This window comes from Lutjanus erythropterus, chromosome 3 (assembly GCF_056507025.1).
Source record: "Lutjanus erythropterus isolate fLutEry1 chromosome 3, fLutEry1.hap2, whole genome shotgun sequence".
Classification (NCBI taxonomy): Eukaryota; Metazoa; Chordata; class Actinopteri; order Lutjaniformes; family Lutjanidae; genus Lutjanus; species Lutjanus erythropterus.
In genome coordinates, this window is record NC_139319.1 from 4,228,989 (window position 1) to 4,298,315 (window position 69,327).

The 69,327-nt window shown below is 39.6% G+C and overlaps 3 protein-coding genes across 3 annotated transcripts; 2 read left to right on the forward strand and 1 right to left on the reverse strand.

The window, feature by feature from the left end:
* Positions 1–10,316: 10,316 nt before the first annotated feature.
* Positions 10,317–14,045, forward strand: LOC146329470 (homeobox protein Nkx-2.3-like). The gene is made up of 2 exons (XM_084714736.1): positions 10,317–11,020; positions 12,898–14,045. The coding sequence occupies exons 1-2, from the start codon at positions 10,591–10,593 to the stop codon at positions 13,539–13,541; spliced, it is 1,074 nt and encodes a 357-aa protein (XP_084570862.1). The 5' UTR covers positions 10,317–10,590; the 3' UTR covers positions 13,542–14,045.
* Positions 14,046–30,597: 16,552 nt separating this feature from the next.
* LOC146329471 (mitoferrin-2-like) lies at positions 30,598–42,702 on the reverse strand. The gene is made up of 4 exons (XM_084714737.1): positions 42,186–42,702; positions 35,647–35,875; positions 34,792–34,848; positions 30,598–33,721 (listed from the first exon to the last, which is right to left on the reverse strand). Exons 1-4 carry the CDS (start codon positions 42,525–42,527, stop codon positions 33,129–33,131), a joined length of 1,221 nt encoding a protein of 406 aa, XP_084570863.1. The 5' UTR covers positions 42,528–42,702; the 3' UTR covers positions 30,598–33,128.
* A 2,523-nt stretch (positions 42,703–45,225) lies between these two features.
* On the forward strand, positions 45,226–59,782 carry LOC146329472 (ectonucleoside triphosphate diphosphohydrolase 7-like). Its single transcript, XM_084714738.1, has 14 exons — positions 45,226–45,483; positions 45,866–45,969; positions 47,344–47,526; positions 48,893–49,098; positions 51,969–52,119; positions 52,318–52,421; positions 52,560–52,619; positions 52,726–52,874; positions 53,925–54,091; positions 55,715–55,916; positions 56,036–56,155; positions 56,248–56,333; positions 58,246–58,407; positions 59,333–59,782. Exons 2-14 carry the CDS (start codon positions 45,962–45,964, stop codon positions 59,547–59,549), a joined length of 1,815 nt encoding a protein of 604 aa, XP_084570864.1. The 5' UTR covers positions 45,226–45,483; positions 45,866–45,961; the 3' UTR covers positions 59,550–59,782.
* The last annotated feature ends 9,545 nt before the right edge of the window (positions 59,783–69,327 follow it).

Below are 69,327 nucleotides of genomic sequence, written 5' to 3' on the forward strand. Positions count from 1 at the left end.
GCTTCATCAGATAAATTTGTTAATGAGTTATTAGCATTTAATCACCATCAGCATATTTAAATAGCCAAAAAGTTTTATTTGGCATCAAAAGAATTTATCAAATTACCAGATTAAGACTTAAAGGCTTTATTTGGCGATGCTGATAAACTTAACATTTTCAGCATGCGCTGTTTTACAGTTTACAATAAGGCTCTTTTTACTAGTTAAAAATGATAGGAACTCATTACAAAGATTAATTATTAGCAAGCAGAAATTGGATATTGTCCCTGAAGATGCATAAAACTGTTATGTTTGGAACTGTTTAGAAATTATTTATGAAGTTTCTACAATCTAATTAATAAGCTAATTGTAGACCTCTTATAAATAATTTATAAGAAGAGTCTTGTAAAGTGTTCCTCTATAATTATAATAATCTCACTCACTCTCAAAAAATAAAGGAATATTTTATATGTTAGAATATTCATCTTATTGCACAAATCCCTGAATATTATACAGTAATATAAAGACTTTTAATGACAGTAAGAACCCTAAAACCTATAATGCAACATGAAGATTTTCTTTAAGAGTCAAAATTATTTTCAAAGTAGGACAATGATTTTATGACTAAGCTCTATAATCTGATTTTTTTTTTAAAGGAGTCCCTAATCTATTAAGGTAATTTGACCCTTTAAACTTCTGCCACGTTTTTCGGGGACATTTTAACCGACTTATCTCTGTGTGAAAGATGGAAGATAAAGGTCCAAACAGAAGCTCCACAAAGGTCACACACTTCCTTCCAGCTCTGTCAGCACCAATCAGGTTGTACAAGCTGAGCTGAGTGACCACAGTCACAGTCATCTGCCGGCTCTCCTGCACGGCTTCGCACAGGATGACAGAACACCAGAGGTCCCAGTCATGATCCCTGAGGTTCACATGCACAAAATGTTGGCATTATCTAATATTCGCTCTACTTTTATATCTTTTAATGCTGGAAAAAAAGGAAAAACTGGGGGGGGAAAGAGAGAGTGGTGAGATTATATCAAATGTTTTGTCAAACTAAAACAATGAGCTGAAATAGGTTAAAAAGCTGTGAAAATCTTCTGGACTTGGTGATGATTACAAAATCAGTGAATAAAAAAAAATACAAAACATTAAAACATTAGTCTGTGCAGAGAGGAGAAATTTTGCTGGTCTACAAATGTCCTCTTTGGAGGTTGGATACTAGAGACCAAAGATGAAAAAAAGCAAAAAGTTGAAAGAAAAGTTTAAAGACATTTATTCTAATGGATGATGAATCAAAGATAAAGAAAGCACTTCAGCAGCCTATGTTTAACTTTTTTATAAGAGACCCAGAGAGAGAGAAAGTGGCTTTTAAAGGGTTAGATTTTTCTTTTTCTTTTCTTTTTTTTCTCCATCTTTAGCCTTAAAATACAGATATACATCCTGTCTTCTTGGTATGAGCTCATGTTTTATCTCTTGAATAACATGATGTTAGATGCAAATGTATCCCATAATGCATTCTCGAGCCAGTGAGGGGCAGTGAGTGGGCCATTATAGTGAAATAAAGCCCGACAGGGTGATGCAGGACCCCAACTCGAAGCAGAGGGGTCTTGAATCATCCTGAAGAGAGTTATTCCACTTTTGCATGGTTACTTACAAAAAGTAATAATAATTTGGCACAAAATATTAATTTTTAAATGATTTTATGGATTTAAAACTGGTTTTATTGCTCCTCCAGAGTCTATGATCAGAACTGTGTCCATAGCAACGTTCTCATCTTCACACCATGGTCTGTTATACAGAAATAAAAGACCTGTAATTGACCAATCCAAATTGAGTATTTAACAAAGTCATGTAATAATGTGAGATAAACCCTGACAGGGTGATGCAGGACCCCAACGCAAACCTCACTGTACATTATCCCACTTATTTTATGGCAACTTAACAATAATAATAATTAAAAAAAATATTAATTTATAAATGATTTTCTAAAGAATCCAGATCTGTCATAGCAACAGTTCAATAACAGACCCTAGAATGCTATAATTAACCAATCAGAACTGAGTATTCAACAATCCAATGTAATAAGGGATAATGTACAGCGAGTAGGTCATTATTGTGAAATAAACTCCAACAGGTGATCTTAAATCATCCTGAAGGGGTTTATTTTGCAATAATGACCTGCTCACTGTACATTATTCCACCTATGGTTACTTACAAAAAATCCCTGAAACAGTATTTTGACAGAAAATATTTATTCTACAATGATTTTATTGATTTAAAAATGATTTTATTGCCCCTCTAGAGTCTATGATCAGCAACAGTCTGTTATACAGAAACAACATACCTTAGAATGCCATAACTGACCAATCAGAATTGAGTATTCAACAATTCTCTGTAATAAAAGCATACATTTGTGAAAAACTTTATGTAAAAATGCAGATATATCTGGTAGATTATTGGTTTGCCTGGGTTAAAAAAAAACAATTTAGAACTGAGACTTTCCTCCTGAGCGACTGAATCAGATATTTCAGCAAATGGTTTGAAATGACAATTGTTGCCAAGCGTCTGCAGTAATAATAATTCTCTGTTATGAGCAACGGATGAAACAGTGTGAAGTTATTATACAGATGGTCGAGGTCGTGGTGGATGGATGGATGTGTTAACAAAACATCAGACTTCACCACAGGAGACTGCTGTTTATTTCCCGTTTCGAACCAGCAGCCAACGTTTCCAAGTGGTTATTACTGTAACAATGACAGCAAAACTCCCCTCACCTAAAAGGGATATTTTATTTTTTGAAGTGGGGTCGTATGAGGCTCTTACCAACAGTCAGTGTGTCACCTACAAATAGATGGCGGTTGACACGCCCCAAGTTTGATGAGGCAGCAGGAATATCAGGGAAGGAAGCTGTGCAATGTGCTGCTGTGGACAGGATCAACAGCAAAATATATTTTTCCACCTAAAAAATCAAAATCTGTCTAAGTGTAGAATATTTTCAACTCTGTACCTTGCTTTCAAATAGCATTTTACAATGGACAATTGCTGTCATATAATACAAATATCAATCTCTTCAAAGGTACCAGACTCCTTTGGCAAAAGCAGTAATTTTACCCTGCAGAACACTGGTGTTCCTCGTCTACTGCTGCCTCAATTATTCAGTTTCTTTCTGTTATTGTGTGACTGGTGTCACACAATAACACAATCAAACTAACAGATCAAGGCAGCAGTAATTTTGCCAAGGGAGTTTGGTGGCAGAGAGAGTGATATTTGTGTAGAGTATGTAGAGTTTTTTTTTTTAAAGAAGATCCACCTAAAAAAAAGGAATATCTGTTTAAGTGTACACTATATTTACAGTATTTTCATCACTTTACCTTGCCATCAAACCTGGATTGTCCAATGGGAAGCTGACATCCTGGCTGTGATATCCATCTACGCTCTCTTGAAGCTGCCAGACTCCCTCGACAAAAACAGTCATTTTACCCCACAGAACACGTGAGTTACTGGTCTACTGCTGCCTCGATGGATTTTGTGGTAATGTGCGACTTTGGTGTTTTAAAAAGTTAGATGGGATGCCTTGAAGTCTCAACATAACCTAACTAGCCTGGCTGTAAAATCATAACTTGGGCAAGTGGCCAATCAGCAATCAAAGATAGAGCTCCGTCATCATGGTTACAGTTGCAGTACCTTTCTGGTTAGCATGAGCACATTGTAGTAAGTTAGACCAATATTTATACACCCTGTTGGGAAATGACCCTAATGAAAATTATGTATTCAAAATAAGTGCCTCTGAACTAAAAATGTCTATAAGCATGAAGAATTCACAACAATATCTATAAATTAGGTCTCTATTGTGTTGCAAAATAAATGAAAAAAAGAAGTGTGGTGAATGGAGGGCTCAAATAAACAGTCAAACAAAAAGTCAACATGGAGTTATTTAAAGTTTTATGTGACTTAAGTTTCATTGTATGTGTGACACAAGGTGCATGGAGAAGAGGAAAAGGGCTCAAAGAGAGCCTGTTGGCTGATTTGTGAATGGATATTCATGATTATTTGCCTTTTATATACATTTTATTTATTAATTTATTTTAATTCCTTTGTCTGTTTGGCGAACAATTCATGGCGAACCTGTGCCTCTGTCACATGACATATAGAGCCACTTACTGACACCAGCCACGATCTTTTTCTAAACCTACCCAAGTAGGTTTTATGGCTAAATCTAACCATGATATTTTTTTTATATTAAATATTTTTCAAAATGGAAAAAAAAGATTGCAAATACAAAAATATCAAACTTCTACAATAAAAATACCTATAAGATAACTGAATGTAATGCAAAATAAGTCTTGTCTTTCCATTTGTTTTTTGTTTTTAATATCATGATGCTGTGAAGTCACGATCACATGCGTCATCTGTGATTATTGGCAGTTTTGAGCTGAACTGTGTTAGCAGATAGCAAGTGAAGGTAAAATGAAAATGATTGTTTCAAGAACACTGGAATCGTGGATCCAACAGGAACTATTGTGGAGAAAAGTGCAGCTCGTGAGGAAAATATTTCGAGCAGCCATGTTGAAAATGAAGTGGACAATGTGAACAAAGCACAAGCGTCCACAGCACCTGATCGAACCAAACGGCGTGAAAAGGGTTAGGTGGGAGAAACATTATTTTACAGTGTCGCATGACTTACATTATGTAGCTGAGGTCAAACGAGCCTGCCCTGTAAAATATGTTGTTTTGGGAGTTGCTGGCAATTGACCTACCCTGTCGTTCAGGTGTGAGGATGTGACTTAATGCGGTGATGATGACTGGGGGGGGCACCAAATCCTAATCCCCCACTAGGGCATCAAAATGGCCAGAGCTGGCCCTGCTGAAGATCCCCGAACCCCACAAACACCTCGTCCTAGAATAACCATCCAACCAAAACCAAAGGTCCCGTCACTTAACTTTAACTAAAACAGTTTTAATTTCTTTCCAATAGCTGCTGTCGAGTGTCGGCCCACGTGACACACAGACAACACTGCAGCGCTCGGCCTGGCGTCGTTGGATTTAATGCTTATTTAAAGTAAATGGAGGCGGCCGGGTGCCAGTCTAAACACTATCCTGCCTTGTTTGGCACTTTTTTACGAGGACGCACTGATGATGATGTAGCACGAATTGGAGAGAGTCGCCGGGGAGTCTGCAGGGACAACCTCGCACATATCTGTCTGTCTCCAGCTTCCATAGAAAGAGCTGAACATCAGGATATTTACAACTACCTGCTGGGTTACACTCAGCGGAGGGAAGACCCAGCCCAGGTCTCTGAGAGGCCCCGGGATCCAGGTTTTTTTTTTTTCTTTTGTTCAGAGATACATGTAACTCTACAGCAAGACAACATGCATGCCAACACTTCACTGACAATCGATCAAAATTATGATTATATGATACCAGTAAATTATACCTTCAGTTTAATTCAAGGGCCCACATGGTTGAGGCGCCCAAAGCCTAGGGCAGCTCTGAACTGAGATGCATTCATGCTCTTTCTGATGAGACAAAAAAAACAGTTTAGTTGTGACTTTAAAGTCTGACAGAAAGCTTTAAAATATGCAACTCTTTCATCAAGAGTGTACAACGGTGTCCGCAGTGTAAAAGAGCATCAAACTAATGTTACTCAGGCTTGTTGTGGGTAAATCATCAAATCTAGAGATGAAGATTTGTGATGTGAAAGAATTTAATCAGTTTTGTACAGTGAGTATTAAAGGGACAGTTTCTTTCTAACAGAAAGAAAGTGGATCCTCCTGACTACATCTTTGGAAAAAAGCTTCTGCCAGATGAAATCCTAATATTGCAAGAATGTACTTCCTACATGAATCTGCTCACAGTGAGGTCTGTGGGTTATCTTGAGTAACCAAGTCGTGATTTTTTGGAAAGAGACAGTGGTTTTGAATTTATGTTTTGGCTCTTTGAGCACCACAAACTTAGTGCCATTTAGTCCCATTATATAGGAGAGATGGCAGACATCACTACAGCTGATATCTCCAAAACTCTGCAACTCGCACCAAAAAAATCCAGATGGATAAACAGCACTAGAGACCAGGGGAAAACCACGCATTTTTGATTTTGGGATGAATTGTCCCTTTAATGTCTATTTATGCTGTGAATACATTCTGTTTTAAAGGCTTTTATGCACTGCCAAAAGTAAAACTGTAGGGGAAAGATGCGTTTTTGGCATAAATTCTTCGGTCAAATATAAATATATTGAAGATGAAAGTGATGCATAAATTCAACGTGTCAGTACCTGCAATGACCTTTAAACTCTTGTAATACTGCAATGATTAGTTGATTAATCGATTAATCTGTTACAGTAGTTGTCAAATTAATTGCCAAGTTGACATTTTAAAGAAAAATGTCTCAATTAACGAGCCTCTCTAATGTGAATATTTTCTGGTTTCTTTAACCCTTTTATGACAGTAAACTGAATATATTTAAGTTGTGGACAAATCACGATGATTGAGAACATCATCTTGGGCTTTGGGAAACACTGATCAACGTTTTTCATCATTTTCTGACATTTTATTGAGCAAACAACAACACTCAGCTGAAATTTGGTTTAACATCCTCATCATAACCTTCCTCAGATGTTTGAACAAAGTGTTGTTCTTTAAAACACACTGACTACATAGACAGTTCAGAATGAAATAAAACTGTGGTGTTTATTTAAGGACGGGAGCTTGTGAGAACTTTAATCAGCATCAGTCAACACTGTTTTATTTGAGGAAGAGTTCACCTCAGAATCAAAAACATATGTTATGCCGGCGCTACTTTCTTTCTGCAGTAGAATCTACTGAAACTATTTTCATTTCTACTGGAAAGAAAGTAGGTCTTACATGAAACTGCTCACAACAAGGTCTGTGGATTATCTTGAGAAACCAGGTCATGATTTCTGTAAAACAGACATGAATTTTTCAGATATTTAAACAGTGCTTTGAGCTTAGTGTCATCTATTTCTATTATATGGGAGAGAAGAGAGACAGCTTCAGTATAAATAATACATATTTATAAATATTTATTTTTGATTCTGTGGTGACCTGCTCCTTTAATAATTTGAAAGTTATACTGACTTATGCTATAATAATATTAATAATAATATGTAGCACTCTCTATCATAAGTGTAATATTGATTGCATTAATTGAATGTAGGGCTGCAACAAATAATTATGTTCAGTATCGATTCAACTGTCGATTATTTTCTCAATTAACTGACTCCAAAAATGTTGAAAAAGTTGATCACTGTCGCCTAAAATGTCTTTTGTCCACAACTCAAAGATATTCAGTTTACTGTCATAAAAGGACTAAAGAAGACAGCAAGAAAAGCTGAAATAAGGGAATCTGACTCAAAGCATTTATCAATTATCAGAATAGTCGGCGGTTCATTTAGCTGACACCTAATCAATGAATCATTGCAGATCCAATGTTTAATCAAATAGCTCATTACACTCAGCTTTTAAACTGCAGGACATAAAAGAGTTAACGTTTTTAAGTTTACGTATATTTTCTAACATCTTACTTTTCTGGATGGTTTTACAGGCTGTTTGTTTTCAGAGAAGCCCGCAGGAGGAGCGCGGGCAGCCGGGGTGACAGAGGCGAGGGGTCCCGCTGGAAAACGGAAAGGGGAGCTGATAGGAGCAGATTAGACCGAGCTAAAAACGTCAGTTAGTTTTCCTGGAGGAATCTTAATTGCCCCGGGGGGCCCTGCTTATCGGCCCAGGGCGGTTATTAATACAACACCCGCGATAAAGAGGACGGAGAGTCACCGAGAGCAGCTGCAGGGACAGTAGGGGAGACTGGGGCCATTTGTAACATTTTCCTTCATATCTCACAGATTAAATTAAATATACTTGTTATCATTTCATAAAAGAAACATTATACATGTGCACTAATTAATTCACACTAAGGACAAAACTAAAATTGAATTTAATGCAAGAAGTCAGAGTTATATTTGCCCCCTGCAGATGTGATTGTAACACTGAAAAAATAAGTAATATTATCCAACTGTATCTAAAATAAACACATTAAAGTAATCACATTACTGTTGTGAAATGTTTTTTGTATGTAGTTTGAATTCTTTTATTGTCCTTCATTTGTCAGGATTCAAAGCATTTGTTTCAAGTCATTCAAAGCAAAAGTCTGTTTCTACTTTTTGCAAAAGACTATTGTCGCCGTAACTACATTTTAATTATTTTAATTGAGTTAAAAGTAATTTTACATTTAAATTTAGTGAAATATGTTGATTTTCTATCAGAAGAGTACGTCAGCACATACAAACAAACCCCAAATCTTGCAGCCATGACAAAATCAAAATGACAAAATGTATGCCAGCCAGCAAAACTTAGCCTACATTAGCAAAGTTCATTCACATTAATTTTTAACTGATAGATGAGGAATACTACATGTCCAAAAAGTAACTTTAATATTTCAAAATCTTTTTGTTGTTGTTGCTGTTGTTATTGTTGAAAACTTCTGCTGAGGTGAAATGATCCTGTTCCCTTTCCACGGCCAGAGAGAGAATCCTACTGAGCATGTGCAGAGTAACTGTCATCACCATCGATTGTTTCTGATGAGTGTGTTATGATTGCCATGCTACAATTGCCCCATTAAAAATCAAACAGTGAAAGCATTTTAATAAAGTTATAAATCTCCACTGCCATACAAGGCCAAAATTCAGCAACTACAGATTTATTTAATATTTAGTTAAGGCCAGAGTTGTTCATGCCTATTTTTTTGAAATAACATTTTTATCCCAAAGAAAACATCATGTAAACTAAAGCTAAAAAGAGAACAAAAGCTAAAAAACAAACAACATGGTCACCTACAGCCAGCTAAAGTTGTTTGGAGTTAACTCTCACATAAATAAGACAAAAGCTAAATTCAGTCATTGAGAAAAAAACAAAACAAAAAACTACTAAATCAGCCCTGCTAAAAAAAAAAAAAAAAAAAAAAAAAAAAGCTAACTAGCCTAACGTTAGCTTAGCAGAGTAGCAGTAAGTAACACTTTGATGTTTGGAATTGACAGTTTGATGTGGCCAAGCTACTTATAAATCACTTTTTTAAACATATTAAGGTGTAAATTAAAGTTATTATTATTTTAAGTTGGAAGAACAATTATAATTCCTGACGATTTTCCAGAGATCAATTATGTTTTTACAGTGAAATAATAAGTACAAGAAGATAAAAGCTAACATCATGTCCTAGCCGTCTGCCACACTTTACTTCAGCTTGAAAACTTTTAATCTTTTTTCTCAACTGCAGCTCTGCCTTTGCAGGTCTGGTGTGTTCCTTATTTGATTGTTTACTGGTGTTACATTTGAGCTTCACCATAGACTGAATGAAGTGTGAACTGAAGGAAGACGTTTGAATGACTCTGCTGTTGTGTAAAGCGAGAAATTCTGTATATTTTCTGGATTATTACTTTCCCTGTTGAACAGTCTGACAGTTTAAGAAACTTTGGCATCTCCTTTAAAATCAAGAGTTTCAACAAACCTCAGCTTGTAACATGTCCTTGTAAGGAGGCACCGGTGCGAGCAGCTTCCACATGAGCCAACTGATGTCTTTCAGAAAATATAGTCTATCTTTTAGATTTGAAGTTTGGTAATTCCCATGGATCGTATTGTAAGAACCTGGCAAAAATCCAACACATTCTATTTTTAAATGAATAGCAACCACTTTAAGCCAAAACCACCGATCAAGCCTCACAAATGAAAGCCATGGCAGAACGAGGCAGGTTCTCTCTGCAGGTTATACGGAGGATCCAAAAACAGCCACATTTGTTTTGCGCACCAATGGTGAGCTTGGGTGATGGAGAAACCCCACTACTGTTTTAGCATTTAATCACTGGATGAAGTTAAACTACAAGGCCAACAGTTCCCCTCTGACTCTGTAATCCCTTGACCTGACCGCTGACCTTGACACACCACCGGTCTTTCAGTGATCTGTTGTGCCTCTCCAAGGAACGCACAGATTTACGCACGAACCAGCACAAGCAACTTCAATGTACTGACCGACTGCGGACTCATGAAAACTGCAAATGACATTTTTAAAAACATAACAAACCAAAGTAAAGGTATAGGTCACACATTTGTTGTCACAGAGCAGAGCTATTCACGTGCCTCCTGTTAGAAAATCGGTGCGTAAAAAGGCTGTTGGGGTAAATTTAGCGACAAAGATAAACAGAGTGGTGGAGGAGCGAGGTGTCAGTAAAATTCTCTGTCCACCATATTCAAAGAAGTCCCAAAACAAATCCAGAACGTGAACATACGTCACGGACGCCCCACCTTCCCTCTCTTTCTCTCTCCCAAATGCTTCACGGACTTTCCATTTCACACACACCCCTCCCCCTGACATCAGAGGAGGCAGAGGCGCTCCTTCGCCCCGGTCCAAACTCTTCTTACAAAGCCCGACATTATATCTGTCAGAAAGGAGACCTGCATGGACAAAACCGGGACTAATGCTCGTGTTTTCGTGCGATTTACGGCGATGAGGGATTCCCGAGGCTTAACGCACCTCCAATTACCAAAGAAGGGGCTATTAAGCTCAATTATTTGTTAGAAAAAGAGTGGAAAAGAAGAAGGGGTGTGCATGTTACTCGGCGGGCTTCATTTCCTCGGTGCTGCAGAGCAGGAGCTGGATGACATGATGCTGCAAAGTCCGCTCACCTCCACGCCGTTTTCTGTCAAGGATATCCTCAAGCTGGAGCAGCAGCAACAACAACAGCAGCAGCAGTCCGCGTCCCTGGAGCTCCAGCACCGGTCCCACACTCAGCAGCAGTTGGCCGGATCTCCTCCCCAGCAGCAGCAGCATTTCCAAACCCCGCCGTCCTGCATGCTCGCCGGGGCCCGGGACAGTCCCTCCTTCTCGGACGGAGAGGACAACCTGGCCTACTTGAGCGCGCTAGCGGTGCGCGGGGAGGAGGACCGCGGGGACACCAGCCTGTCCCCGGACATGTACGTCCATCCCGGGCTGCAGGGAGCCAAGCTGGAGGCCGCCGAGCTGGACGAGCAGGAGAGCAGTGAGTTGAAGCGCAAGCTGCTACTGTACAGGCCAGACAAAAGGCAACAAAGGACACGTGTAACAATAATTATCACAGCAATAATGTTTTACAGAGAAAAAGTCAAAGTACTACAACATATTTTATAAATGTAAGCAGCGGTTTTAAATGTTAAATCTGACCGTTTCAGTGGCTACCAAATAATTTGTATGTTTAACCACAAAAACAACTTGACCTGTGACCTGTAACGACACATTTTTAGAAGTCTTCCCTCTGTTACGCGCTGTGTGGTTTATTGTCGTAAAATAAAAACAGAAATCTAATATTTTAACAGCTTAATCGCCATGTAATCAGTCTAGTCATCCCGAGCTTCAAACACAATGAGGGCAAACTGGAAAAAGAAAACACTTGTCATTTTCTAAATAACCCTGCAGGTATTTTGTGGCTCATCATTCCAGGATATTTTGTAAATTATTGTTTGATCACTTAGGTAATCTTAAAGGAATAATGTGCAAAATCTCCCTAAAAAACAACAATGCATAGACTCATAGAGATAAAATACCTTCCAGTCACCACTTGTGAGTCACTAGAAGTGTGTGGGGTTCAGGCTGTATCTGCACAGACTGTGCCCTCTCTTTGTATTTCCTGATGTTCTCATGATTTTGGACGTTTAATCAACACAGAACGTCCTGGGAAGGAGACTTAACAATAAACTATATTCCTGGTGTGTTAAAGAACACCTCAGGAAAAACCCCGCTCTCCAACTTGTATCGCTCAAAATATAAGTTGTACAAACTTTGTGAAAAAAATAAAAAGTTCTCCTGTTTAATAAAAATGAAAACGGATTGGATTTAGGACCGGGTCTGTCACCAGACATTATCCCAATAAAGAGCTATCAAATGGTGGGAGTCAGCATCAGGCCTGAGACGGATCCAGTAAAGTCTGGAGATGTCAAACACTTTGTAGTGGTTCAGCTGCGCGCCTGTTCCGCGGAGTCTGTTATGATGTGTGGACCATAAACCGACAATTAGTTTAAAGAGGCTTGTAAAAGAAGTGACACCGCGAAGTAGCGCTAATAAACAGTCACAGTCAGACACATCTTCCTCACACGGGGCACATAATTATTCATTAGATATAAACAGACAAAAGAATCAGGTTTTAAGCTGCTCGTGGCTCAGAAAGTCATTAACATTATAAATATTTGCCTAAAATATAATTGACCAACTTTACTTTAGACAAGAGATTATTTTTTCAATTTTTTAAATTCTTCATAAATTTAAATGTTAGTGTCTAATTTTCATTATAATTTTTGAGCATTTCTGTTGGTGTGCACTCTGGCTAAAAGTTTCTATCATTTTAAAGGGAATTTTAAGGGAGATGTCCAATGTTTGAGTTCTTTCTCTGCAGTGACTGACTATAATTATCATTATTATTATTATTTGGAGGTTTAAGACTGCCCTGTTTACCAAAAGTGCACTGGTCGAAAGAAGTGGCATAATATAATAGAGCTGCAACAGATTAATCGATCATTTATCAACTGTTAAATTAATTACCAGCTATTTTAATAATGATTAATTGGTTCTGGGTAATTTTTTAAGTCAAACTTCTGTTTCCAACTTATTAAATGTGGATAATTTCTGGTTCCTTTGCGCATTTCAACAGTGAAGTGAGTATCTTTGGGTTGTGGACCGAAATAAGATTCTTGAGGATGTCAACTTTGGCTTTGATCAGCATTTTTCACCATTTTATGGCCCAAAACAATTAATTGATTAATCAAGAAAATATGAAAATGATTGTTAGTTGCAGACATGTAATATTCCTTCTTACGTGTGGAAATGAGATTTCATGATTTACGTCCAGAGATATTAACATTTCACGCTTCTTTCCAACCTGCCCAGAGAGCTGCGGTTTGGTGTCCCGGGAGGAAGCAGCGGAGGGCGGACAGGGTGACTCCGAGCGGCCGGTGCAGAAGCAGAGGAGCCGGCGGAGACCCCGGGTGCTCTTCTCCCAGGCGCAGGTCTTCGAGCTGGAGCGACGCTTCAAGCAGCAGCGCTACCTGTCCGCCCCCGAGCGGGAGCACCTGGCGACCACCCTCAAACTCACCTCGAACCAGGTGAAGATCTGGTTCCAGAACCGCCGCTACAAGTGCAAACGGCAGCGGCAGGACAAGTCTCTGGAGGCGGCGGGGCAGCACCACCCTCCTCCGCCGCGGCGCGTCGCCGTGCCGGTGCTGGTCCGAGATGGGAAGCCGTGTCTGGGCGGCGCGCAGAGCTACGCCGCGGCAGCTGCACCGTACGGAGCCAACCCGTACAGTTATAACGGATACCCGTCGTACACGTACAACAGCCCCGCTTACAACACCAACTACAGCTGCACGTACACCAGCATCCCCGCCCTGCCTCCGTCCAGCACCTCCAACGCCTTCATGAACATGAACTTGGGAAACGTGAGCGGCCTCGGCGGCTCCCCACAGGCCCAGACACATCAAGGGACAGCGGTCACATCATGCCAGGGCTCCCTGCAGGGGATCCGAGCCTGGTAGCGTCACCAGAACAGGACTAGTGTCTCTTTTTTATGGAGCCTTTTCATTTTGGTCAAAGAGTGTGTGTAAACTTGGTCAAAACGCCCCAGAAAACAGTGTTGCTTATATAAAGGATGTGACTTTGGATTCACCTGCCAGATGAGATGGAATTTCACCCAGATTTCGGGCTACTTCAAGTGTATTAAAGCCGAAAATTAGTGTGCGTAAAGGCTGGACGTCACATCTGAATAGTCACAGCTTGGGTGAAATTTCATTCTGCGGTCCAGTGGTTGTTGGTGCTCTAGTTTGGCGCTGGTGGACTGAAGCACAAAGGGGAATTACGCACAAGTTTGCGCATTTCTTCTTCTCAAAAAGATGATTTTTTTTAAATATCTGTTTTTAACATGGCATATTTTTAGGATATTGAGAGATTGAATTGCTTTAAATTGTTTTTTTTTTTGGTTCAACAGAGAATTGCTTTAGTCTATTTCACATCTATTCAAATAAATCAGAGAAATGAGAAAAGGTGCGTTTGATTTATTCGGGCAAAAAAAGATTCTGGTTTTGTTTGTTTTTTTATGTTAAACTTTCAGCGCGCAGGAAGAGAGATTGAATTATTACTATCAAAAACTGAAATCTGAAACTGTATTTCCCACTAAATAATGAAAAGAAATTATCATTTTAATCCATATAATGTTGCTCCCATGCAGGGTCACTGTGCCCACAAATGAATCAGATGCACGGAGGCAAATTTTGCTCATAAACATATTAAGGGGAGAGCTGGTAGAGGAGGCCAGGCCACAGGAACTCTTTGTCCCGGTGCCAGGCGGCGTGAAAGGAGGAAGTTATTCTCCATTTGAGGTCCTTTAAAGGACGCGATTAAGCACCTAAAATACCCCCGAAGAGCGAGCTGCAGCCCGGCGAGGGAGCGGGAATAATGGCTCTTATTGGATTGTCGGACAAAAGGTGTGTGGTAGGCAGAGCCGGGCACTCAGCAAAGACAAAAGCGCACAGGGGCCGTGAGATTGACGTCCTAATATTCCCATTTGAGGGACAGGCAGCGGGTTATTCTGAGCGGAGAAGGGGACACGGAGGAAAAATGTGGTCACTTTTGTTCCCCTTTAGGAGGCTTTTTTTGTTCGCGGAGAAAGGCTCTCCGAGATCCCCAGCCGCGAGGCTTCGGGGGCAGCCCGGGCTGGAGGTGATGGCAGCGGGGAGGCGTTTGTGTGAAAGAAGGGGGTATTATTGCTACAAGTTTCACCATTTATCCCAATGAGGAAAATGGACGGGAGAATTTTAGAGGGGGGGAGGCCGATGAAGAGGAGGAGGGAGCGAGGGTCGTGTACTGTAGGCTATTATTTCAGGTTTGAGGGTATTATTTCAGCTCAGATCGGCGTTATTCTCACAGGTAACAGCCTGATCCCGGGCTGCAGTGATCCTGTTATAAATATCTAGAAAGACATTTAACAAACATCACAGAAAAAAACGAAAATTACAAAGATCTCATAGGATATTTGCATCGAAATGGCCTCATTACGCACCATAGAAGAAAATAAAGTTCTGAAAGGGATCCGGTTAGTGGTTCGTGGTTACAAAGGCGCAAATAACCTCCTTGGTTTGGTCAGTTGATGATTTAATCAGCTAAAGTTTGCTTTGGTGCTGAAATAATCGTTCAGATAATTATGGAACAATAATTTGAGCCATTTATCAGGCGAAAACACAGAGTTTTATTTGATTCCAGATGCAAAAATGTGAGAATTTGCTTTGCTTTTCTCCATTTTATATCATTTTAAATGTAATATTTTGGGAGGTTTCAGGCAAAACAAGTCAGTTAAAGAGAGTATTGTGGCTTGTAGTAAGTTGCAATGAGTATTTTTCAGTATTTTCAGACATTTTATAAACTAAATCATTCACATATTGTTTGAGAAAATAATTAACAGCTATAAAATAGTACAAACTACAGCTTATTTGGGGGGGGGGGGGGGGGGGGGGTGTTGAGGAGGTCGAGCAGCCTAATTGGCGCTGCTAATTAGCCATTACGCACAAGCGTAAGGGCTAAAAAGTTACAAACAGGAGTCAATTTCAGACCAAATTCGTCTCAAACTTTTGTTTTCTCGTTCACGGGACAAAAAACTGTGCAAACTATTTGCCGGAATAATTCTGAAGAACATGATTTATCGCGGAAGTTTGTGTGAAAACGAGGGAGGGAAAAGCATCAATTGCTGTTTTTCCTCTGCGCGTAATTGCTCCTCGCGGCCTGAGAACAGTTGTTTCCCAAACCCATTCTTGTATAATTACACCCACAGCACTCAGGTCCTAATGTGAGACGGCAGCCAAGACTGAGAGCAAACAGCAGGAGACACATTTAGCAAAATATCTCCCACCAGTAGACCTCGTTTATACTGATTCAGACCGGTTTCTGGAGAAAAGTGGAGCAGCTCTGATGACTGACAGGAGCTCAAGAGTTCGTCAATATGATAAATGATTCTTTATGAACCAACACGTCTCACAAACGCTCATCATGCTGTAATATTCTACACTGTAAAAAAAAAGTTGAGAAAGTCCTTTGTGGAGATTATTAACTTTTCTTCTTTAGATAAATTTAAATCAGTTTTTGAAACACAAATCTTTTTACAAATCGTTCTTCAACTCAGAGATTCAAGTTTATCTAAAGAAACATCTCAAGGAAACATTATGATTTGGAAAAAAAAACTTTTCAAACTTTCTCAAAACTTATGAGTTTGACTCGGCTCAGACAGACCTAAAAAAAATCAATTGAAGTTAAATCTATGAATTTTCTTTACTCTTTCGCTTTTACAGAAATTGCTTCAAACTAACTTCTTATTTCCTGACGCCATGAACTCGCACTGTTTGTTCCTGTACATGTGATCAAATTTAAGATGATTTATCAAAAGCTGATAGAACAAATATGCATAAAAAATATTTTACACAGTAAAAAAACTGAGGAAAACCCATAATTTCAGGGCACCTGCCGTTTGTATTTTGGATCAAACTCAAACTCTACAGTTTTGAAATAAACTAAACAAAGTTTTGCCGCCTTACAATCTTTGTTTAGATAATTAACTTTTCTTCTTTAGATAAACTTAGTCTCAGAGTTCTAGTGACATCCCCAAAAAATGTATTTCAAAAATTGTTCAGTGAGCTGTGGATCTGATTTTTCATTAACTGGGTGCGACTAAAAATGTGAAATTATCAGTTTACTTTGAAATATAATTTTCAAAGATTCAAATTTATTTAAAGAGGAAAAGCAAATGACCTCAGCAAAACATTATTAGTTGCTAAAACTTTTTCTAAGAGTTTGAGTTTGGCTCAAAAATCTATTGAAGAAAGTTGGTCTGAAATATTGAGTTTTCGATTATTTTTTTGTTTGTTTGTTTTCGCAGTGTACGAAAATGCTTCAGAATAACTGATTATTTCCCGACCTTTTACTCCGCGGACAATTTACGCACAGTTTGTTGTCTAGATTGGAACTGAGAGCTGTTCGAACAAAAGCGCGTTAATAAACATGTTCGTTATCGGCGGTGATCAGCGCGTCTCGGCTTCTCTTCGCACCAGACAGACAGTCGGTCTCTGCGCCTCAGATTGAGATCTGTCAGTCCGAGCTGTTAACCAGCTGATCTCCTGTTTGGGACAAAAACAGCGTTAAAAGTCCACCGCAGCGTCCTAATGCCTCCTCCTTACTAATGGGGATTAATTGAGAGGTAAACAGAAAGCTGATAAGCTGCGCGCCCTGAGGTGCTGCTGTCCGGCTGAAGGACAGAGGACAGAGACTGATGGACGCAAATAAAGACGAGACAGAGAGGCGTCTGTGGCAGGTAAACACCTCTCACTACCTGCTGGGTAATAATAATAATAATAATAATAATAATAATAATAATAATAATAATGAGAAGAAGAAGAATAAACATTCTAAAATAATTTTTAATCAAACAGACAAAATAAAACAATTATATTAACTAAGCCACATTTAGTTACGTCTGTCCAACTCAAACTACTATAATTAATTGTTAATTAAATGGTAAAATTCTTTTGAGCCTCTGTATGACACAAGACAGAACTTATTACATGTTATTACTTTTACTGCAGCTGTAGTACATTGATCTCTGTGACTACAAGTCAAACTGATTTACTTTCTTTTTCACAACCAATAACATGTAGAGGAGAGACCTTTAAACAAAAGGGAATTACTCAATATGAAGTATAAACTTCATCATAACAACTGAAATATTCTGTTGACTCAGTGATCTGTAGGAGTGGAGCTGTGATCATGTTGTGTAAACTAAAGGATTTAAGTGTAACTTAATTAATATGTTTATTTGGCTCATAATGTTTATTTGTTTTGAATCGTTACAAATTTACCTCAACTTGTCTTCTCAAATTCGGTCCACTCTAATGTTTATGGCAGCTGGATAATAACTTTTTCCAAGCTGAAACAAATACTTGATTTTTACAGAGTATCAAAGTTGCTCATTATACAGATATGTGGATAGACAGATAGATATCTCATGTTACCGGACTAAAATGTAAATGGCAGTTTAATTTTGAAGCTGGTCAGAGGTGGATAATAACTACTTTATGTGCTGCTGGTCTATTTTGCCTCCATGTTCTCAGACTAGTAAAAAAATAAAACATCCACAATAGACATTTAGGTGTTTATTTTACTAAAGTTTGTCTATTTGCATCTATAGATTTCTCTTAAATTCACCAAATGTTAGCATTACATAATGCCTCATTTGCTATTTTAAACATAAAATCTCAGAAAACTTGTAATACAAAAAAAAAAAAAAAAAAAAAAGTCAGTGGGGAAGTTTCTGTTGATTTGTTTTAGCCTTTTCACCTGCAGCATCCTGCAAAACGTGGCTACAAAATTTTACAACGTGTTTTTAAAATGAGTTTTGTCTGAAATCTCCACTTCAGTATCACTCACATATACACTAAACTTTCAAGTTTTATTCCTGTCTATATTCTGAAGGATTTTTTTTTTTTTTTACAGAGCAGTTTGTTCATGTATCATTCATGACAGTATTTCATTTATTTATGGAGCGATAAATACAGACATCCTAAATCTGCGATGTAAAAACGATTGACTCTAATACATCAACAAAAGAAATGAGAATGTGCAGATTTCTGTCCTGGAAATTCATGCAAATCAGTGCACAGTTAGTTAAATTATAATGACTCCGTTGGTTGTCTTGATATAAAATTTCATCTAAGTTTCATGATGATATCTATCAGCTACATTTTTTCTCTATTCACTTGTAGAGTCTCCCCTTAAACATACATTATACTTAAAAGTGGTCATATATTGAACTCTGCAAAAGTAACAAACATTTACAAAACCTGTTTTTTTCCTCTAAATTAAGAACAACTTAGCAGAAAAAGGAAACATCCGTACCTCAAAGTTAAGCCCTTGTGTAAATGTACTCAGTGACATTTCAGTGCTGCTAATATTTTCTGCAGGAGAAGTTGTGCGTCTGTAGTTACTAAACTATTATTTCTGCTGCCAAAGCTGCATCTGTAATAACACTTATCACACCTAAATGAGTGGTGGTAATAGAAAACACATTAGGATGCCTGAAGGCCATTCATTCTTACTCACACATACAAACATGCGTCACAGTTTTCATTATTTGCTCCATCTGGTAGCTTGTTGATCCAACAGCTGCTCCCTGACTCTGCTCCATCAAACACACACCAGTCATCACCCTGTGTACAGGAGCTGTGTGTGTTGGCATGTGGGTGTGTGTTAATATGTTTGATTTGCAAACTCTGATTTGTTGAATCTCTCTCAGAGTTTGGGGAAGTGTGTGTGTGTGTGTGTGTGTGTGTGTGTGTGTGTGTGTGTGTGTGTGTGTATGTGACGGGGTTGTACGGTGTCCAGGATCAAACCGAGGCACACAAATCATGCTGATATACGTACGTGGTCTGATTTACACAGAGCACAGGCTGTTAATCTGACCGACTGACGCGGTGTGTCACAGGAAATCAGGGTTTTGCATTTTTGCTCTGTTTTCTATGGAAGAATATTAGTGCCAGATGTAAGGGGGGAAAAATAAAGTAAAAATGTTGAAAAGTCAAGGATTAAGTAGAAACATCATTTTAACTTTATTCCAGAAAAGCAAAATAAAATTAAAAAAACAGATTTTTTTTGGTTTGTTTAATACTTGGGACTAATACTGAAGGTCAAATTTATTCTTAACATTTTGACTTAATGCTCGATATTTCAACTTTATTTTCAACAGTTTAATGTTATTCTCGTCATTGTTTACTTTATATTCAACATTTAAACTTTATTCTCAACATTTTCGAACAATTTTTTAAAAAAAGAACAGATTTTTTTGTTTAATGTCTGGCACTAATACTCAAACTCAATTTTATTCTTGATATTTTGAGTATGTTTAAGATATTTCAACTTTATTCTCAACAGTTCAACTCAGTTGTTGAAATTTGTACTTAATTTTTGACATTTCAACTTTATTCTCAACATTTAAACTTTGCCATTTTGACTTTATTCTCAAAATGCAAAACTAAAAAAAAAGAAAGAAGAAATCAGATTTTTTGTTTAATGCCTGGCACTGACTCTGAAAGTCAACTTTATTTTTGACATTTTAACTTTATTCAAAAAAAAAAAATCCTCCTTGTCTATTTTTTTCCTGTCAAGCCTGGCCCTTAAAATCTTCCAGTTTCCAAATGTTTATCTTGTTTTTTTTTTTTTTTCATTTCAACAAGTCTTTGTGTGCGTAAAGTACTCACCTCAGCTCATCGTTGGTCAATAAAACGGTCAAAGCATCAGTGAGTAAGCAGTACTATGGTCCCCCGGTTGCACACAACACTCCCTGAGGGCAGATCCAGACATGCTGATAGTCACATTATTGGGATTTTGCACTAAAAACACAAAGTAACACAATTCACAACTTCTCCTACAGCGGATAAGAGTTTGGAGTTGTTCCCTCACTCATATCACACAGCGCAATTTTTTAAAAAGGAAACAAAAAATATATATATTTTTACAGAAAAGTTTTTGAACCAGCAAGCTTCACATTTTGGGGAGCGAAACAGTCATTTCAAACTTGTCTGAGCTGGCTGCTGCAGAAACAGAAGAAAACATTACAACCAAATACAAAAGAATGATTCTTATTAGTCTTTTAATGAGCCAGACCTCCCTCTTAGATTCAGTCGAATTATATATTCTTTGTCACTTATGACTGGACTTCCACAGTAAACACGCGAGTGTCGACAATACAGTGGAAAATTCCCAAAATTTATCATCTGTTTAAGTTTAAACCAAACATGTTTGCAGTGTATGAAGTTACCACACCACATGTTTTATTAGCACACTTAACCCTGTCAGTGCCGTGACTGTTTTCATCACTCAAGACGTAAAACTCCCACAAGACTTGTTATTCTCAGACCAACACGTTTCAGATTGTGTTACTGGAGTCTTCAGCCCTTTTTCCTTTCTCCGTGCAGTTTAGAAGTACACTGCTTCTAATGTTTTCTGTGATTCTGAGACATGGTGACCCTGGAAGAACAACGCCACACCAACATCACTGATGACCCTGATGAAGGTCGAACACTGAAGCACATCAGTCTGAGAGCAAAGTTGTTCAAGTGTTGCTGAAGTTGTACCTCTTAAGCCCCTTTACTCCTCCTCTGTGCACCGTAAAGGTAGGTGAAGCTGTTCCAGAGTCTCCTTTTGTTCTTCTAAATTATTTTCATCATGTTAAGGAAGCTCTGTGTGGTGCAGAACAATATTAGGATCATGCATAAAAGGACAAAAGGAAGAGCAAGATCTTTTTAATTTTGCATTTCAAGAAAAAAGTCGAAACATCAGGAATGCAGAAATCTTGATAATAATTTAAAATTTTGAGAATAAAGTCAACATGATGAAAATGAAGCTGAAATGAAGAGAATAAAGTCAAAATGTTGAGAATCCAGTTAAATGTTGACAATAACTCAGGGTCTTGAGAATAAATTTAAAATGTCAAAAATAAAGCTGAGATTTCGAGAATTAAGTTGAAGAGAATTTTGAGACTAGTCTAAAAGTCTAAATGTTGAGAATAAAGTAAAAAACTCACTGATTTATTTTTTTTATTGTGCCTGAAAATTCAACTTTATCCTCAAAATGCAAAATAAAAAAAATCTTTTTCCTCTTAATATTTTAAATATCTTTGACCTGAATAATCTTCCATAGCAGAGACCTTAAAAACAGAGATGCATATTTTCGATTTTAGAAAAAAATATAATGTTGCTTGAAGATGTCACCAAATACATGAAAACATTACGAAAAAACATTCCGATGAGATTATAAAATATTAATCTCAGTGAGATATGAAAAACACTAGTTTATTTTCAGTTCTTCCTCTATCTGCTGCAGATCCTGTCAATAACTCTATCAAACTGTGTCTTTTACAAGCAGATCAACTGCTTCACTCTCACCTGGGTATCAGTGCTTTGGTCTAATTGCACTCAGTATCTGACAGAAAAGATTGCAGAGCACTGCTGAAACTAATACAAAAAAAAAAATCACGTGTTAATGTTAATGTCTTCTCTTTCATTACCAGATCTGAGAGTGTTTCTTGGCTCGCTCTCTGTTTCTGTCATAACACCCGCATGTTGTTGCAGAAGTTGCTGTACTGTACTTCTGCCTCCACTCACACAGCTCTTATGATTGGTCATTAAAGGAGCGGCACTCCACCTATCAGAGGACGATCAGCGAGCCGCTCGGGCTGCAGTGTTGAGGACTGACAGGCCCAGACAGGCTGCATTCACACACAGAGACTCTTCAACATTACGATACAGGCTCCACAACATGTATGTTACAGTATTATTACTGCTGCTCCTGCTACCACATTTACTCTTACAAATAACCCAACTACTGTGATTACTGCAACTGGTGCTATCACTATTAGTGCTAGAAAACCTGCTGGAGGGCCCTGGGGTGAAAATAAGCTGCTGGTGCCCTATTAACTCCCCTCAATTCTCCCACTATCCAGCAATATGTGCGATTTCTTTATGTTCAAATAATGCCAGGGCTCAGATTTGCTGTCTGGTTTGTCAGGGATCCTTCTCAAGATGGTATGATACGACCTTCCTCAGTAGGCAATCAGCATCATAACCCTGGAGTCAAGCAGCACAAAAAGCTGCTTCGTTGACTTAAAATGCAACAAAAGTGCAGTCTAGAGTGGCTCAGTGTCGAAGAAAAATGATAAAGTTCCCTCTAGGGTGCCCAGCCAGTGGAGAAAACATGGTGAAGTGACCTCTAGAGTGTCTTTCTAGTGGAGAAAACATGATAAACTGACCTCTGAAGTGTCCTATGTCCAAGACAAATGATAAAGTTCCCTCTAAGATGTCCTTCCTGTGGAGATAACGTGGTGAAGTGACCTCTAGAGTGACCTTCCAGTGGACAAAACACAATAAAGTGCATCACTTTCGGCAGGCTGGTGTCCCACCACATACAGTTGGTGCACTTTTTATTTTTATTTTTATTTTTAGCCCTTGCCCCGCCAACAGTCTGAGTCCAAGGCGTGACACATAAAATATGATCTGGGAAGTCCAGTTTGAGAGCATACTGTATTCGAGTTTGAGGGCTTATCAGACTCACAAACTGGATTGTTACAGTTCTGGAAAGATATCACAATGGCTGTTACATAACTATTTTATCTTTTGTTGTAAGGATCACGAGGTCGACAGTAGAAATACAGTGTTCGCCTCACAAAGTAATCTACCAGGAATGCACGCTTTGCACGCATAAGACTAAACATACCTAAATTCTTATACGTACACAACAGAATAAGTAATTTGCCAATGACTCCCAAAATGTTGGAGAGTAGCAGTGACACACTAGACCTTTGTTGTACCTTTGTGATTACTTGGTTAACGTTGAGAAATGCTGTCCGCTTGGTTTTGTTTCAGGGACTAAAACTACTTGGCTAGGTTTAAGAAAAGATCATGCTTTGGGTTCAAATAAGTAATAAGTAATAAGTTAATATACTTAATGCACATATAAAATAAGTCAATGTTGACTTTTGGTTTCACACAGGTCTGATAGGGCTTTTTCAAGTCACTTTTGGCCGCACTGATTTGCATTTGATTCATCATTTGGCAGCGAAGCACACGCAACCCACGTCCAAGTGCATGTGCTTTCACAAGCGTTGGTTGTGAGACGTAACTCGTGCATTTGTACTTTATGGCTTCTAACTGAATTTCTGTGGTTTGAAGTTCAGTTTCTCTGCTGTGTCGCTGTTTGTACTTTCAGGTATCTGCTTCATTTCACTGTTTTATGTTCGCTTTCAGCTGTAGGAGCTGTGTTAAGTAACTGCTGATGAAAACCCTGCATTTCCTGATTTTGCAGCTTCATAATAAAAGTTTTTAATTAACAAAGTAATGGTGGACCTTTATTTTTAAGAATTAACAGGATTAAACGTGTATATCTACCGCATTACAGCTGCATGACTCAAGACAAGCCTGTTATTACTTAAAAGACACATTTTCTCAACTTGGAACACACTTTAGCTCTCTTGGGAGCCACAAAGTTCAAAATGGAGGAAGCTATTGTAGCTTATTAGCTGCGGTGCACCACCCGCTTTTATTTAACCTCCTCTGTCAGAGTATAAACTCCTTCACAAAAGAGGAATGGTTGGCGGACATTTATGAGACAGGAGCCTCATAACAAAGCTAATAAGCTACGATGACTTCCTCCATTTTAGACTTTGCAGCTCTCTGTTGCATCAAAGGTCAGCACTGTGAAGCCTGTCAACGTTTACTACAGCTGAAGACAAAAAAACTTGTGCTGATTTACTTTGCAAATCTACTTTTTCATGAAGCCTGTTTTGCTGTTTCCTCCACCTTGTACAAGAACACTGACCTACATAAATGAATGTTCAAATTTAAACTCCACATTTGTCAAAACTCTGCTAAACATCACTGCTGATCTCTGCAGATTGCAGCCTGTGGGAGTTTGGCTCTTAAATGAGAAATCCACCAATTGAAAATTTGACACCTACAAGCTTTAGTGTAAAGTGCTCTTCAGAGACTGCACAGTGTCTTCTTAGTCAGCTCACATGTAATGCTTACTTACGTCAGCGTAATAGATTTTGCAATGGACGTGGATGTTTGGAAATGTCTTTTTAACTGGTTTCCCGTGTCCAGGGATGGGAGACAGGAGGAAGGCCAGCCAAAAGAGCGGCCTTGGCTCGTCCATCAGCCCAAGATATCTAAATATTTATCCTGTGATCCACATTTATCCATTCACTGGTGCAGCGTTCTGGGTCAAAAACGTTATGTTTCTGGGAAGATACACGAGTATACAGTGTTTATCCAATGCTACCCACAGAGATTTATCCTAAACTGTCAGGGTTTACAATAACACACATAAATTGCACTGCGTGTCTCACTAAAAATCATTAGCATCATTAATTTGAGTCATGCTCCAGCTGGGAAAATCTGGGCAGGAGAATCGGACGAGTAACGCTTTTGCCTCTATCAGCAACTCATATCCATGTGCTCTTGAGCAAGGCACTTAAAACACCACTGATGAAGCTGTTTAACCAACAAGAAACAGGTTAACGGTTCTTACCAAGAAAACTTAAATATACTGTGTAAAAAAAGATGCATGTCCAATGAACTACCCCAAATAATCTGGGGAATATATATATTAAGAAATAATAGTTCACTTCTGGTACCCCCCCCCCCCCCCCCCCCCCCAACGCATTGGTGCCTCTTAATGGTGAAAAGTAGGCATTTTTTTAAAGTGGAAATAATTGGGCCTTCCTTCATGGGCAGGGTGTGGCATAAAAATCCAACTCTAGGCACTCAAGTGGGTGGTTAAGAATAAAAAGCCTTTAGTAAATACGGGCTGACAAGACACTCTAAGGAGACAATGGATGCTCATTTATGCGTTGGTGTATTTTTATATGTAGCAGCTCATACTGATTAATGGGCCGATTCCATCCAGCTGAGTGCCTGGATTTTTAATGCCACACCCAATCCCTGAAAACATTCCTCACTTCTATAGCTGGAAATGCGTGTAACGTTGAACGCAGGACGAAATGGATCATTTTTACAGGCTGGTTAGTATTCAGGAATCAGGATCGCGTGCTCACAGAGCTACATCTAATCTAAATAAACATGTACGTGTTTTCCTCATGAAAAGGTCCTGTATTGAATACTTGTAGGTGGTGGCAGGTTGTTTGCAGTGTTCATCATGGCATTTTTACATAATTCTGCTTATTTGTACAAACAAACCAGAAGACGACAACAAACTGCTCCTCGAGGCTGCACCATTCGCAGGCTGCATTCAGGTTAGTCCAGATTGAAACGTTGGATGAAGTGCAAAGTTCAGTTTCAAAGTTTTGTACAGAAATTCATGGAGCCCAGATGATGAATCCAAATGGATTATTGGATGATGGTGATTCTCTGACGTTTCCTCGAGTGCCACCATGAGGTTGATATTTCTGTTTTTTGGGGCTTTTGCCTTAATTTGGATAGTGACAGCTGAAGATATGAAAACGAAGGGAGGTAGAGAGAGGGGGGATGACATGCAACAAATGGGCTGCAGGCGGGAATCGAACCTGCAGCCGCTGCAGAGCACCAACCATCTCAGTACATGGGGTGCACACCCTACAAACTGAGCTATAGGGGCACCTCAATACTTGTGCTTTTAAGTGAAATGTTTCAACAATTGTTGGATGGACTGTAATGAAATTTGATTTAGACATTCAGGACCGCCTCAGCATGAAGTTTAGCATATTTGGTGGCCATGACCTTTTCTTCTCACGCCATTCTCAGGTCAGAAGTTTACTTTATGAGATACAGCTCAGCTTCAGCTGTGTGTTTAGTGCTAATTAGCACTGTTAGAATGCTAAACATCTGTAAACATTAACAACTAGGCCTTAGGATGTTAGTATACTGACACTAGCATTTAGCTCAAAGTGGCTGTGTGCCTACAGCTCTGTGAGGCCATGCTTAATGTCTTCGTCTTGTTGGGGTGCCCATACATGATCTGCAAATCCACGGTGTCCTCGGCTGCTACTGACCTTTCAAAGCCCCATTGATGAGATAACAGCTGTATGTGATGACAAAAGTGACACATACAAGCAGAGTAGGGACAGTGTGGTGGAAGAAAAGAGCTTCAGAGTTCCCCAGACTCTGTAACATAAAAAAAAAAAAAAACATGATCTCACCGGGAAAAGTAATGCATGACGAAATGTCACCTGTCAAATGGGGCTGCCAGATTTGTGAACAGGCATATAATTTACGAACTTTGCTAAATGTTAAAATTAGTGTACGTGCTGTTCTTTCCCTCTGCAAGTCTCTGCGCCCTTCCTCAAGGTGAGCCAAGAGCAAAATTCTTGTCATGTAAAGGCGCCGCCACTTTGGTCCAGACTGAAATATCTCAACAATTATTGGATGAATTGCTGTGACATTTTTTACAGATATTCATCATCTCCAGGGGAGGAATCCTGATAAAGTTCATCCCCTGACTTTTCATCTTCTCATCAGCAAACATTAGATTTATAACACACTAAAGAAACTAAGTACATTTACTCAAGTGCTGTTTGAGTCCAGTCCTGCATCATCCTGAAGGGGTGCCCCAGTATTAAAAAAAAAAACACTCTTTTGCCCCCTGTGGTAGATAAAATGTGATAAAGTGCCCTCTAGGGTGGATTTCCAGTGGAGAAAAGTGATTAAGTCCCCTCAAGGGTGCCCTTTGAGTGGACAAAAATATGACTAAGTGCCCTCGAGTGTGACCTTCCAGTGGACAAAATGTGATAAAGTGCAATTGTCGCCATTGCATACAGCTGGTGCCCTTTTTATTTTTTCGCCCCTGCCCCTCAAACAGCACAAGTCCACCACTGCTGTGAAGTGTAATATATCACTGCAGAGGGACACACATTTATCATCCTCGGTGTGTTTCAGGGTGTGTTCCTCTGGAGTGGCCCAACTGTAAAACATGCTGGCACGTGGGGGCACTAACGCTGCGACATGCCACTTTGCTAAAGTGAATTATGATTAATGAGGTTTATACTAATCCTTACAGTTATATGAAGTACATCGTCCATATCTGTGTGACCTGCAGGTGGGGCGTCACCGATGGAGAGATTAGAAACTCATCCCACATTTAAACACCAAAGAAAACCCATTTATCAAACGGAGAGGACGGCAGGGAGGCGTGTTGGTTCTAAACGTCTTACTCTTCTGTCTTTTCCAGCGAAACATATACACACACAGACACTCTGGGCATTTGTTAGAGGGATGAGCAGAATGTGAGCTGGGCTTCCGTCATCTCATTTGTCTTTGTATTTCATCGACATGCACACGCCTGATGTTGACCTTGGCTCTGACCAGACCTGCTGCCGTCGCGCGCCCTCCAGACGAGGGCCTGACCTCACTTGCCAAGACCTTCCTGTCCAACTAAATGGATCGCCTTACGTTTCAGAGGAACCGGCGCTGGAAAAGAACAACAGAGGGAGGAAAGGGATGGCAGGGGGTAAAGTTAGACGAGACGCATGAAAGACAACATTTTAGCTTGTAGGCCGCGGGGAATGACAACAAACACGGGGCCTCGAGTGAAACATGATCTGCTGCAGAAGGAAGGTGGAGGCGCTGCTTTCTGTCAGTCTGCCTGCGTCTCTCTGTGGAGGCCTGTCTGTCAGCTTTCAGCTAGGCGGCATGGAGGCTTAATCTGTACAGAAAGCTGCAACATCTAGTTCATCTACGGAAAGCCCGAGAGGACATAAAACTATTATACTTTAATCTCAACTATAGTTTTTGCACTTCTGCAGAGATGGGAAATAACTCAGTAAAAATACTTTGTTACTGCAAGTAGAGTTTTGAGGTGCTGTGTTTTACTGGAGTATTTTTTTTCTAACATTTTATTTTTTCTGTATAAATTTTAAAACAAACATCTAGTCTTTCTACTCTTGTAAAAAGATCCAACAAAATGAACATGAATGAAAGAGTAACAAAGTGAAAATGATGTAGGTGTATCAAGATGAAAACGACATAACAATACATAACAAGACAACAATTATGGTAAAGGCATAGAGATGAAGACGACGCAAGATGAAAACAACACAACAATGCATGAGACGAAAATGATGTAAGATGTAGAGACGAATGTGACGTGACAAAACGAAAATTATATAAAGACAGAACGAGACAAGAACAACAGAAGACTTAAATTACTTAAGAGACTTAACAAGATGAAAATGTCACTAGACAGAAACGGCGTAAAAGACGAGATAAAAACGACAGAAGAAAATGATGTAACATGACGAAAACAATGTAAAAGGTGTAGGACGATGAATATGACTTAAGACATATTAAAATTAAACAAGACAAAAATAACGTAAAAGATGCAACAAGAAAACAACATGTCAAGATGAACGATATGTAACAAGTTGCAAACAACGTAGCCAGACGTAACAAGACAAAAATCACGTAAAAGATGTAACAAGACGACGATGTTACCAGAGGAAAAACAACGTAACAAGACGGAAATGACGCAAAAGATGTAACAAGAGAAAAACAACGGAAAGACATAATGACAGAAACCTTAAGTTTTTGTGCACATTTATAACTGTAATAAACTTTGACTTGACTGTTTTGTCTGAACATATTCAGCGAACAGTGATGAAAAACAGAACAAAGCAAATCCTCATATTTAAGACACTTGAACAAGCAATTGCTTGGCATTTTTTGCTTGATAAATGCCTTAAAAATTCAAATAGTATCAAGTGTTGTCAACTTTCTGCAAACCACTTAATCAAGGTATTGTCTTGGCATTACATAATAATGAAAACTTCTCCCATAGGGCCTCTTTCAATCAACATGTTCTCTGCCTTTAGCAAAACATGTCCTGCTGCACTGCCAGTTAATATTCTCAGCTGTATCATCGACTGTAAATCCTTATGAAAAAGTCTTATCTTCACAGTGCTGACCATCATTCACTGTGGTTATCTTAACATTGCTGAGATCTGTGCATACCAACCATCAGAACTGTCCACTGTTTGTGCCCAGGGTGGGTCGTCCATGTATTAGTGACACCTGCTGGTTGGTCGTGAGAACTGCATTACTCTTCCTTCAGTTGTCTTGCACATGCTGGCTCAACCTGAAGGATTTTACCTTTCTATCAGAGTTTATTTGCGATTTAAATCCAACATTTTAAACACTTTAAAGCAAAGCTCTTGTACAGCTGCTTGTGTTAACTTTTCACACTTTTGGCTTTTTGTCTTACATGGAGAAAAAGGTGTGTAAATCATGGCTATATTATATTTTGTACTATATTGTAAAAATTAATTTAAGTATAGGTACTCATTTAGTCCATAAAAATGTGACAAAATAGGGGAAAATGATCATTAGAATTTCCTTAACCAAATGTGAAGTCTTCAAATTGCTCACTGGATCCAACCAACTGTTCAGTTTACGTTCACATAAGATAAAGAAAAGCAGACAATCGTCTCAATTTAAGAGCTGGAGCTGGGAAAAGGCAGTTTTGCTTGATAGAAGAAATGTATTCCTAATCAAAATTGCTGCTCTTTCATTTTTGTTAGTTATTTAATCGACTAATCTTTTATTACAAACAGCCTTAGTCTCAACACAGTTTGAGCCATTTATAACCATGTTATCAACTTCCTGCTTTTCAAAGTGTTGTTTTTGGGATTAAGAACATATGAAAAGCTTGTGCCCTGTGTTGTATCTTCTAGTGGAGAGGAAAAGCAATAACAACAATAATAAAAATCTGTTGGGAACTGTGAAAATGATACAACAAAAACTAGAAGGCCCTCAGAAAAAAGAAATGTTCTGCACATCAAGCTGCAGACACACACCACCTCAGTTATTTCAAATCAAAAGTTAAATCATCCCTGACGATTTACATATGAATCCTTTAAAATAAAAACTGTCTAGTGACAAAGGGTTCTGGCTTTACCTCTTGTGCCCTGGGGGGGAAAAAGTTCAAAATGTCAATCAAGCACCTCGTGGACTTTCCTTGTTGCATCATGCTGTCAGGAAGAAAAGGGAGGACAAAAAAAGACAAGAGGACAAACTGAAGTTCTCTCAGCGCTTTGAGAGCCAGCACCAAGAGAAGACCCTGCTTCTGCGAGGAGCTGCCTTAGCGAGTTTATTTACAATTCACAAAATACAGGTGTTGCTCTCAAACAGTGTTCAAGCATTTCACATTAGTGTCGTCGTACGACAGACCACCACTTCCTCTCCTGTTTCTCTCTCTATTGCTCTCAGTCTTTGGTTTCCCAATCTTGAAACTTGGCTTCACGTGAGGAACGCTCCTACAACCATTTTTTTATGCTCTTAACCCACTGAAATGTTTTCCTCACACATTATATGATCTATCTGAATTTAAAATAATTCAGGTTTTCCTTTGTTGCTACCTTCCCAAAAAGGATTTTGTGCACTTTCTACAAAAACCTGATTTTTTTTCTTTTCTTTTTTTTACAGCACAATCTTGATAAAACTTGTATGGTCTCATATACAGGTTAGCTTCAAAACTTGGCTATTTGGAGATTCTGGGTTTATCTATATTTGTCCATATTTATATATATGTTATGTACAATTTCATCCTGTTTTATGGCTTCAAAACACAATATTACATCTCTATCTGAGGATCTCTTTGTAGTAGTTGTGCGTCAGATACATGGCGGCTAACTGAAGGCATGTGTTGAAGTAAAGATATGTTATTCTCTGCGCTTGTTTAAATGTCAAAGTCACTGTTTTGTCCTAACAATGATAAAGTGATTATTATTAAGTGCTAGGACGCTGTGTGGTTAAAACTAGACAAAATAAACCTAAACAAAAAAAGTGATTGTCTAATGTAAATACAGCTGGATGCATTTTCTGTTGTGTCTGTAAAAAGAGATTACTGTTCCAAAATTCTACATACAATGAAGAAAAACAGAAACCCTTCATTTATAAACACTTTTCTGTATGAAATATTAAAATTTCCAGTTTGTAGGAGTGTTTATGTTGTATTAACTGAGGATTTCAAATTTGTAAAAGATGTAGCATCATTTTTGCTGCACTGAATGGTTCAGATGCAGCCTTCCATATGATAGATATGTTATTTCAGAACAAAAATCTAGTTTAAAATTTACCAGCATCACTCTACATGTGGAAGCCACTTTAATGGCTCCGGCCAGAGACAATCCGCAGCCTTCAGATGGATTTGAGAGCACAACATGAAACCGTCAATGCAAAATCCTCTCTCATATTGTCCTTCAAAGAACGGAGAATAAAAAAGATAAATTATTTGACCCATTTTTACTTCATGTGGTTTTTTTTTCATTTGAAGGACAATACAACACGGAGAGCTCGGTTTGGCTTTGTTGAGATCAAATCTGGCCAAGAGTCACCACTAACCTCTATGAAACTGAATCTCCACTCATTCAGTCACTGTGCACGCACACACACACACGCACGCACGCACACACACACTCCACTCAAGTATTGGCTACTTGAGTATTTTCGATCCAAATCCAATCCAAAACGGATTCTGACTTTAAAAAAAAACATAGAGGCCATGGAGTCTGAGTAATTTCACATAACTGTCTTCAGTGTTTTGTAGACTGTTACTGCACACCAGCGCAGGTATTCAAAATAATGTGATTTAGCGGACTCTGAAACCTCCAGTAGCTTGTCCGTTGTTTGGAGCAGCGGTGGAGCATGGCGCCCCCTTGTGGTGAAACGTAATATGGTAGCAATACTTCAAGAAGTGCAACATGTGCAGTCAAGAGATGGGAGTTAACCCTAGTTTACAGAGTAGTTCTTAAGTACTTGGATAGAGATACATTTTGTTTTGGCTCTGTACTCAAACACACAGGATTATAATGATGACGGTGAAGTGCTGAGTTTCAGTTTTAAGTGTAACAGTGTACTTCTAGCTCTTTCATCCTGTTGGGGTGTGTGTGTGTGTAAAAGGCTACAATTTCGACACAGTTCACTGGAAGTGAATGGAAACTTCCTCAAATTAAAGCTCAAAATCAGCACTTTACCCTCACTGTCATAGAGTTTTTTAATACAATGTAATTGAGTCATGGGCCAAAAAAAAACTTGTCTAAATGCTAACAAACCACACCGTAGGTGGTTCTGGGATGTGAGCATTTCTTCTGAAATTCAACTTTACTTTTACTGTGCATTACCCTCCATAAATAATTAGCTTTTTGAAAGCCGATACAGGGAACGAGTCAAGTTTAACACTAAAATGAAAGATAGTTAAAGCATCAGAATTTAGTGGGGTGAGTTTAGGGGAACCAGGACTTTCAGTCAGCAACTACATGGCCCTTTTTTCTTACCGATGGGTACAGCTGGATCTTGTCTGCTCCACACGTAAAGGCTTCAAGACAAGTTGTCTCCTAACAGCTATACGTGTTCTCATCTGCTATGAACTAGATTCGATCGCGCGCTTAACAGATCTCAGTAAACAAAATAAAAGTTGACTTTCTGCTCATAGAATCTAAAATTCTGAAGCCTTTCAAATCTTCACGTGTTTAGAAATCAATACCGATAAAATTTATCGGTACGGTGCAATAAACCTTTGTGTTGCTGATGCCCAATCCTACAGCCAGGTGTTTATTTGTCTCCGTCACGATCTCCACGCAGCCGTCTCTCGTGCTGCCGTTTGGTGATGATGTATTTGAAGAACTCATAGACAGACCAGCTGATGGCTGTGGAGGGCATCTGGTAGATGACCCGGGCCTGGACCCCTTTGAAGAAAGCCGGCACGCCTCCCATCCTGTAAACCGTCCGAAAAGCCTCGCCCAGGCCAGAGATGTGGCGGCTGCCAGCGGCTGAGGCGGTGGCCGCCCCAACCGCTCCAGCTGCGGTCGCAGCCTCGGTCTGGATCACGTGTATGGCCTGAGCCTCCTGTGTGTTGAGGAGGGTCTTGCAGACGTCAAGGGGAGTGGTGGCGGCGGCAGCCAACGCTCCAGCCAGCGCACCGGACACAACATGTGAGGAAGGGTTGTACTGTCTGTGTGGGTTGAGGAGCTCTTGGAGGTACTCATAGGTCATGAAGTGGAGCGCCTGGAAGGGCACGTTCATGGTCAGCTGGGTGGTGTAACTGCGGTAGAAAGCGGCCGAGCCCTCGTGCCTCAACAATGACCCCATACAGTCGAGCACGCCACGGTAAGGAGAGTTGAACATCTGCATTCGCTGTTTCACGACTTAAAGGGGAAAAAGAGGGGAAGGAGAGGAAATCAGGAGGGAAGAACACCACCAATTATTTCCAGGATTCCACAATGAAACAGAAAAGAAGAACTGAGAGGAAAGCAGAACACTAGATAGGAAGTGAGTAAGTAGCCAAGAGTACAACAAAACGTTCTGTCTGACTCATGCATTTCTATTTCTACTCATGCATTTCTACCCAAAGAAATTTGAGCATATCTTAAAATGTTCAGACGTGTTCAAATTCTTTATTTTTCAATTTGCTTCAACTAAGAACTAAATATGATGTTCTCTTGCACTTGGTCAAATTAGATGACAGTAATCATCATAGAAGCAATTTTAACTTGCTCTAGAAGGAGCTATTTTTTGATGCGCCCTCACATCACACCACGGACCACAAGCTTGAGAGCGCTGATAGATTCTGACCGTGCTGCACAGTTTACAATAATGTTTATCGAGTCCAAGTTAGTTTCATTTTGTAGTTGTAACAGACCTTTTAAGGCCTAAAATTCCGATGATTGGATTTTAGACCTGCAGAAACCCTGATTAACTGAAAACAATTAGTTATCAATAAACTAAAAATAAATAAGCAGAATTGATAAAATTAGTCAAGTGCAATAACAGCCAATTACTCTTAAGTTCATCATAATGTGCTGCTAATTTTATTAACCATCCATCCCACTTATCCTGTGCAGCATTCTGAAGGCTTCTTTAATTGGATTTTTAAAAAATGACAGTCTGTAATTCTTTGCTGTGTTGATAGATACTACATACTTGCAGAAATACACATGTAGAAATACATATTTCAAAGTAATTCTGTCACTCATAGACTGATTTGTTTGCTGCAGTAACATCTGGACTTTCAGGTCACAGCTCTACAGTATCACAGCCGAGTCTGTAGCTCCACCCAGTGACCTGCTGGTGGAACAGCACCATCAGAGGGATTTTCTATAATGATCTTTGAAGGAGGTTGAGAGCTTCTATAAATAGACCAAAAGTAAGTCTTCACTGTGCGTGTGTGTGTGTGTGTGTGTGTCAGGTGAGCTGGCATAAGAGGAACGGGTTTTACCTTCGGCTGGGTTCATGACTGCGTCGTGCAGCACTGTGGCCATGCAGCCCGCCACTCCTGCAGGACAGAGGAAACGGTGAAGAGGAAGTTAAAGCCACAAACACGAGGAGTTCAAGTTTCCTCCCTCCACCGTTATCAAACCACTGAGAGACTTCAGCTCATTCTAAACTCTACAGCTCTGCTATTAACCAGAACCAAAACGACAGAGCGAATTCGTCTTGCTTTAGCTGCTCTGCTCTGCACTGGCTCCCCATAACATTTAGTGTTTTACTCACTATATACAAAGCTAGGACCAAGCTACATTGCTAACTAATTGTCCTCAAGAGCACTGAAAGCATCTGCTGCAGGTTTAATGGAGACTCCCAGAAATAGCCAAAAGACAGTCACTCTGGAACAAACTATCTATAGATCTCAGGGAAACCAGCTTTCTAATTACTTTTATGCACTGCTGCGCTTCTGCTGCAAAATGAATTTTTATTTCAAGTGGGTAATACTTTCCATCTTACTTTTGATTAATTATGGCATTATATCTCAATTCTTACATTCATTTCATGTCCTTTTTTAAGTGAAGCACTTTAACAATGTTGGTTTGGGCTACACAAATAAAGCTAATGACTATTATACTGTGACCAAGACTCAAATTTATGTTTTAAACATATGCTTTATATGTAACATTAACATTCTGCAATCTGTTGACAGTTTGTTCTCTTCTGTCCTCTTATCACTCTCTTTCTATTCATCTTTTATTATGTAAGAATGGTAGCATTTTAACAAAGTTACCATTAATCTGAGCATCATGAATGAAAAGTAAAATCTTTATTTGTGTGTGTGTGTGTGCGCACGTTGGCATCTTACCATTAGCAAAGTGGCTGTTGGTGCCGGGGTGAATGGCGTCACTGAGCGAGAACTTGATCTTCTCATAGCAGGCAAAGTAGAGAGCGTGGGCAGGCCCCGCCCCCACCGCCAGCACATTCACGCCTCTGATCGGCCGCCACACGCCCTCGGTCCGCACAATCTGCCGCAGTGCGTCCATCACATTCCTGTAGCGCGCTCCTGGCTCGGGATGCAGGCTCTGCATTCGAGTCTGGGGTGAGAGGAAGAAACATAAACAGATTAACACTTTATGAATCAAAATCATTTTCATGTGAAGTTGGCAGGGTTTGTAGGCAAAATTCCAAACTATACAGAACTATGTATTCATTTTATATAGTGTACTGCTCTACAAAGCTCAACTGCCGTAACTACGCAGGCTAAAACTGAGAAAAATGGCTTTGAACTTTTTTTTCTATCCAGGTTTTCATCTAAAAAAGGTTCCAGTTGCGAGCACTGAGGGATCCTCTACTAAGAACAATATAAATCCTATTACAGTAAACACTGAGGCATAACAATCTTAGATTGCCAAGTAGTTTCACCATTCAGTTTCCAAATTTCAAGTTGTGTATACATTTGTCACTACAATGTCTACATCTCACTGACAGCCTGTCAACCAGAAAACCCACCAACTTCAGCCTACGCTCATTTCAAGTGTTTATGACTGTGCCCCAACTTTGAAATCAGACAGAAACGACTACATTCAAGTTGCCAACCACAAACCACGAACGAGGACTGCACGCAGCCAGGAAGTGGTGCAAATCTAAACACTCAGCCACATCCATTGCTAGATAAGCAGTACTGTTTGCACTGCTGCCATTGGTGTGCATGGGTGAATAAAGCGACAGAATACCAGAGCTCCAGACCAAGATGGAGCAATCCTGAAAGTTTTTGTAACATGCAATAAGTGACTTGCCCCGGTCTACACCCTCCTTTCAGAAGTAAATATTTACAGCAAAGGAGGGAGCACGGCTGCCTCCTGGAGGCTTACATGGACATTCCCGCTCCCCGTTTCTGGGAAATGGTAACTCACATGGAATGTGCTCAGTCATCCATAGCGCATTCAATTCAGGCGGGTTTTTCCCCTTTTTTCAGGTTTTGGAGCACGAAGCGATGACTGCTCGACCCAAGACTGAGAGAGAGGGAGCCAGGCCGTTCGACCAGAAACGGCATCAGGTGTCAGTGAACAAAAAACAATACAGAGGCCTTTGTGTTTGTGTCACTTTTTCACAGGGTACAGCCCCTTTATCCCAACAGAGTGGCTGAATGAACCCATTATAGCAGCTCTGAATGTGGTGAACTACAACACCGGGAATAAATCCATCAAAGTGATGTACCAGACAGCCATATTTCGACATCCACAGACCAGTGACTAAGTACCTTTAATCATACTGTACTTTATTTGGACTCTGGGGAAGTACAGGAGTTGATGCAAACAAGACAACTGATGCTATATTTTAAAGCTGCATTTGTCAAGATATAAAATCATGAGGACCTCAGTCATACAAGCAACGGCTAAACAAGTGATCAAGAAGGAGACAGTGACTCATTCGTGTGACGTATGATGTTATGTATTACTAATTGCTATAGGGAAGTGAAGGAGGGTGAGTTAATGTATGCAGCACTTGACAGTTTGATGACAACACTTGTTTCAGGCTGTAGCTTAGGATTTTTAGTACCTTCAATGCGTTGTAGGAGTGTCATGATTCTCAAAATCCCAGATTCTATTTAACTTTTGATTTTAGGGCCATGAATGCGTTTGATTTTTTTATTTAAACATGTATATATTTAAAGAACTGATGCCCATTCCATCAGACACACACCAGAGGCAGAAAATAAATATACAGTGAGAATCACAATTTTGCCTTTGATTTCCATTTCATATTGAAACTGTGGTACCCTGTATGCATTGTCAACTTGTTGCTGTTTTGTTGTGTGGCGATATTTCAGTTATTGTCCACTTTGAAAAGTTTGCCTTTGTTCTATTCAACGACCGACACGGACCTCTGCCGCTAAAACAATGAACTCTGAAGGATTTATCTTCAACCTGGCTGCTACAGTGGGTTCAAACATTGCTTAGCCATAAATCGTCCTCGATTGGATGACAAAGGAGTAATACTACTAACATGTACTATCGACAGAGCTCGAGGACCATGTCTCCACAGTTAAGCTGGTATCTAACAGCTTAAATAACAGTATCAGAAGTCTTATTCATTCTTCTCTTTAACATTGTTCCTGTTGGAATGTGAAGTTAAAAAGAACCAGACGCCTTAGGCTGCTCTCAGTTATCCTTGAGGCTATATTACCTGCTACTAACAAAACACACCTGACCAAACTTTGTTGATCCCCTGTTCAACAAGTCCAGCGATGTTATAGGGGTGCAATGGTACATTGGTGGAGCACTTTTAAAGAGCAACCTGTGGCTGTAGTTCTCACTGTAATCATGGAGTGCACTCAGGGTGCAGCTGATATACTTTCACATTGCTCTTGGATTTGTATGGAGGTGCAACAGAACTGAAAGTTACAACCAGATTCTTGGTTTTGAGTTACTCTTAAAAATCTTCAAGGAATGAGGGAAAAAAAGAGCCTTAAATGAAAGGAATCAATAAACGCGTTATAAAAACACTGGGCTGACCTTTCTGAGCAGAAGGAAACAAAGATTGTGAAAATACAGAAATCTTGGGTTAGAGGAAGCTGCACGCAAAACATTACTGTAATGAAAAACCAAACTGACTTCCTTGAGCTTACAAAAATATGTAATCAGTTCCTCATTTGACTTCGAAGAGGCAGCCACAGTCTGAACCAAAGGGACAGAAAAGTGAACAGGGATCATTAAAAATCATCAACATCTACAGTTTATTTTTTATTGAATCGTTTTTGTACTAATTTAATTCACCTTCATTGTGCCCAATTACAGGGGCACCAGAGCTTGTGAACAAAACTCTCCTTCATTTTTTCTTTGGTGGACAGAGATTTCATAACCTGAGATCCTGTCAATGTGGGGATTTAGCTTGAATTGTATGACAAAAGTTTAATCTTGGTTCACTTTTTTGCACAATACTTGTTATGAATGAGTAACTGATGTCAACATTCCAACTTCCCAATAACAAATAATACTAACACACTGACACATTTGTAACCAATTAAAATAACAATACGTACCTATTAAATCACGACAAGCAACAATTATTCAATATATCTTTGTGTATAAAGAATTAAGTATTTTTACTCATACTGCTGCTAATCAAACTGTGGCTCATACACAGTGGATGAGAATTTGAAAACATTATTTTGACTCACCAGGACAGAATTAGTTATTTCTGACACCTGAGAATACTAACAAGACTATCAGCTGTGCATAATGTGAGTCTGATGCAATGACTTGCAATGGAGACAACTCTTGTAAACAAGGAGGTAATGAGGTTTGAGGCCATTTTGAGAAAAATGCAATGGATGGGAGGAGCTAATCGTCAAGGAATTTGTTATAAACAAGAGCTTTGTTTGATTGACCACCATTCAGGGAAATCACTGAGAACTGTTTGTTCTTAATCCTCGGATATAACACAAGGAACTTAACAACAGAGAGGGGAAATAGCTCTAATTACCACTTGTAGATGTTGAGATTAATTTGCTTTTAGTCTTAATGTTGACAACTGCCGTTTAAGTAGTTAGGTTGACCTTTTTAACAAGTTATTTTCAATTTTAAATCATGGACTCTTGATGAAAAAGGAGTTACGGTAATAGGCCAATAGCTTCTGACAAAAGACTTCAGTGCTGAAGTACAGTTGGGATCAAGTAGCCAAATTAATGCGAAGATATGAGGAGAGTCGACTTTCCAGGCCCAGAATGAGCGAGGTGCTAGTTTGGTCAGTTGTGTTTGGTTCCACTGAATGGTTCCTCATTTGACACAGGAAATCTGTGTTGCAATTTCAAACTAAAATCTTATTCTGCACAGTCTGTGCTTTTATCCTTAGCTTCATACAATACTGTTTTCACAAATAGTGTACAGGAAATTAATGTTCTGTTTTGAACAACAGGAAACAATAAACAACAAACAGATGTAAGCAAAACTTTTCCCAAGGATGTTCCTGTTCTTTGCACTGCCAACAACTGATGTTAATTTCTTTCACTTGTATGCAGCTCTACTAGGTCTGTTGTGCACAGCATATGGGGCAGTAGTGTTCCTCAACAACATGCTCTGAATAACGTAACTGAGAATTCATAACAACATATTTGAGTGCACTTCTTTGTTTAAACATGCTACACAAACTGCTAGAAGTAATATGTAAAGTGTAATGAGAATATAGCAAGAGTCACGAGCACAGACAGGGGAAGGTCACATTTCAGAGACCTGCTTGAAAGGGATCCCACAGATACAGCTGTCAAATCTCTTCAAAAAGCTGCAGTTATGTAATAAAGTAAAGTTCAAGGAACTAGTCTAATTAATGTGGACTGATGTGGTTGGGAGACCATAAAAGTAGTTGTGCATTCTATAATGATTTACAGTAAATCCATACACGCAAAGATGACTGATCCGTAAGACAGCTGACCGTTAGTCTAGTGACTAATGACCCATATGTGTTAATCATCTACTAGGCTACTAGCGACATATTCTTTCCACACAAGCTCCTCAGACAGTTTTTGCCACATTAAATCCTCAATGATGTCTTTACAATCATATACAGACATCTAACGAACAATGCAAATGAACCTGGTATCTTTCTTAGGCTATAATTACAACCTATGCTAATTTATTAGGTATGTTGGACCTCTGACAACCCTCTTCTATGCGTTATAATTATTGTACTTTTTTGTTAACAACAAGTACAACAATTAAGGGTTGGGACTAAGAATAAAAGAAATGACAGTATGTCTGTCAAACTTAAGTTGATTTTTTTTTTAAATTTCCTGTTGAATTAAAACTGTCGAAAGGAGATGAATTATAAAATGCGGCATGACAAGGGCAGTAGTAGAAGTATTCAGATCTTTTACTTCAGTAAACATACCAATACCAAAAAGTGAAAATGCTCACAATAAACTACAGGTAAAAGCCCTGCATTCAAAACTTCACTTCAAGTAGTATTAGTAGCAGAATTTACTTTAAGTATTGTAAGTAAATGTACTCACTGTGTAGAAGAGTAGCTCCTGTTATTGTTTTATTATTTTATCTGAAGTTTTGGATTGACATTACTGCTGCATTAATGTGTATGTTGAGCTCATTTTACCTACTTTATATTCAACTGTGTAATCTAAACTACGGAAATGCATCACAGTCTACACAATCATATGTTTGTGGTGTTGCTGTCTTGTGAGAACTTATCAATTAATCAATTTATTTTAAAAAGTCAACTATTCACGCTGTCTGAATAACAGTCCTGTTTTCAGCTTTATGACTTTGAGGATTTTGAATGAGTTTATTGATCTTAAGCAGGATAGTTTTGTCAACCCGTCAAGCACCCTTCCGTTTATCAGGAAAGGCCAAATTCAAAATCACCAAATTTGGAGAAACACAGCCTTCAGTAGAGAGAAGTACAAAACTGAAATAAGAAAAGTAACTAGTAACTAAAGTTGTCATACTGTCATAAAAATGTGGTGACATAAAAGCAGAACACCTGCCTCTGAGATGTAGTAAAGTATAATGACGCATAAACTGGAAATACGTATGTTGCATAATACATATGTTAGAGGTACTCAAATGCATGCATTATATTTGAGTGATGCACTGACAGTTCAGGTACCTCAAATTTGTTCTCTAGCACAGTACTTGATTAAATATACTTGGTTACATTCCTCCACTGGACAGGGGGTTAGATTTATCTTTTCATTTAAGCCAAAAGGAAAAGAAATGTCACTTTAACGAGGTGTCCGATAATGGAGGCATGTTAGCCAGGAAGGGCAAGTGCTCCTTTAGCTAGCAGGCTAGTGTTTGCGCAGCGTGCTAGCAAAGTGAGAGGAGACATATCTGTCAAAACTAACAGTTTGTTATAACATAAATGTCTACCAAAATGAAAGCTGAACTAAGACCAACATACCCACTCGTGCTTAGACCTTCAGTATGACCACTTCGTGTTTCGTTATATCTTGCTTGGATAACGTTGATTAGTTAACTGACCTCTGTTAGCAAGACCCCCTGTTAGCTTGTAGCAGAATGAATTGAGCTCAGGCTTGTGTTGAGGCCTACGTTTTAGGGTCTTGTCTAGACGGGAACCCCAGACCCGTGAAGTATCTCGCGAGATGGATCATTTTAACCCAAATTCTAGTCCTTCAGTAATTATAAACAATTGTTTTCAGTCCTTAAATCTGACCAGGTCTAATCAACCGCGGTGTTAGATTATAAAACAAATAGGTGGATCAGGATGCGCGACACTCGTTCACATGTCGCGAGTGTTTCACAAATCTAGGGTTTCCCTCTTGGCACGACGCTGCGTTTGCTCGAGGTTTATGCAACCAGTGGCTGCGTTCACCGTGACATAAACTGGGCCTGAAAACGAGTCAAAATAAACAGTGTGTATTTGCAGTGATACCTTGACACAGTCGATGGGATACATAAGGCAGTGCTCCATGATTCCAGCCACGGCTCCTGCCAGCATGTGTGTGCTGGTGGCTGCTCCCTGAGGCAGCCCTTCATAGTCTATTTCTGGCTCCACAGAGGTCGAGGGCTCCGGAGTTGCTCGATGCAACATCGGGGCAAAGTCCTGTTCCCCTGCCATTCTCGGTGAAAGAGACCCGACAAATCCTCCCGTAGCGTCCAGGAACCTGCCGCCCAGCCATCTAAACTCTGCCCCTGCAGCAGCGCCTGTGACCCGGCTGTCGACGCCCGGTGTTTCCACGGACGTTCGCCGGGACACGAAACCGTCCGCTTCCATTCAAAAGAGGAAGTGTTTAGTCCGTTAAGTCTATTGAAATCGACGACTCCAGCCACCCGCCTGTTGGTGAAGTCTTCACAGGAGTTTAATTAGTTTCCCAGCCGGCCGGAGAGTCTTGGCGGGTAGCTGCTGCTGCGCGGTAGGCAGCTGTGGAGAGTCCGGGAACCGGGAATCCACAGGCGGGTGGGATCTTGGTGGGTTTGTCAGTGAGTCACGCTAGATGCTGCAGCTGATTGGACATGCTGATTGTCAATCACTGGCAGTCTATTCCATTGGCCAATGCGGTCTTAAAATGAGGCGGGCATGATGAAGTGGGCGGAGTTTCACTGTGAGTGGATGATAACGATTTTGTAACATCACGTTTACGTGTATGTACGGGAAGTGCTAAAAACAGGACGTCCCAAACTGGGATTGTGACCATAAAAAAATACGTAATTTGTGACTTTTAATGTTGAGTTCAATGTCAAAAATGTAATTTAAAATAGCTGTTCTCTAAAAGCTGTTCATATTGGTGCCACTCAGTATCACTTGCTATAACAAGATGTTTTTTTGTCGTTATTACGACATGCAAATTTCTGAAGTTACACAACAAACTTTTTTGTCAACAATATGCTATTTATCTTGTTATAAAACGTTTAATGTTATAAATTATTGTTAAAACATGAAAAGTCTCTCATTATAACATCATAACAAAAAATGTTATAACGTGATAACTTCTATTTTTAGAATATCACACTATAACAATTTAAGTTATCATGTTTTAACATGAAACATTTCACATTATAGCAAGGTAAACTGTATATTATTATTATAACAAGTAAAGTTTCTCTTTCGAAGATATACATTTGTATATTGTAATAACTTGACAATATCTTGTTATAACTTTTTTTTTTTTTTTAAAGTCTTGTTTTTGACGTTATAATGTGATATTAATCTGTTTTTCTTTTTCTGAAGTGGCAGCAGTATGCTTCCATGGAACCATGGAACCATAGAAATACATAATTTTAAAATTTTGATTTAAAGGTTACGTTGGTAGGACATACAAACTTACCATTTTATAACAAGAACTTTTTTTTATACCAGTATACTATTACCTTGTTTTAACATGAAACGTTTAAAGCTGTAATTTGGTAACTTGTTGTTATGATTTAAATTGTTACACATTATAACACAATAACTCCTGTTTCACATTATAACAAGATAAGGAGTATACTGTTTTAACAACAAGTTACTGATATAGCACTCTATTGTCACGTTATGAAGTGAAACATTTTCCGTTCCAATAACAATAATTCATTCTAAAAGGATAAATAATATAGGATTAGAAGAACAGCTTGTTCTTATAATGTGATCAGTTTGTATAATGTAATAACATAAAAATATCTTCTTATAAAAGTGAAAAACATCTTGTTATAATAATAAACCTTTCATATTGTGGTGTGATATCAGTCTGTTTTTCTTTTCTCAGTGTGGCAGCAAAATGCTTCCTTATATATGACCATAAAAATACAAAATTTTAAAATATAACGTTAAAGGTAGAACATCTAATTCATCTTGTCCAGTTAATTATCTGAACATATTAAAAGTTGAAATGAAATGGATCAATAGCTGATGCAATTATGAGGACACTGTGCAGTTTGTTGATTTAGTGAATGTAATCTGCTAGCACTCCTCTTAGTTATCATATCAGTACATCTTGTGATAGGCTGATGGGGGACAGAAAGGTGTGCCTTCTTTCCTGTAAAATCTACTCACATCACTATAAACTCAGAAAGTTCCTTCTAGTGTTGACAAGCTTCCAAAACTACTCTTTGGAAAATCTCCCAAGAAGAATGATGAATAATTAAAATGTCCCAGTTTGAGTGTCCAGTTCATGACTCATCACACACCAACTTTTTGTTTATTTTATTGTATTGTTTTTATTATGACTTTCTTGAAAGAATATTCTTAGTCTGCTGACAGAAAACTATTATCTGATGTCAATCTGATATTTGATCATCAGCCATATGACTCAAAGACATTTCGATTTGTGTCATGAAACTTCAACACGTTTAAAAGTTGGCCTACACAACAAAGCAAAACTGTTGAATGAAGTAACAATCATAAGCTAGAAATTGGCAAATCATTTGCAGCAGCATATTCTGAAGTCACCACATGGTGGCATATGTTGCCTTCCAGTGTTACTCGGAATTTCTGGTGCAAAATTTCTGGGAGTGTCTTTACTGATCAAACCCAAATTTAAAATACATCATGAGACAAAATCTGGATATATATTATGAACAAATAAGTCAAAAGAAGGATTTTACTTTCCCTAATTCCTAGTCACCAATTACTCATGTTGTAGTTCACGTGTACTTCAGATTTTTATGCCTCTGCATTATATTTTCAGGTTGTCTCTCAATGCAATACCTCAAGTATAGTTTAAGGGATTTTTTTTCAAACTTGGCACAAACATCCTTTTTGAATTAAGAAATTGCTGATTCGAATTTGAGGGTCAATGGTCACTATGACCTCACAAACACATTTTGGCCATCACTCAAAAATGAATATGCTAATTATGACAAAATTTCACACAAATGTTAAAATTATGAAGTAATGACGTTTTATATGCAAAAGTTCAAAGGTCAACTTCACTGTGAAACCATAATGTTCATAATCATATTATGTGAGTCTGGACAGACATGGAAGTAAAACGCAACATGACGAGTTGGTGTTTCTAGTTCCAACAGCACCTGAACGCAGCAGACGCTTTCCAATTGATGACTAGCTACACGAGCTGACCGGAAGTGTGTTGGATTTTTCGGTCATTTCCTCTCCTCCGTCTCATCGTCCTGTTTTAAAATAATCTCCGAGAAGTAGAGCGAGAGAAGAGAACATTTTGTGATCGTTTCTGTCGAAAGAAGAACAAATTTCCCTGACGGACCGTACTGTCATGGCGGCGGACAGGAACATTTAGGTGAGTTTCAATCAGAGACTGATGGCATGTGGATGTACTGTAACGTTATCGGTTAGATCAAGATTGTACCGTTAGCCGGTTGGTAACTGAACAGCTGCTAACCTATATAATAATTGGTAACGTTACACAAGTCGCCTGTTGTTGCTAAGGTGTATAAAACAATATATCCAATATAAATTGTAGTCTTTGTCGTTTATTCCGTCCAGCAGGCCAGCTGTTCTGCTTTTTATGCAACAGTTTTATCTTATATAACAGGGAAAGAAGCCAATCACTCCTCATCTAGTGGCCTGTATTGGAGAGAACTGGTGTGAAACAAAATTAAACGCCATTTTAGAGGGCTGTGTAGTCGTATTGATCCTGTTGTCCCTCTTCTTTCTTCCAGGTAGAAGAAAGATCTCTGTGCAGGATCCTCAAAATCAGACCTCAGGCACCATGAGGTGACGACTGTGACATCTTGTAATTCTGCCGACGTGGACTTATGGCAAGGTAATAAACTGATAATAACAGCATCTTTGGCACTAAATCACGTGCACTAGGGCAGCAGCTAGTAGTTGTTTTCATTATTGATTAGCCTACCGATTAATTGTTGAAAAATGCTCATCACAATTCCTCAGAGTCCAAAGTGACACATCCAGATTGCTTTTTTTATGCAACCATCAGTCAAAAAGTAGACCTCGACATATATATGTGTGTGTGTGTGTGTGTGTGTGTGTGTGTACATATATACATATAAACCTATGGATATTTACAGCCTCATATTCGCTTATCACAGCTGTACTGGTTCATATATCACACCTTGAGGCAAAAATGAGTTGTGATATTTGGCTATAAATACTGACTCGACGGTATGACAACTTTTTCTCTTTTCTTATTATATTTTACTGAACATAATGCAGATTGTTTTCATTTTTTAGCTTTATAGGTGGCATTTTTTGTTTATTTGATCATTTTTTTAGATTAAGTGATCTATATATAGGGTTATATAGTTATATGCACATTTTTTAAAATAGTTATTAGTTATTTATAATTATTAAAAATACTGGAAAGTTCAGTCTTGTCAATAAAGTTAGATTGCAAAATATCCTGCCTCCATTAAATATTTCAGTCAACTTTCGAGGGATCATTACAAAAAGTGTGTGTTTATGTATATATTCTATATTCTCTCTATTATATTCTTCTGTATAAAGAATATTGGCTGCTAGTATATTGATATTATATATATTTTTTACTCCCTAATATCGATCTTGCCATCTGCCATAAATTCCAGTATCTGTTGGTCTCGATCCAAATCCCAAAGAAAAGTTCAAGTTCAGGGTTGTTTATTTGTCATTTCCACATTCAGAGTGTATATTAAGGTAGAGTTGTTTCTCACAGCTCAAGGCGATAACACAGAAGAAATAAACAAACATACAATGTATACACAGACGTCATGCACACAGTAATTACAGATGACAACAGAACTGCGAGGGTGTTTGACGGTTGGCATTTAAAGTGCTGTGTGCACATCTGTATGTAAACATAGTGAACAGTGGAGCAGAATAATTAGATAGTGTGGCTGGCAGAGTAAATCAGTTATCACAGTTATCAGTTCTTAGCAGTCGACGTGCTCAAGACTCTTCATGAAAGACTAAGAAAAGCAGCAAATCCTCACATTTAAAAAACTGCAACCAGCAGCTTTGCTTAAAAATGACTGAAACCATTAATTGATTATCAAAATAGTTGGCAAATAATTTTTTGTTTTATTTATATCAACTAATGACTAATTACTGCAACATTACTGTGCACTGTAACTTTTGTATATAACAGGTTATACAGCCTGAAGCATTTATAGTAGTTTTTTATCATGTTCTTCCTCTACAGGATCACTTTTTCCTGCCTGCCAGCCTCCTGGTACTGCAGCGTGTCCCTGCTGTCTCTGGGTTGTTCTTCCAGGCAGAGACTGCTGCTGCTGCTCCTCTTCATCACCTCCACCATCCTCCTCCTGGGAACCTACCAGAGGCAGCTATGGGGCCCCCAGCGACGGCCCGGGGCCCGAGTCAACATGTGAGTAGACAGATTCACCGATCATTGGAGATGAAAGTCTGTTCTGTTTATTGATTATTCAATCAGCTGTTTGGTCCTTGACATGTCAGAAAATAGTGAAAAATGACGATCACTGTTGGTGATGTCCCAAATGTCTTGTTTTGTTCACAATCCAAAGATATTCAGTGGTCAGATATAATGGACTAAAGAAAGAAACCAGAAAATATTCACATTTGAGAAGCTGAAACAAGAGAAGTCTTATCGATCAGTTGAGTAATCGTTGCAGTTCTGTTTTTTTGTCTTCAAAGTTTCATTTTCAGGATTCTGGAAACAAAAGACGTCTTTCTTTGTAAATTAACATGCGGTGGAGCGTGAGGACAATCAGTTAATGTTGTTCAAAACCTATATACTTACCCGTTGCTTTTTTCCCCCCAGGGATTAAAGAAAAAACAATAACTCTTAAGGTAACGTCACGTCACAGGATGGTGAAGTGATACGCTGTAACATGCTTTAACATTAAATGCATTTCATATTTGACAATGAGAGCCATGCTGGGAATAACCGACACAGAGGAGGTGCTGGAATATACCTTATTGATACAAAAACATATATAGTTCATGCATATTGACGTATGCGGTTTCACCATGAATACACGTCAGATATTTTTCCTTGAATATGATTGGCTGTTTGATACGACCCCCGTCTTTCAGCTGAGCCCGACAATTTGTAGCAAGACTGGAAAGTTCTCAGTAAACACAGACAGCTGATAACCAGCTGTGTGAGGACAGTTATCACATTTGTTTTTGAAGCCAGACGGCTTAAAAGTGACGTGAACTCACTTTGTGAGACTGACTGCAGGTGCTTTCTTTAGTAACCAAGGACAGATAGAGATACACAGATGATTTGTTTGAGTTAAAGGCACAGTTTTATTTGCAAATTCCTTATAACAGATTCTTCCCACGTCTCAACCTGTCTCAGTATGTGTCTTTATTTAGACATGTACTGAAATGCCCAGCATCTCAAAATGTTTTATATCTCCTGCATGCTCATGAAATTTTTTTGTGTTGGGAATCAAACTTGTATGCCTTAGATGCCAAACTTGTAGAGCAGTAATAAAACATGTAAACATAGACAGCAGAGTTTGGTCTGGTACTATTGTTTTTGTGAAGGGCCAAATATGCTTCCTGCTCTAAAGTTGTTGGTTTTAACATATTAAAAAATAAATAAGTTTTGGTCACTTATTTCAGACGGATCTTTTGAACGGATTCGTCAATGATGTTTTTACATATTGAAACAGGAAGATACAGAGGTGTTTGTGAAGATGAAAGAATCTGTTGTTGTTGGGAACTGAAATTACATTCATTTTATTTTCCTTGTTTTCCTGCAGGTACCTCTCCATGGCAGAGTCCATGGAGGCCACTGATGTCCTCAACCCTGCTCTGAATTATGGGATTGTAGTGGACTGTGGCAGCAGTGGATCCCGGGTCTTTGTGTACTACTGGCCCCCGCACAACGGGAACCCTCACACCCTGCTGGACATCAGACAGATGAAGGACCGCGACCACAAACCAGTCGTCAAGAAGATCAAACCCGGTGAGGACGCGGCGCTCAGTTGTAGCTGAACAGTCCTTTGTTTGTTTTTGGTCAAATGTCCTAAATTCTTAAGAAGTCTTGCACACAAACACTCCAGCAAATCTTGGTTCTTGGCTTGCAGAGGATCTGTGTATTCATGCATGAATGTGTCCACTGTCCTCTATAGATAACTGTAGTTCCTTTGTGCACGACAGACTCATTCTTTCCGTTGCCTTCTGGGAAAGAAAATGGAACAATTCTTGATCAGCTAAGCCAAAAGCAACAATCCTCAGTCCTCCATTTATTTACTTAAACTAAAAACTTTAATTATGCAGCAAATTGTAAGTAAGTGAAGTTAATTTTGTATAGCACCTTTAATAGAACAAGGTCACAAAGTGAAATTGTTATAAAACAAAACCAGAATTGTTGGAAAAAGGAACAAGCAATAAAACATGAACAGCAAAAAGACCTTAAAACACAGAAAAACAAATATGAGACAGCATAAGGCAAGACGAAGGCCATTTGGAATAAACGAGTCTTCAGCTGCTGTTTAAAGGCGTCAACAGAGACCACAGAATGTTTGTAGAGTTTCACAGTGTCAGAGCCGCCACTTGAAAGGCGTGATCACTGGGGATGCACTGATCAACTGGCCAGAGACTGGAACTGGACAGTGGCCAGCTGGGTAGCGTCTCATATCTGATTCTGTAGTGATCATATTCACACATGCGTCCACATGATGGTTACGTCATATGCGCGCAGCGTCACAGCCACAATAGCGCTGGTCACAGCCACACACGCTCAGACACATGCTTGCATGAAATCTGCATCTGCGATAGATCCCAAGAACTGGATTGAGAGAAGACAGACAGCCTACAAGGAGGTGGAGGGGTTGAGCAGCTGATGGTGCCACTGAGCAACGGTAAACCTTCTAGCTCTTCAGGCTAATGTTAGCCAGCAGCAGACCACCGCTCAGTTAAAATCTCACCTCCTGTTCTGGCTGAAGAATAACTTAACTTCTTATTTTTCTAACTGCAAAGCCTCACCTCAGCAAAGTGTTGCACTGTGTCAGTCTCCGCTTTGTTTACATCTTCCGCAAGATCTTGTGAAATCATGTTTGCTGCGAGATCTCACGAGAACGTGCTCTTCTCTGGTTCATAATCTTAATATGATAATTTAAAGGACTGGTTGTAACCTGGAGCACTTTTGGAGAAAAAGTAATTCATTGTTTTATTATGAACATCCAATTTAATTTTACATGAAAGAAAAGTTACAAAAGTATTTGTGTATTCTGTCAATTATAGTTCTTAGACTGAAAATTGGAATCAGCAGGTCAGACCCATAAAAAGTCAGAATCGGCCAAGAAACAATCACCTTTTGTTTTTCTGGACAACTAGTCAGCCCTGGTTAGCGGCTTCCTGGTGATATATGAATAGAGCAGGTCAGAGATACACTCATACCTGAACATGCTGGGTTCTTTGTATGAAAACAACAACTTTAAAATGAATCCTGAACCTGATGGGAAGCCAATGCGAAGAATATAAGATGGCTGTGATGACGTGGTGAAAAGGACAGAATTTCTACAGAGATCTGGTCAAACGTCATCTCTTGAATATTTTCTTATTGTTACAGAGGTGCGATTGAGACACAGACAGGTTTACCATGTGTTGTTGAGCTTGTGACTGCTGGCATGATGATCATTACTTATCATAGTTTGCCCCTTTTGCTCACGTCCAAAAAAGCGAAAGACAAAGTGTGTGAAAGAGACAGGAGAGAGCATTTAAGGAAAATAGAAGCTGTGTGAGCTGAGGAGTTTCAATAATAGTATTTCTGATGACATTAGTGTGTTAAGTACTTGAGTAATTGAGTCATGCCAGCAGGAAAGAGCATTCAGTCCTTGTGACTTTGTTTTATCTCGGTCACAGCAGGCAGATTAGATACGCTGGATTTGTTCCATGAACTGCTGTTAAAGGTTTTGTGGCACTTTGAACCCTACGACGTGATGCAACAACTACAAATGGAAGAACCTGTTCTCAAGCCCTGTTTCCAGGAACAACACTGTAGGTTCCACATTGATAATATTAGATATTGCAGTAATGATCACTGGTTTTGGGAATTCAAGAATCTGAATTTATTTTTAATTATCCAATTCACATTTTCATTTTTTTTTTCAACTATAGCTCAGTACCTGAGGTCTCTGAGTTGGTGCATAAGTCAGCTGATGATAAACAAAAAAGATATGCCATATATCAGGGATACCACAAGACATTTACGTGATTAAAAAGTCAACAGTATAATATTTATCACAATATTAAAAAACATGCCGACTTGAAAAATTCCTCTTTTTTCCTTTTAACTTTCCTTATTTAATCAAATAAAATTTGGACGCTCAGAGACTTATTTGAACTATACATCTGAGGAGCCAACAGCATCGGCGCTCGTGCTGGTAGCTGCCAAGAAGATATTCGAACCAGCTGGAAATCGCCTACACTCCCAGCTTCCAGAAATGCCTCAACAAAATGATTCTAATCACACAAATGGAGAGAATATGGTCACATAAATCTGCAGCATCTAATAGATATTTGAGCATATGGGGTCAATTCACTGACTATTTCAAAGATAAATAAATGTGAAATATGTCTGCCTGCCCGCCACCTGTACTGTAGGTATGCATGTCTTTTTTTGCATTTGTTTTGGTTTTGTCATGTTGTTCACATCTTAACTGAATATAAAACTAAAAACATGAAGTAGAATATTAAATAATACAGATAGATTTTTCAGTCTCCATTTAACAGCTTTAAATAGATGACTCATTTCAGAGTGGACATCATAATTCTGTATTTTTTTTTATTCTTGTACTGAAATGTACGTGTGTGTTTTGGTGGTTGTCTCAGGTATCTCCACCCTGGCGAAGACACCAACTCAGGCCAGTGACTACCTCCGTCCTCTCCTCAGCTTCGCCGCCGCTCATGTCCCACAGAACAAACACAAAGAGACGCCACTGTACATCCTCTGCACCGCTGGCATGAGGCTGCTGCCGGAGAGGTACAAAGAACAGCATGTGACGGTGTGACACACGCCATGCATCAGTTTCTTCAACTAAATTATGATTAAATTTATTTTTAACTCTTGGTCTGAACAAACTGTACAGTCCACAAATTTGCACAGCGATTGTGTTAGACTTCAGAGCACTGCGTGATGTTTGTGTCATTTTTCGTCAAGCTCAAGTTTTTCTGTCTGTAGCCAGCAGGCGGCCATCTTGGAGGACCTGGTCACTGATGTTCCACTGGAGTTTGACTTCCTGTTTTCTCAATCCCATGCTGAGGTCATCTCTGGGAAACAGGAAGGTGAGATATGTATTTACTGAATTAAGAGAATGCAACATTTATCCTAAACCTGTCATTTCTAACTGCTGCCTGTGTTTTTTTTGTTTCTCGACATTTTGGCTGTGATGACATGTTTCCTGTTTCCTCTCAACCCCAAAGGAGTGTATGCATGGATTGGCATTAATTTTGTATTGGGCCGCTTTGATCATGCTGATGAGGGTGAGTGTGAAGGTTTAATGTTAACAATGTTTATTTTGGTTTTTATGACACCTCTTTCTTCAGATGGCACAAACTAACATATTAATAATACCATCATGTCTCTCAGATGACGCCACAGTTGAGGTGACAACAGGGTCTCAGAACCAGCAGCCAATCAGCAGGCGGCGCACAGTTGGCATTATCGATATGGGCGGAGCTTCGCTGCAGATTGCCTATGAGGTGCCCGGCGCCATCACCTTCAGTTCACCACAGGAAGTAAGGAAGTGCTGTGAGACATCTGTTACTGATGGGGGTGACGGCATTAAAGGGATAGTTTGGATTATTTGAAGTGGGGTTGTATAATAGAGGTAATTATCGATAGTCAGGTTATCACCTACAGTAGATTGCAGTCGGCACGCCCACAGTTTAATGACTGATGGATGCACTAATGAATGATTACTGGTGTAGGAAGTTAGTCAGTTAGTTGTGCTGTTGGTGTTTTAAATGGTTAGTTTGGGTTCACTGAAGTCACACAATAACACAAACAAACAAACAGGTCAAGACTCGTGTGTTCAGAGGCACAATTGTTGGTTTTGCAAGCGGAGTCTGGAAGCTTTGGAGAGAGCAAAGTAACAGTGGGTTCACATGAGAAAAGGCTGTCTGACGGCAAGGTAAAGGTGAAATATAGCATACATTTAAATTAATATTAATGGTTTTACGTGGCTAAAATGCATTTTGTTGCTGACTTTGTCCACAGCAGTACATTTCTTAGCTTCCTACTTCCTTATGATAGAGCTGCAAATTCTCTGCTGATTGTCTTTATTAATCATTTGTTCTTTAAAGTAAGGGAAACACATTGAAAAACTTATTTTGGCAGCAAACTGTCAAACCCCTAAATATTCGGTTAACACCAAAAGGAGCATCAAATTCTCACATTTGAATTCTTGGAACCATCAGTTATTTGTCATTTTTCTAGGGATGACCCGAATGCTTTGACGCTTCTACCATTGCCATGGTAAATGACGTCTGAATCAGTATTTGAATGCTTCATTTTCAAATTCAGTATCTCAGAGTCCAAGGCGACATAATCAAATGCCTTGTTTTGTGCGGCAAACTGTCCAAACCAGTCTGCCGCTTTGAACATTCTTGAGTAATTCACACTGAAGCATCGAAGTCCCAGAAAAGCATCATCAGAAGACATTTTCCCTGAAAAGTGACAAACAATTAATCAGCTATCATAGTAGATGTATTTTCTGTCACGTTCTGTAATGTTGAGCCTTTGCGTCGGTCTTGACAGCTGGTCCGGTCCGTGTCTGTGTTTTGCAGGAGGAGGCAGGGAAGAGCGTCCTCGCAGATTTTAATCTGGGCTGCGATGTCGAGCACACACAACATGTTTACAGAGTCTACGTCACCACGTTCCTCGGCTTCGGTGGAAACATGGCCAGGCAGCGCTACGAGGACCAGCTGGTCAACAACACGCTGGCCAAGAACAGGTCCAGACTCACACATGCACACATTCACACACACAACGTATTATTGTTTTGGCCGCTAAGCGTGCCTTCATATGTTACAGATGGCATGGTTTTATTAGAAACTGTTACTTAGATAACCTGAGCACATGGTGTAGAGGATTGGTAGCCTTTTTATGACTCTTTTATTGTTAGTGTTGTTCAAAATAAAGAGTATATTTCTCAGCATTTACTTCTTTAGTTAAAGCCTTTCTTACAATTGTTAACAAGCATTTATCTGTACTGAAGTTACTCTTTCTAAACTCTTAACACATTAAAACCTACAGATTGGCCAAATAGTTCATTTTCTGCCCAAAACCATATTTTGTTAATCAAATACCAAGTCTACATTTCAAAATGCAAAGGAACTTTCTCTACAACTTTCTCTAAACATGATCAAAACACAGCAAGCCCGTCTCAGTATCAAATCATTCTTTCACAGCATTAGTTCATGCTTTCCATAAAGAGTCATTTGTAGGAAAATGACTGTCAAAATACTGTTTAGGTATTAAACAAACTGCATTACATGCATTTCAGGTTTCAGTTCTACTTGCGACAATTTGAATGAAATCCATTGTTTGTTATATTTCAGTTTTGTTTCTCTGGTAACCACGATATTTTTGTGGTTGAGTCTCGAATGTGTGCATTTTTGGCAACATACTATCTAAAGTGAATGAGTCATCTTCACTGTGTAGAATATACAGTAGGAAAAAAATAGAAAGTGACAGAATTGCTGCAGTAAAAGCTTCAGTGGCAGCATGAAATCGCTTCTAGTGATCAACAAAAAATCCAGCGTACATGGCCTTTGGTTCCAAATGTGTAAAAATAAAACACACACAAATACAGAAGGTTACTCTATATAAGGTTTTACTCTACATGTACATCGACATTTCTCAGGACATTTTCATATTATGAATACCCCCCATCCATTGATCCTTCACTGTATCTCCATACCTAAATAAATAATACAGAGAATGTCAGTATCAATAAACTTAGTATAATAAATCAAAATATAAGTCAGTCAGTCAGTAAACAAAAAAGAAAAAAAGACACATACATATATTGATAATTTGCTTTATCATGTGACATTCTCTATACATGATGTGTGAGATCAGTCCTTGGTTACTGTCTGTTATTACGATAGTTGTGCAAGCATTTGTAAATAAGGCAAGAAAGATTCATAATTTTTTGTATTGGGAAAATGTAAACATTTTAGAAACGTGTTTACTGGCTGCATGTTCCCTGAAAACAACATGAATTTTGTTATCGGTCTGGTCCGTGACAGATGCTGCGCTAATTGTCTTTTCAGTTTTGAAACAGATTGGACGAGAGGATGTTAGCCATTGTAAAAAAAAAAAACACTGTAATGAAGCATGTTAAAATGTTTTACTGCCTCCAACACCTGTCAAAATGGAAATGCATATTTTCTGTGAGATCCAACCAGGTGGTACATGATGCAAAATGTAGTTTTACAAGCTGGTCAGCAGTGTCAGTCTGTTGTTTATGGTAATTATACTAATATCTCCAAATGAATATGGTAATTACACATTGTAAAGATGCTATAATTGACGACGCTATGGTGAACTGCTGATATTCATGCCTGTTCAGGTTTCTAACCACGCAGACGGGCATGAGTGAGGACAAGCCATACCTGGACCCCTGTCTGCCGGCCGGCCTGTCGGACATGGTGGCAAGGGACAACCGCACGTTGTACCTGAGGGGTCAGGGGGACTGGACTCGGTGTCAAGAGGCTGTTCGACCCTTCCTGGGCCTCCACAACGGCACCATGTCACCAGGGGGCGTCTATCAGGTACCGATCTTCATGTCGGTTCCAAACTTTCATGATGGACGAGGGACGACGCCATGGTTTGATTTTTCATAAACAAACAAACAAAAAAAATTCCATGCCATGTTTTTGTTTTTTTACAGGCTCCCATCAACTTCAGCAACAGTGAGTTCTACGGCTTCTCTGAGTTTTTTTACTGTACGGAGGACGTGCTGAGGTTGGGAGGACAGTATGACAGCGAGAAATACTCCCGAGCTGCTACGGTACCCAGACATGAGTCTTTTCATGAGTAGCTTGGCTGAAAAAATTGTACGTAGAAAGTTTACCTATTGTGTTTGCTTTGGTTTTGCTGCAGGACTACTGTGCCACCAAGTGGACGACACTGAAACAGCGCCTGGACAACAAACTTTTCTCTCAGCAGGCCGACCTCGGCAGACTCAGGTATGTTAATCTCTCTTATCCAACTGTCTTCATCCTGTGAGTGACGCATATCTGTCATTGTTTTTTCTGTAAAGTTTCTATTCCTTGCCTGCTCAGCAGTGGTGGTTGTTGCTTTTCATTCTATATAACTAGTTCATCCTATATGTTTGGGGTGGTTGTGGCTCAGGAGGTAGAGCAGGATTGTCTCCTGACGGGTGGCGATTCAATTCCAGCTTTCCCCTGCCCACTTATTGAAATGTCCCTGGGCAAGACACTGAACCCTGGGTTGCTGCTGGGATTGCACAAGTCAGTGCATTCCTTTATTTCGCCTTTATTGGCAGGACAGCATTAGACGTGCAGGAAATGCAGGAGAGAGTGAGGGGAAGACAAAGGGCCACAGACATGAATCAAACCTGTGGCCGGGGTTGCATCAGGAAGGCCTGTGACAGTGTGTAATGTGCAGATCATAAGATTATAAAGGTTGGGCGGGACCCGGTTTGCCAGGGACAAACAGATGATCCGCCGTCGGGGAGAAGCCAAAAGAAGAAGCAGTTCATCTTGCGTTTAATCCTGGCAAAATACACCCACCTGTGAGAACACATCACCTCTGTGTGCCAGATTGCTTCCAGGAAAGAGCTACTTGATACTGTACGGAACAACAAATGCAGAAGATTCAGTTGCTACAGTTGTCAGAACGCCATCTAAGCACGCTGGAACGACAGTGATAAACATTAAGTAATAAGAGGAAACAAGCGCTTGTTTTCTTCAAATGACAAAATAATTTGTTAATGATCTCAAGATAATATCATTAAAAAAAATTGCAAGCACGGCCGTTCTCTGCTTCTGGACTTGTTTTAGATGCAAAGTGTGTAAATTAGTTACAAACTCTCCGATCTGCATCCAGCACGCTGCAGATTCTCCACGATGAGGCGCTGCTCAGTTATCATCAGACACCTGCCAACATGTGCCTGCAAAACGAAAGGAAAGTAGCAGCAACAGTTTCGACCCGCGCGTGTCGACATGTCACTATCAAAAGAAAGCTCCATTTGTATATAGCTGCTGCCATTCCAGGGGGGTGTGGATGACCAGGCGAGAAATATAGAGTGAAATTAAATTGAATGAATATGATTTATGTAGGAGAAATGAGCAAAAAAATTAGGAGTTGCTTCCCCAATTGTTGTTAATGGTTGATGATAATTGTGGGGTTGGGGGTGTGAGCTTTTTTGGCTTCTGAGCGGGGGGTCATGCCAGAAAATGTTTAGCTAATGACTGTAAAACACCAAAGATGATAGGATTTTGTAAATTAATTTACAATTTTGTTCCCTTTCTAAATATAAATCAGGCTCAACAGTGAGGTTTGGCAGATGCTTGATTTTTGGACAATTAACACTTGGGCTGACAACTGAGCCAAAGTGTTAATGTTCTGGGGAAATATTCAGAGCCAACTGTTCTACACAATGAACAATAGATATGTAAATGATTTCAGTAACACCGGAGTTTATAGCACAAATACTTAGCACCAAAGACAGAACTCTCTCCTGTCTCCTGGAGGACAGAAAGCATGTGATGACACAAACTCTGCACCCAGAGGACACACAGCCTTTATCACAAAATGTGCACTGGTTAATATTTTAACATTTTACGGGTTCAAAATGCAAATTATGTAACCTCAAACACAGATGGCCGCTTGGGAAAAAAGAACAAATTTGCAGCTGTGACACTCACTGTAGCACCTGCATGTGTCAGAATTGCAGAAGCGATTATTTATTTAGCCTGTAGGTGGCGCAGGTTGGACTGAAACTGCAGGTCTGAAATTGTTTGAGGTGCAGCTGTGCAGCTGGCTGATGTTCACCGTCTCTTTGCAGACATCCACAGAATAAACACCTGTTCATTTCTCCCTCTCTGACACGTCTTCCTGCTCTTGTTAATCCAGGTATCAGTGCTTCAAGTCGGCCTGGATGTACGAGGTGTTGCACTCCGGCTTCCGTTTCCCCACCGACTACCCGAGTCTGAAAACAGCCCAGCTGGTTTATGACAAGGAGGTCCAGTGGACTCTGGGAGCCATCCTGTTTAAAACACGCTTCCTGCCTCTCAGGTAACTCGAGGATTACGACGCACACACATACTGTTCAGAACAGAACCTGTGAAAAATCGTACAATTAATTATATCCTGCTTTCAGGGGAATAGATGTGATTTCCACCTCATTACACTGTCATCTCAATATTTGCTGTTTAATTTGCTTCACGGCTTCTCCCGTCTCTGTAACCTTTTAACATTAAGGTTCAGGAAATGAATCACAATATGCAGATTTATGCAGAGCATTATGCAAAGTGTGACATAATAAAAGGAAAACATATGAGCCCTTCAATCTCTATCAGGGTCATATTCCCTTCCTTTACACTCAAATAGAAGCCATTTATGTTATATTAGAAGAGCTCATTTGCAAAACAGATATCTGTTTTTATTTATTTTCCTAAATGTTTTTGTATCAGTCAAACAGGTCCCCTTTTGATCCCTTACTATGGAAATTAGTGAGAATTTAATAATCATGACCGAAATGTTCAGTGTGTAAAATAAACAAAGTGACAATAACACACAGAACAAGGTTTCTGTGGGGATAAATAAATGAATGTGCAGTTGCATTTAGAGTAACTGTTTGTATGTGGTGATAAAGGCTTTGAAGGTCTGGACAGTTTTGGTTTAAGTATTTTAAAAAAGCTTGAAAGGTGCTTGAATTTACTCGTACACAGCTGTATGAGTCCTGTCTGCATAAATATCTGAATAACTAATGAACTTCAAAACATGCAGAGTCGTGAAGGCTCATAGTTTGCTATTAAGCGTCACAGAAAATGCATATACTGTATTGGACAAACGGATGATTTTGTCTTTTATATTAAAGGCCACACATGAAATGCTGTTATTATTATGTCCATCAGTAAAGATCAGTACCAGGGATTGTATGAAACATGTGTCAGCGTGTTATATTTATGTCATCTGCTGCTCTTCGTGTCGCCTTCAGGGACCTGCAGCAGGAAATATTGCGGCAGAGCCACTCCAGCTGGCTGCGCTCTTCCTTTGTCTACAACCACCACCTGTTCTCGCTCTGCATCCTGGTGGTGGTCCTCGCCATCCTGCTCTACATCCTGCGCCTGCGGCGGATCCACCAGCGGGAGCAGCGGCAGGCCGAGGCCCTGAACCTCCTCTGGGTTGAAGACGGAGAGGCCCTCCTCCCCTGAGAAACAAGTCTGCGGCGGGAGGCTCCGGATGCGCAGGGTCTCGTGTCCTCGATGACGGGTTTGACTTACTGGAACCAAACCACAATACCAAGTCTCAGCCTAAAGAATGTGAGTATGGAGGACAGATAAGGAATCTAGAAATTACTCACCAGCTGAGGGTGTGACTTGGCGGATGAGGGGGAAGATCCAAGTTTTTATTGCGCTGGAAAAACATCATAGTGCAGAGACGCTTTAATGAGCCTGGAAATCAAACGTCTCTGTATATTCTTTGATCGTGCAGCTTTAAACACAGAGCCCTTCTCAGACTGGAAAGATGTTCTGTGTTCACTTTCAGACCATTTTGGAAAAAAAAAGAATCAACTTGGCATAACATGACTGAACAACTATCATTAGTTCTCTACCCAATTCTCCTAAGATCCAAAGCCATATTTCAGCCTAATTTAAAGGAGCTTTATGTAAGAATGTAAGAATCCAGACTCCTAACAGATTGGGAGGAGCAGAAAGTTGGGGTGTCCACCTCTAACATACACACGGTCAGTAATATTATATTAGCAATATTAGCAATGACAGCTGTTTTCTTAAAGCTATTACAAGGTGTTTTTAACTGGTCATGGAACAGTCTCAGTTTAATACTGATGCCTTCATATGACTTAAACAAGTTAACGTGATCATCAGCGAGAAGATGGTTATTTCTATATTCTCGTACTTCATGACTGCGATGAGATGAAACAAGCCTGTGTTAACATTTTTCCAGCCAAAGTTACAGCAAGTGGTATGTTAGCTATTCAAAATGAAGCAAGAGGAGATTTTAATTTCCATAATTTTGTTTTTTGAGGTTATATTTTGTGGTTAGCACCACCGCTTTTGTCCACCGGGGCCTCCAAAATCAACAAAATAGAAAAGTCTCTTGTAATGGCTTTTAGCGGTCTAGAAAAACGGTGCGAGTTCAGCATCAACCTTCGTCCCTTTACTTGCCAAGAGCAAGCAGCAGCAGCAGTGTTAACTCCTGTTTTGCTTCCATTTCTATCTTGGTTTTTTTTTTCTCTCGGTGCAGTGCTGCTTCTTCATCATCTCATGTTGGACTGAGGGCAGACTGGACGCTGCAGTGACTCACTATAGTTTCTTGAGGTACAAAGTGATGTTACAAGGCAGAAAGGGTCGGGGCTAGCTGGTTAGCATGCTAACATCAGTGGATATCTCAGCAACACGATGATTATTTATTATTTCTTCACTTTCTGTTATTTTTTTTATGTTTTAAACCAAATTTATGATTAAATTTAAATTCTTACATATAGCTCCTTTAATGGCAGTTGGGACAGTGACGCTGGATTCAGAGGGCTGATGTCTGCTGAGCGAGTAGACAGAGGTGGTAGCACTTCACACCATAGGAACATGGATTTGTTGAAGATTTTAAAGATCTGTTTGGGAGAAGCTGCCCGAAGGCACAGAAGAAAGAAATGCAACTCACCCACAAGTGACCCTACTTGGATTCACATGTTTCTTTCCATGGAGATATAATTATGTGGTAGAAAGGTGCAACAGCTGCTGGCAGCGTGGCTCTATTGAAGGCCATAACTCAATGGCCATTTATCTTCACTGGACGATGAACCCTAATGACCTTGGTGACCTTATACCCACCCAACACTAAAATTCATCACAGGATATCTGCTGTACTTATTAGGCTGATGTTTTTTTCTTCGAGTGTTCACGTCACTCGATACAAGACGTTTGTATTATTGCAGAGTTGATCAGTTAATGGTTAAAAATACACTGACAGTATAACACCAGTAAATAAATACTAAATAACAACTTTGGCTGCCATGACATTTTCAGGCACTTCTATATTATAAAGTGCCAAATCAGATAAATCACAGCTTTCAGAAATATCCCAGAGTTCCCCAGTGATTTTGATATTAACTACAGTAACTCTGATATGACGTGAATGTGGCATAAAATGACGTGCTCATTATTAGCTTGTCACCAAGCTGATAAGTTGCACCCGTGTTAAAATGCTAAACATTAACATGCTAATGTTAGCTGACATGTTTGCGTTTTTACACTTAGCTGAACTGTAACAGGACTGTGAGGGAACTTTTAGTATGTTAGCATGCTAATTTTATCGTGCTAATTTAGCTTAAAGTACAGCAGAGTTCAACAGTGTCTGAACTGAGACTGAAGAAAGCTGAGCCAAGTGTAACAATGTAGAGCTGAGCCTGACAGACAGAGTCTGAAATGTCCCATAATGGCCACAATACAGGCGTGCAGGTGTCCCCTGTGATTTTTTTTTACATTTAACAACTTTGATTGTAAGTAAAAGGACCAATATGTAGTATTTGTGGCGTGGTTGTAGATTGAAACCACCTGAATACTGTCTGCCTCATTCTCCATTTCCAAGTGCACAAAAAAAGTGTAAGACTCTCTCTAAAGCCAGTGTTTAGTTTGTCCTCTCTGGGCTACTGTAGAAACATGATGGTGCAACATGGCGACCACTGTGGAAGAGGACCTGCAGCCTCTGTAGATATAAAGGGCTCATTTTAACGAAGACTTAACAATTCCTTTTTTTTCAGGTGATTATACACGAATTAAAACATACTTATGAATATTACATTTCCGCCATATTCTTACATCCCTGCCTGTAGACAGAGAGAGAAAAAGGTGAAGGGAACTGATTTTTGTTTCACCTTGAATCTCAAAATACTTCTTTTACCACCGTCGAGCGGTTGAAATGTTCACACCCCGAAGTGATTCAGTACTCAGCTCTTCGGTGTGAGGTGATATCACAGCACACTGTGATGCACATGAGTGCAGCAGTGCTTCTCTGCCATCAAAGACATTGTTTCATCTACACCTCTGTCCCTCCCGACGGGATGATTCCCTCGAAAGCAATCCAGCACGCCGATGATGTCATCTGCAGAGCTCAGGCCTGAGATTGTGCTTTGATACTTGAATGCCACTGTTGTCCTGCCAAGACCCTCGTCCAGCGCAGATTTTTATCAGAGGAAAGACAGAGCCAAAAGGCTTTTTAGCTGAAATAAGCAGAGAGATCTGCTCAGTGTTTGGATGAAGGCGCTGAAAGCAGACGACGACCCCGGAGGCCTGATTCAAACAGATGCCGTCTGATTTCTGAACGCAGTAACCCCATGAAAGGGGGGGGAAAAAACTCTCATGCCACTGGCCAAAATGGATGCTGGGACACGACAAACAGTACTGAAAGATCTCAGTGAGAGTTTAATATGGTTTCCAAAATTAACTACTCTAAAGCCATTTTTGCGGAAAAAAGCCTTACCCTGAGGGTCTGTTTTATTCAGTTTTTACTGTATTTCATAGCTGTAAATGAAGCCACTGTTTTGGCTTGTTTTTAGCGTGTAATGTGCTGACAGACTGATACAGGTGTGCAGCAAACCATGACGATGCAAATATGTGTCTGAGTAGCACCTGGTGAAACTTCCTGTGAAGTTTAAAAAAAAAAAAGTGTTGATCCCACAGTGGGAGATTTCTTATGTCAAAAAATTATTTGTGATTTAACTGATTTCAGTCAGAGGTTTGAGATATGATTCATCCAATGAAATGATGAGGACTCCATTGTTTTAAAGGGATAGTTCGGATTATTTGAAGTGGGGTTGTATGAGGAACTTATCCATAGTAAGTGTGTTACCCACTAAGTGATGCACTTTACTAACATATTGCCACCTAAAAAAAACAATATCAGTTTAAGTGTATGCTATATTTAGAATATTTTCACTGCCTTACTTTGTTGTCAGACAGCCTCTGTTATCTAAGCCAAATATTGCTCTCTCTCGTTCAACCAGACTCCTTTGGAAAAAACACCAACTTTACCTCACAGAACATGGGAGTTGGTGGTCTATCGCTGCCTTGATTGGTTAGTTTGTGTGTGTGCGTTAATATGTGGCTTTGGTGAATCCAAACTAACCTTTTGAAACACCAAAGTCACACATTATTACATACAAACTAATCGATTGATGCAACGTTAGTCCAGCATCTCCTGCGTCTGTGAGGTAGAATTACTGATTTTTGCAAATGGAGTTTGGTTGATTTGGAAAGAGTGATATTTAGCTTATATAACAGTGGTCTCCATTAGGAAAGGGTAATCTGAGGTAAAGCGGTGAAAATATTCTAAATATAGTGTATACCTATTTATAGGTGGCTGAAATATGTTTTGGTGCTGACCATGGGTAACTACCTCATTCAACTCTACTTCAAATAATAATATACTATCCCTTTAAAAAAAAAAAAAAAGAAGCTTTTTGTAACCTGTACTGTGGTGCTTATGTGAATAAGTGAGATGGAAAGTGTTCGGGAGCTTCTTAGAAGGTAAAAATGTGATTCCACTTGTGCTAAATGTGTTGTATCCACTTGTTCTCCTTTCTTTTTTTGTTCGTCCTGACACAGATGAGATGTGACACGTCCTCATCGGACTGTCAGTGCGTGTTTGTAACACTCGTCTCCTCATATGTACTTCAAAAATACTTCTGAATCCCGAACCTTTAACAGGAGTTTCCGATGTGGCAGCTGAAAGTCTGAACACTCACAGAGTGATTTCTGTTCCGGGATTTCTGCTGCTCGTCTGATGTTTTGACTTTTGAGTGCGTCTTTCCAGTGCTGGGCATTGTGCAATGTTGAACAGTAATTCACTGAAGGGACACTTGACTTTGATGTTTTTATTAATTTAGGTACCTTTAACATCAATGTGAATAGAAACCATTCCAATCCAATAAAGGATCCTTTTGTAATAAAAATCAGTTTTGAGTTCTTGTCTGTTGTGGGCACAGGAACATGGAGCATTTAAGCCCTCAGCTCCGTCTTGCAGAAGGTTAGAACTTAAGGTAGAGTGTCAGGAACTATTGGGTCTTGTGGTGAAAACAGGAATGTTACCCTTGAGACAAAAATCACACCACAAGAGCCATTTAGTCACTTCTCTGAAGCTTTTGATCATATCTTGGGTTTTAAGCCAACATGAACGGAGTGCTGGAAAAAAATGAATGTCTACAATTCACTGAAATTTCTTGAGATATTAAAGTTCACTTTCTCATCATAAGAGGATATTCTATCCCGAGGAAACGCGCTTAATTATGTTGAGATAACAAAATAATTTACTTGTGATCTTGAGATAATGGTTACCAGTTCAAGATATAAAACTATTTTTGTTCAGAGAAGGAAAAATAGTTTAGAACTTGAATAAGAAATGAAGTGAAAGAGTCAGTTCACGTTATTTCAAGCTGACAAATTTTCTCGCTTTACAAGTCTGTAGTAGCCAGTGTATGCAGTGGGGGCACTTTATCATATTTTGTCTTCTGGAAGCGCCCTCTAGAGGGCACTTCAACACATTTTGTCCATTCAAAGGGCACTTGAGTGGGAACTTTACCACATTTTCTCCACTGAAAGGGCAGTCTGGGGGGCACTATAACACGTTTTTCCCCCAAAAGGACATTCTAGAGGGTACTTAAGCACATTTTCTCTTCTGAAAGGGCATTTATCATGTTCTGTCCACTGGTAGCATGTTGTGTTGGGCATTGTGCCACTCGAGAAGGCATTTATCATGTTTTATCTACCACAGTGGCTTCCTAGTCTTTTGCTGTGTTTTTTCAAACATGGGGGCACCATGAAGGTGATTGCTTTCACCAGTGGAAGTAGCCGTACGCAGATAGTTTTGACATTAGTCATTAGAACAGCATTTAAAAACACGCACACCTTTCCAACATCAGAATTCTTCAAAACCAACAGTCTGACATTCACATCCGCTCCACGTGGGGATTGGCTGGATGTTTTTGAGGTGAGAAAACAAGCAGCGTCTGAACTTCTCTCAAGCTTTTTTTTTTAAATCCTTTTTCACAGATTTTCTTCACACTTTGTTTTGTCACTTTTTGCGTGTGTAACAAGAGCATAACACTCTAATTGCCTTCTAGACAGCGTGCAACATTATCCCCGTTTGTACAAGTTAGGGATGCACAGCATCAGATTTCTTTAAAGTCTTTTCCAACTCATTTGAGCCGATACCAATATATGCATATATTTTTTTTCCACCTAATTGCAGAGAACATCAAGTCTCACCAGTAGCAGCATGAACACATTATTATGCCAGTTCCTTTCATTGATGGCCCACTAGCAAACGCAGATATAAAATACAATACGTTGCAACATGTAACCCTTCACTGGACAAAATAAGGAAACTACTGTTGAATAGTTTTTTCCTCCAGTGCCTATTTCTTAGTAAATTCATTGTAATGCTCCGGATGACGGCTCTTGAGACGGACAATTAAATTTGTGGTGTTAAGGAAATTTGATTTGGCTCTTCCTTGAATTGCCAAAGCTTAAAACCTCCACACTACACACATACTTGCATCGCTTGCACATAACCCAAGCATCATCTTATCGGCTTGTCATACTGGCAGAAATAACTGATACAGATATTTCATTTTTAAAGCTAAATAACAAAACTCCAGTCAAAAACCCCACACAGTGTAATACTGTTAAAGGTAAGTGAATAAACACACATAAATTAAATTATGGAGTCATAGGAGTGCTGTAAAAAAAAAAAAAAAGGAAAATAAATGCAGAATAATAAAGAGGAATCAAAAGAATAAATTTAGATTTTTCCTTAATTTTTTCCTTTTGCATTTGTTTGAACGCAATAATCTCTCATCAATCCCTTGATCGACTGCTTGGACCAAGGAATTGCAGAAGCAGTAGGAAAAAGAATAAGGAAAAGGCGCTAAGTGTAAAATATTTCAATAATAAATGATGATGCATATAATTATTTTTTATTGTATTTAGTCCACATTTATTTTCTTTATCTTTTCTGTAGCACCTCTGTGTCTCCATGCTGAGTTTGGTTTAGTGAGTTTAGTTCAGGGTAAATATCCAGGATTGGAAATTTGTTCGGTGGAACTCGTTCCCAACGGCTCACAACCTGTCAGTGCGTATAACGGCTCCTCTGTAAGACAACACTTTGGGCTAAAATGCCCCATGAGCTGAAGGAGGAGACAGATCGAGAGTTGGCACTGATTGTCAACACTGGACTGAGCCGGCTCCTGCTGGTGAACCATTGCCAGCCTGTTAAAATAAATAAAAAATCATTGCCAGTACACGTCAAAACTTAGAAAAGGTCGATCCTCGCCTTCATTCCTCCAGGATGAAGTTATGTAAAAAAAAAAAAAAAAAAACTACTTTCATAACTGACGATGCAGTGACTGTGTGTGACCTGCTGGTGGTGCTCTGCAGCACTCATGAACACACATGGAAAATGTGGAGATGCACATCCCGACTTCATGGTGCTGCAAGGTGTGAGGAACAGGAGACAAAGAACAACACCTTAAATTGATCACACTCACACCTCGCTGCAGTTTGGCAATCTTTTCCACACAGACATGCTGAATATTAAATAAACACAGCCCCATTTTTATTTTAAAAATATACTTTAATACAACAGCTGCATATAAATATTAAAATATACATTATACAGGTGTACAGTACACTCACACAAAACCAAAACAAAAAATATTAGGCTTCTATTTGTACGGCACTTCTTGTATTTTTTTTTTGTATTGTTTTTTTTTGTACTATTTTCTTAGTACTTACTGACAAAGGAGTTGTACATAAAGATGTGTTAATGTGTTAACAGGTCCGAAGTATCACTGTAGTATTGTGATTACTGAAAGACAGACGGACGGGGAGGGGAGGGAGGAAAAGGGAAGAAGAGAAGTAAGGGTTGCTGTACAGTATATGACATGGCATTGTGGAATGTTTGCTAGTCTCTTGATCTTCCTTTCCTCCCATCATTCAACGTGTTTCCAGGGCGAATTAAAGAACCAGCAGGGATGCGATCGCTCAGTCACCATTCGCTCCGCCGGATGTCCTTCATCGGACACCGAAGCATCGGGTTTTCGCTCCCGCTCAACATCCACGACTGGCCTTTCGTCGATGTCGACTCATCGATCTCGACAGAAACGACTGACTTGGTTTTGGTTAAAGCCACACGGTGCCGCTCATACATCACTGTTACATTTGAGATACTGAGCCTGGCCAACTGTGTTTCAAATCTCTGGTGATGCTTCAAAAACCAAAGCGGCCTGGTGGCGTTTTTACCGCCAAAAGTTCACCATGTAGAACTTTCACAGACTGCAACTACAATCAAAATCTACGTGTACGGCAATATGGCTTAAGTGGACGGCAACTTTTTTTGTTATTCTATATTTTCAGACACGTTTCTATTATTCTGGAAATGTCTGAGACAAAGCCGAAAATGCTGGATTTATGCACCTATCAGATATCCAAAATGGGACCCCTCTACTTGCCAAATGTATTTATCCTGAGCCTGGCCATACAACAATGATCACAGCCACACAGGGTTAGTCGTGAACTGGTGCTGTATATAATAAGAATAACAAGCAAAGTTCAGGTATCTGAGTCAATACTGGAAAGGAACATCTCTGCTGAAAGTGTTGTTGCAGCCCCTGAAAACTTGGTTTTAATTCTTATGTAGCACCAAAAAATTATGACCAGTAGTAGACAACAAATTTTAGGTTTGGGGAAAAAAACACCTTTTGCGTATATTCTGACTGGTGCATGGAAATATGCAGCATCACCCAAATACAAATACAGAAATCTGTTCTGTAGATCAACCAGAATGTTTCCACTTTTGGCAGAAAACTGCGTGTTCATGTCGGATCTCGTTGCTCATAGAGTTTTTAAAAAGCGTTTTCAGGGTCTTTAAACAGCCTTCTGGGTTTTTGAAAGAGCACCAGAGATTTACACTTCATAAAAACAGATGCTTCGCTCTGTGACTTGACATGAGAGGCACAAACTGGAGTGAGCGAGCTTCAGCCAGCTTCCAACGCCTCCGCTTCAGAGATAAGGAAACGTCACGTGGACCCGCAGGTCTAAACTGACAACCCCCCCCATCTGGCTCCTTCCCAGATGGAGGTTTCCAGGTCAGTGACAACTGAGATGGGGGCATCAAGATGCAGCCCGCCACGGCGAGCGGCCCGCGACTTCTTCTCCTCCTCCTCCTCCTCTGCAGCTGTCAGAGTGTAAAAAAGGGGCGGAGGTGGTGGAGGGGATTAAAAAGTTTCGGATAAGCTATTCCGAGGCCCCCCCGGCTAAGTGCCGTTTTCCCCCGGCCTCCTCCGCCTGGAGGCCCGTCGCCTTTGAAACCGGAGAGGCCTGAGTGTCTCTGACAATGTGAGCGCTGGGGCAGAGTGGGGACGGGCACCCGGAGGTCAGCAGCGTCCCACCAGTGTAGGCTTACTGATGGGTCTATTCAGCCCGCCACTCCACAACACCTCAACGCCCGGTCCAAAACCCCCTGCTGCGTTCACATGACAGGTGATGAGGGAGGGAGGCCAACAGCTTCTCCCAGTCCTCTTCACATCAACGGTACCTCTCCTCCGTGGCGTCTTACTCGACTCGACTTAGTGTTCTCCAAGCGGGGACTATTTTAGACTTTGGATCTCTTAACTCAAGCACACCTGCGTGGGCACAAATATAAGGAAATACCACTTTGCAAGGCAGCTGCTTTACGCCAAACCTGTCCAGCCAATAAGGGTGCAGCTAACGAAAAAATGCCCGTCACAAGTTCCCAGAACCCAAACTGAGTGTCTCAAATACCAAAAGATATTAAATTTAGAATGATATAAAACAGATATGCAGCAAATCCACACACAACAGAGACTGGCAAATTTCTGTTACTTTAATTACATTATTCCATTATCAAAAATTGTCGTTTCATCTAAATTTTCTTCTGATTGAATAACCCCAGATG

Bases quoted from the DNA above. Each gene is read 5' to 3' on its own strand.
- LOC146329470 (XM_084714736.1), top strand. From the start codon at position 10,591: ATGTTACTCGGCGGGCTTCATTTCCTCGGTGCTGCAGAGCAGGAGCTG. The intron at 11,021-12,897 runs GTGAGTTGAAGC...CAACCTGCCCAG, and splicing joins GCTGGACGAGCAGGAGAGCA to AGAGCTGCGGTTTGGTGTCC.
- LOC146329471 (XM_084714737.1), bottom strand. From the start codon at position 42,527: ATGGAAGCGGACGGTTTCGTGTCCCGGCGAACGTCCGTGGAAACACCG. The intron at 35,876-42,185 runs GTATCACTGCAA...CTCTCACCCCAG, and splicing joins ATCCCATCGACTGTGTCAAG to ACTCGAATGCAGAGCCTGCA. The intron at 34,849-35,646 runs GTAAGATGCCAA...TCTGTCCTGCAG, and splicing joins CAACAGCCACTTTGCTAATG to GAGTGGCGGGCTGCATGGCC.
- LOC146329472 (XM_084714738.1), top strand. The intron at 52,875-53,924 runs GTAAGGAAGTGC...TGTGTTTTGCAG, and splicing joins CCTTCAGTTCACCACAGGAA to GAGGAGGCAGGGAAGAGCGT. The intron at 56,156-56,247 runs GTACCCAGACAT...GTTTTGCTGCAG, and splicing joins AATACTCCCGAGCTGCTACG to GACTACTGTGCCACCAAGTG.